The following is a 72,089-nucleotide window of genomic DNA, read 5'->3' as shown; positions in this document are numbered from 1 at the left end:
CATAGTTCACACGGCCACGTGCAGGAGTTGGCTTCACATAGTAAGCATTGCCCAACTTTCCTTGCCCGACGGACTTTCCGGGTTGCTTGGCACCCACATTTTGAGGACACTCACGGGAATAGTGCCCTGGTTCTCCACACTTGTAGCATATCACTTGGTTGGCACGTGGTGGAGCATTGCTAGCTGGACCACCATAAGTTTTTGCTGGAGGGTTGGTCTGATTCGTCTGAGGCGCCATGTAGGATGGTCTCAGAGTGTATCTTGGCGGCAGAGAACTGTTCGGAACCCACAGCCTGCGTTTTGGAAACGCGGAACCAGATGACGAGCCAAAGTCACGGGAGTGCTTCCTTGTGGCTTCAAAGTCGGTATGACCAGTCTCGGCACTGATCGCCTTGTTGACCAGGGCTTGAAAGCTTGCACACCCGTGGAGGCGCAGATCAAAACGAAGCTCAGAACTCAGACCCTTACGGAATCTTGCTTGCTTCTTGGCGTCAGTAGACACGTCCTCTGTTGCATAGCGAGCGAGGTTACCGAACTCGCGGCTATAGGCATCCACGGTCATCTTGCACTGGGTGAAAGCACAGAACTCCTCTCTCTTTTGTTCCATCAGGCCCTCTGGAATATGGTGCAGATGGAAGGCTGCACTGAAGTCTGCCCATGTGGCTGCTGGCTCAGCATGACGCATAGCTTCAAAGTTCTCCCACCACAGATTGGCGGGTCCTTCCAGAAAATACGCCGCAAAAGTCACCTTGTCAGCCTCAGAAACATTCGCAGAGCGAATCTTGCGTGAGATGTTGCACAGCCAGTCATCAGCGTCGAGGGGATCGACGGAGTGATGGAACTTTGGAGGATTTAGCTTCAGAAAGTCGTTGAGGGACACTGCAGCATTCCTAGGCTGACGAGCCGTATTCTGCTCAATACGCTCTAACAGTCGGTTGGTCTCTCTTTTGTTCCTCTCTGCCTCAAGCATAACTTCCGCCAGAGAGGGCGGGTGAGGCAGGTCTTCCTATGACGCTTGACTACCCTCGCCTTGCTAATGAGCAGGAGCACGGTTCAACCTGGTGAACACCATCCTGGCAAACAAACTCACAGCTTAGACCAATATCATATCAATACTAGCTATGGATTAAGAATGTACTGAACACACGGAATGCGGAAATGAATATCCGAACAACATGGTAACAAGCATCTGCTACATATACACCATGGTTCATACACACCCTTACATAGTTTAGTACAGCCTTAATCAAAGAGCAAACTACTGAAATTATGAAACTACTCATCAGAGGCTTACAAGCTTCCTATACATTATTTATCTAGGCCTCCGGAATTCATTTCACATCACAGGCATACTTCACAAGTCACGCAGGACTGTGAACGTATGGCTACTACCATACTATCCCTCCACACACAGCTCAGGCATCCGCATAGAACATCTCATAGAGATTGCCTCCATGGCCTGGAAGCTCAACCTGCGGATCAGGAAACACTCTGGCCTCAGATCCCTGGGATCCATAAGGACACGGATGTGGCCTCGGTCCCCTGACTGGTGGTAATAGGGGTCCCCGAAGAGGGGTGACTCCTCCTATAGCTGGCCAGTCAACGTGGGTCGAAAGATCGGTCCTAACAGGGTTCAACATCTCCATATGTCCGTACCCTGTCTGGACTACCGGTGCCAGCTGCGTCAAAGCCATCCACAGACGAGCACGGGTAGCATAAAGCTCCATGCGGAGAGCACGAGCATCCCTCTCTCTGTTCTCTAGCATCTCAGCAGTGGACTCCAGTAGTGGATCCTCCATAGAAGAATCAAAATAGACTCCACTAAGGTATCCCTCTTCACCAGGCTGAGAGGCAGGAACATAGCAGAACTCTGAATTCTGCAGCAGTGCATGTCTCGCCCTCATAATGGTCAGCATTGAATAGGATGCATCTTGTACTGCCATGTCAACAGTGACTCCCAACCCATAGGACAAATGGATTGGCTCCTCAGCTCTAGGGTAGTCTGGAAATACCCTAACAGTGCTGCTATACTGGCTCTGGTTGAATTCTCGGTACTGTTCCTCCACTATGTACTCGGGGTACCAGCGGTAACCGCACACCGACATCACCCTGACCAGCATGGCCGTATGACCCCGCACATCAATGCACCTTGTCAGACGTACCACCTGACGAGAAGGACGGCCAGGCATATGAAAATAGAGAGTAATGCAAAAGCATTAGAGTTCTGATTGCAAAATTGGGCAGCATAACAGCTGTAAATGCTCAAAAACAAATTTTGAGACAACCCAAAATGGAATAGCGTAACCACTCAACTATCAAGTTCAAGTCTCTGATCATCAAACTTACTTCCTTTTTCCTAGGAATAAAAGGAACCCAATATAACTCTCGACCCGTAGTCTTATAATCTATCGATCAGAAACACGAGCCTAGAAGAAGATGAGTAACCTAGTCCTTAATTCCCGCGGAAAAGACGAGGATGACCAGAATAAAATAACTTGAGAAGAGAACAAGAGTCTTACGTTCCCTTCCACAAACAATTCCCTTAGGTATAACAAAACAAATTCTAGACTCAACTTCGACCAGTTTGGCTTAGTAGTTCTACAGTCAGTCAGGCTCTGATACCATCGCTGTCGGGACCCCGATCCTAAGCCATAGGAATCCAGCCTGTAACACATCGCATCCCTTTGCGGTCTCACGCATGGTTAACCCCACAGCTGCAGCCTTACCTTAGCCGGGACCATTTGCGCCTTTTGACTCACGTATGCAATTATGTCGCTAGCATTCCAATGACAAAGAACCCGGATCGACATGTCTAGTCATAAACCAAAGTGGCAGTTCTGCACAGGGACAAGCATACATGACCCAGCAAAGCAGGTGTCGGTCACCAGCGAATGTAGACGAGTCGTAGCAAGCTCCAAGGACTCCATTACATCGCGTGACATTTCCCCAAAGAGGACAGACACAACAACTAAGAAGGACACATGCCGGTCAACCAATGTGTCCGGAGCAGTAGCGAGCTACCATGGCTCGTTGGATCACAAAGGGGCATTTCCCTGGAAGGAGTGCTACTAAAGTTTACGGCTAGGTAATCGAACCCCATACATATCAAGTACGACACACGTACGCATGGCATACCGATATGTATAGATACATCGATGGCATCACAGCATAACCATAAACATACAAGATTTATTTAAGAGGCTCGGAAGAGCCACACGCATAATATTACACAGTAAGGGTCTCACGACCCTTCATAGCAGACATTCAGTTACAAGCCAGCGGAAGTGTTTAAAACTGTCTGAGTACAGACAGGTGAAACTAGAAGGCACATGGCCTGACTATACAACGGACCCAACCGAGGGCCAGATCGTAGCTGGGACACCAGCTACTCGTTGTTGTCGATGTCTAGGAAGAACCCTCGGTTAGGGTCATTAACAACCTCTGCAACAATTATTAAACAAACATGAGTACGGAGGTACTCAGTAAGACTTTAGGATAGCTATCTACTCATGCAATGTATCAATAAGGAATTGTGGGGTTTCATGCGGAAAGCCAACATTTGACTCGTGCCTAGACAACTTACATTTTAAAACAACTTTTGACAACTTGATCTCTCGCACACGAGTCCACTAACACCAAAACAATACTCCATCATGGAATCATTCCGTCTCCATACGGAAATGCCGTCCACGACACTCGCTCTTGTCTTGACAATTTTATGAGTAGCCATTTAAGTTATCTATGAACAACATATGACTCCAAGTAGTCCATATCCGCGGACGCGGCGATTCGAATAGATCATAACCCTGCAGGGGTGTACTTCGCCACACACGCTCTTGCCACTTATCGCCATGTGCACGTCATGCACCTCGACAACCATCAAGCGGAAGCCCAGCGAGGGAGTCGGCCACGACCGTTAACCACACTAGAACCTAGTCCAGGTCTATCGCCTATCTGAGGGTAACCCGCACGGAAGTCCGGCCGAGGTTTCCGCCACGGCCCCAAACGATGTGCGTAGGGTTCCCAAGCCCACCATCCGGGTGCCACTGCCTACCGCATCACATCCCACCTCTCAGGTCAGCACTATGCACGGCCTCCAGCATGACTATAAACACCAGAAACTACTTGCAACTCCTGGACCTAGTACTAAGTGATTAATAAGTCGAGCGGGGTCATATTTCAGGGCCCAGCATGTGGTAGTATATCGTCTTGGATTACATACACGGAACTCAGTTCCTAAGGACGGTTCCAATGAAACAACCCGCCAAGTACTCCTACACAGCCTTTCACCGGTACCTTTACCAAATCAGGTTCAGCACACAACCTGTGCTTACCGAACACATTCTAACAATTCTGTTCATCTCCCAGATGACAGACCATACACAACTCTAAGCGTAGCATGCATAGAAGGATAAGGCACATCATGGCTCAAGCAACTACCAGGTATGCTAGGTTGCAAGGTTCAGCTATTTACTGTGACAAGGATAGGTCATGCAAAGGAACTGGTTTCAACTATCGTGGCAAAAGCATTTGAAGCATTTGATCCTAATGCAGTAAGTAAGTGCAGGAGCGAGAACATGGGATTTATCGGGATGATCAAAATGGTTGCTTGCCTTGTTGCTCAGAGGAGGGACAATATCCGTCAATCGGATATTTGGTGGAATCCGGAGGAGCGGAGCCTACCGAAAAGAGTGACAACAATCAATCACAAGCATATGCATCAAGATGATGCATGAGCATGGCATGAGGATGCAAAGTGGTATACTATTATAGCTAACATTTATTAGGTTTGAAGTTGATTTGAATCAAATTCAAATATTACTTCAAATGAGGTATTCTCGGATACCATTTAATTGATTCGACCTGATGCTTAGATCAACTTGCTTTTAACATGCATGGAGTGACATGTTAGGTTGCTGGTTTGTGATTTGGACAGTGTTTGATCATATAATTTGTAGTGAAATTTAAATAATTTCCAAATTCCATCTCCAAAGTATTTATAAGAATTAACTTATTCATTAATCTACATGTTTGGGTTCAGTAACACTTTCAAACATGTTTGAAAATGACATATTCAGATTCCTTGAATTTTTCTGAAACTTTTTCATATATAAATTATTTTCATTGGACTTACAGATTATTTCCTATGATTTTTAGAAGTTTTAGACATTTCTGGAATTATTTTTATATTAGAAAATCCCTTTATTACGTCAAAGTGACGTATCTGGTCAACAGAGACTGGGCCAGGTCAAACCTGACCAGTGGGGTCCACTGGTCAGTGACCAGGGACTAATCCCCGAGTTGACCAGCCCCTAACTGAGGTTTGACCCACCCTGGGGCCCATTGTCAGTGGCTAGGGGGGTGTTTAGTGGGTAATTAGTTTGACCACGTCGGCCCCCACCGGAATATGGCCGGCGGCGACCACGGGCGCGGCGGAGGACTCGCCGGAGTTGAGCTAAACGGCGCTACAAGCATCGGTTTTGGGCGCGGTTTAGTGCTATGGCTAGCTAGTGAAGCGCCGCATCTAAAGGGGGAGGAGCTGGACCCAGTGGTTACCGGAATCCACGCCGGCGACGAGGTCACCGGCGGCTGCGGCTCGGGCATTGTCGGGTGTGGCGTTGCGGGGCACTAGCGAGCTGGGGAAAAGGCTCTACGGAATCTACAGAGCTCCAGGAGCTCATTTTTGAGCTCGGTCTCCCGAGCGGGGTACCACAACGACGGCAACGACATGGCCGGCGACGAGGACCTTCGGGCTCCGGCGGCTAATGGGGTTAGAGGAGGGGAAAGGCCTCGGAAAGAGGGGGAACGGGAAGAGGAGCTCACGGCGGTTCTTGTGAGGCTGCCGGCAGGGTCGGGGAGGACCGGGAGGCGACGGATCGACGGCGACCGGAGCTTCGGGGAGAGAGAGATCCGAGAGGGGAAAGTTGAACGAGAGACCGAGGGGAGGAGATAAGGTCGCGGGGAGGAGGAGAAGTAGGCTCGGGGCATCGCGCTGGCGCTCCTGGGGGCCTCCAGCGGCGAGCAGGCACGCAGGAGGTGGCCGGGGCTTGGCCGCCGTGCTCATCTTCTCCTCTGCCTACTGGCAGGAGGAGGAAGATGACCGGGGAACCCCTGGTGGGCTGGGCCGGCGACAGATAACAGGTAAGATCTTCCTCTCTCTTTTCCTTCTGTTTTATTTACTAACATTGTTTCCCATTTATTTTGGCTTCACAAACAAACCATAAATAGTTTGAAAAATGCTGGGGTGTTAGTTGGAATATTTCCAATCACCCATAAAGTTTTCAGCATTTTTGAAAACTATAAATCTTTAAAATCAAATTTAAAACTTGAAACCAGTAGTCTTTTGCATTTATTAAAAATTCCAAAATTATAAAGGAAATGGTTTCCTTCATTGCTTATTTGTTTTCAAGAATTATCAGAAAAGTTGAACTTTTCTTGAGGCCATTTTGGGTTCATTGATTTGAATAAGTTTATAATTCCTTTGAATTAAGAAGTGGCTAGGGTTTTGAGTTTCCCTTCACCACTTACTTTGATCTTGTTGCCATTTTCTTGGATGCAATGCAAAGAAAATATGAGCACAATGCTAAACCTTGGCTAGGGTTCCGGGGATGTGACATGTCAAGTATCTGTTCATATGACCATGAGATCATATAACTCACTGGCATCGAAGGAATACCTTGTGTGCATCAAACGTCGCAACGTAACTGGGTGACTATAAAGGTGCTCTACAGGTATCTCCGAAGGTGTCCATTGAGTTAGTATGGATCAAGACTGGGATTTGTCACTCCGTGTGACGGAGAGGTATATCGGGGCCCACTCAGTAATACAACATCACACACAAGCCTTGCAAGCAATGTGACTAAGTGTAAGTCACGGGATCTTGTATTACGGAACGAGTAAAGAGACTTGCCGGTAACGAGATTGACATAGGTATGCGGATACCAACGATCGAATCTCGGGCAAGTAACATGACGGTACCCGTGGATTCAGCTCGCCGTGGAGTGTGATTGATGGTGCAGGGGGAGCAAAAATTTACCTTTCTATTTGGGAACCACATATAATGTATCTAGCATAGAATAACGAGATCTCTCGGTTGTTATGTTGACAATGAAAGCATGTCGCTCAAAATTATTATTCATCTCTGTTTTAAAAGCTCGAGCTCTGGCACATAAGCAAATCATTGCTTCCCTTTACGAAGGGCCAATCTATTTACTTTCATGTTATTTACTATTCTTGTTGAGTCAACTTCTTATTCCAACCTCAATGTATTAGTTGGCAAGCATCATGTGGTAGGGAAAGATCCAAACATATATATCCATACAAATATATTTTATCATGAATTATTATTGTTGACAATTATCCATATGATAAATACGTTGGGAGGCGAAACTTTAAGCCCCTATCTTTATGTGTGTTTGATGGATGCTATTTGTTCTAAAAATATGCTTTGAGTGTTAGCAATCATGGAATACTATATGACAGTTGAGTATGTGGAATTTGCTAAATCAAAGCTCTTACATAGACCCTTCCTGAAAATAAGATGAATTGCAATTGTTTAGTGACTTAAAGCTTAGTTTGTTAGTTTTCAAGAAACTTTAGGGTCTACACTTTAACACGTGAATAGCTTGTTACTTCATCATGAGAATTATTATGAGATGAGCTACTGTTTATGGTTTGGATTTATGCTAGAAAAGTGATTGGAACTATCATTTCTATGCACTATGCTAGCATTCACACTTCATAAATTATTTCTTTTATCATTTACCTACTCGAGGACGAGCAGGAGTTAAGCTTGGGGATGCTGATATGTCTCCAACGTATCTATAATTTATGAAGTAATCATGCCATTTTTACAATACTTCTATATGATTTTGGTATGATTTTATTAGAACTAACCCAGACTAACGCTGTTTCAGCAGAGCTACTGTGATGTTGTCTTTGTGCAGAAATAAAAATTCTCAGAATGAGTTGAAAATTTACGGAGAATATTTTGGAAAATATGAAAAATACTGGAGCAAAAAGTTCCGAAGAGGAGTCCCGAGGAAGCCACAAGCCACCAGGGCACGCCCCTGGCTTGTGGGCCCCTGGAGCACTCCCCTGACATGATTCCGACGCCAAAAATTCCAATAAATACCAAATCCCCCAAAAGAAACCTAGATCAGGAGTTCCATCGCCGCAAGCCTCCAGAGCCACGAAAAACCAATTGGGAGCCCGTTCCGGCACCCTGTTGGAGGGGGGAAACTATCACTGAAGGCCATCTTCATCATCCCGGCAGTCTCCATGACGAGGATGGAGTAGTTCACCCTTGGGGCTAAGGGTATGTACCAATAGCTATGTGTTTGATCTCTCTCTCATGTTCTTGAGATGGCACAATCTTGATGTATCGCGAGCTTTATTAATATAGATGAATCATATGGAGTTTTCCCCGTCTCTATCTTCTATGAATTGAGTTTTCCCTTTGAAGTTTACTTATTGGATTGAGTCTATAAGGATTTGAGAACACTTTATGTATGTCTTGCGATGGGATAACTGTGGTGACAATGGGATGTTCTACTGATTTACTTGATGTATGTTTTGTTGATCAACTTGCGGGTTCCATGACCTTGGGAATCAATGCATAAGGGTTGGCACATGTTTTTGTCTTGACTTTCTGGTAGAAACTTTGGGTCTCTCTTTGAAGTTCTTTGTGTTGGATTGAACATGATGAATCTGAAATTATGTGATGCATATCGTATAATCAAGCCCACGGGTACTCAAGGTGACATTTGGGTATCTAGGTGACATTAGGGTTTTGGTTGAAGTGTATCTTAAGGTGTTATTTTAGTAGAAACTCTAGGGCTGTTCGTGACACTTATAGGGATAACTCATAATATTGATCAGAAAAGATAACTTTGAGGTGGTTTCATACCCTACAATAATTTCTTCGTTTGTTATCCGCTATTTGTGACTTTGGAGTGAACTCTTTGTCGCAGGCGAGGGATTTATATATGATTCAACTATGTTAGTATTGTTGAGAGAACTTCCACTAGTGAAAGTATGAACCCTAGGCCTTGTTTCCAAGCATTGCAATACCATTTGTGCTCACTTTTATCATTAGATACCTTGCTGTTTTTATATTTTTAGGTTACAAAAACCTATATCTACCATCCTTATTACACTTGTATCACCATCTCTTCGCCGAACTAGTGCACCTATACAATTTACCATTGTATTGGGTGTGTTGGGGACACAAGAGACTCTTTGTTATTTGATTGCAGGGTTGCTTGAGAGAGACCATCTTCATCCTACGCCTCCCACGGATTGATAAACCTTAGGTCATCCACTTGAGGGAAATTTTCTACTGTCTTATAAAACTCTGTGCTTGGAGGGCCAACACGAGTCTACAAGAAGAAGGTTGTGTAGTAGACATCAGTGAGAGAGGCTTTTGGCACTTCAAGCCACAACGCAGACCTCTCTCCCTTCACCACTTCGTGAGACCCCATAGCTAGTTCGGTACGGTACGGCGAAGCCCTGCCGGAGTAGCTCCACCACCATCACCGCCATGCCGTTGTGCTACCGGATAATTCATCTACCTCTTCGTCTATCTTGCTGGCTCAAGAAGTCAGAGATCGTCATCGAGCTACACGTGTGCTGAACACGAAGGAGCCGTCCGTTCGGTGCTAGATCGGACGGAGTTCATGGGATGCTTGCGATTTGGATCTCGAATAAGTTAGACTACTTCAACTGCGTTTCTTAATGCTTCTCGCTTAGCGATCTACAAGGGTATGTGGATCCGATCTCCTCTCTCGTATATTATCATCACCAAGGATAGGTCTTGCATGTGCGTAGGAATTTTTTTGTTTCCCATGCAACGTTCTCGAATAGTGGCATCGTGAGCTAGGTCTGTGCGTAGATGATATCTCTAGTAGAACACAAAAGAGTTTGTGGGCGTTGATGTTCAATTTGTTGCCCTCCTTAGTATTTTCTTGATTCAGCGGTATTGTTGGATGAAGAAGCCCGAACCAACATTACTCGTACGCTTACGAGAGGCCTGTTTCATTGACTCACATGCAACTTGTTGCATAAAGATGACTCGCGGGTGTCTGTTTCCCCAACTTTAGTTGAATCATATTTGAACGAGGTGGTCCTTGGAGAAGGTTAAATAGCAACTTGCATATCACTGTTGTGGCTTTGCGTAAGTAAGATGCGATCATGCTAGATACCCATAGCAACCACGTAAAATTTGCAACAAACAAATTAGAGGACATCTATCTTTTTTTGCAGGGTATAACGTGATATGGCCAAAGACATGATATGATATATTGGATGTATGAGATGCTCATGTTGTAATAGTTAAATACGGACTTGCACGTCGATACTACAGCAACCGGCAGGAGCCATAGGGTTGTCTTTAATTATTTTGCGCTTGGAGATGCTTTGCTTTATCGTGAGTTGGTAGCTTTAGTAGTAACAACACAGGTAGCGCGACAACCTCGATGGTAGCACAGTGATGGAGATCATGGTGTAGCGTCGGTGATGATGGAGATCATGCCGGTGCTTTGGTGATGGAGATCAAGAAGCACAAGTTCATGGCCATATCATGTCACTTATAATTTGCATGTGATGTTAATCCTTTTATGCACCTTATTTTTCTTAGGACCACGGTAGCTTTATAAGGTGATCCCTAACTTAAATTTCAAGATAAAATTGTGTTCTCCCAAAGTGTGCACCGTTGCGATAGTTCGTCATTTCGAGACACCACATGATGATTGGGTCTGATAGACTCTACATTCCCATACAACGGGTGCAAAGCAGTTGCACACACGGAACACTCGGGTTAAACTTGATGAGCCTAGCATGTACACACATGGCCTCAGAACACAACAGACCGAAAGGTCGAACATGAGTCATATAGTGGATATGATCAACATGAAGATGTTCACCATTGAAGCTAACTCAACTCACGTGATGATCGGACCTGAGTTAGTGAATCTGGATCATCTGACACTCGAATGATTAGAGGGATGTCAATTTGAGAATGAGTTTACTAGTAATATGATTAACTAAACTCAATTATCTTGAACATAGTATATGTAATCTTTGCAAAATTTTATGTTGTAGATAAATGGCTCGCGCAGTAGCAACCCTGAATTTTAATGTGTCCCTAGAGAAAGCTAAGCTGGAAGATGATGGAAGCAACTTTGTTGACTGGGCCCGTAATCTGAGGCTTATCCTCACGGCTGCCCAAAAGCAATATGTCCTTGATGCACCGCTAGGTGATGAACCACCCCAACCTGCGTTGCCAGAAATTATGAACGTCTGCCAAAGGCTCAAGGATGACTACTCATTAGTTCAATCTGCAGTTTTGTATGGCTTAGAACATGGAGTTCAAAGACGTTTTGGACGTCATGGACCATATAAGATGTTCTAGGATTTGAAGTTTATCTTTGAGAAGAATACCCGGATTGAGAGGTATGAAACCTCTGATAAGTTCTATGCTTGCAAAATGGAGGAGAACAAGTCCGTCAGTGAACATGTGCTCAGAATGTCTGGGTACTCTAACCGTCTAGCGGAGCTGGGGATTGCTCTCCCGCAAGAGGCTATCACTTTACAGAGTTCTTCAGTCACTGCCACCTAGCTATAAAGGCTTCGTATTGAACTATAACATGCATGGGATGAATAAGTCACTTGCCCAGATGTTTGCGGTGCTGAAAGTCGCTGAGTCAGAAATCCAGAAAGAACATCAAGTGTTTATGGTCAATAAGACCAGTAGTTTCAAGAAAAACGGCAAGGGCAAGAAGGGTAACTCCAAGAAGAGTGGCAACGTTGTTGCCCCTCCGACGAAGAAACCCAAGGATGGACCCAAGCCGGAAACTAAGTGTTATTATTGCAAGGAGAATGGTCACTCGAAGCGGAACTGCCTCAAGTATTTGGCCAATAACACTACAAGGAATATGCTAGTACACGACGCTATTTTTTCGTCGCTACATCGTCACGGTTTTTCATTTACAACGATCGCATGACGAAAAACCAAGCGTCGAAAACGGAGCGTCACAAATGAACAGCAACGACGTTTTGGTCAAAATCGTCGTAACTTTACGACAATTCCTGGATTGTCGTAACCTTTACGACGATCCTAAATCATCGCTGACAATCAAACTCAGTCCTACGTGGCAGTCCTACGTGGCAAAATTACGACGAAATCAAAACGTCATGGCTGAAATCATCCCAACCCATTTCAATTGATCACATGGGCTCGTTTTATTTTTTTTGGGCTTTTCTTATTGGGCTTCTTTTGGGCCTTGGCCTATTTTCAGCCACTTTAGTTTTTTTTTGAATTTTTTTTATCATTCTAATTTGGGCTTCTTTTGGGCCTTGGCCTTTTCATGCCCAAATACATTTGATCCATTTTCAGTTTTGACCTTTTTTCATTTTTGAATTCACCAACTTTTTTTTCTTTTATGTCCAAATAAATCCGAGCCCATACAGATTCGGAGCTCGTACACATAAATCTGAGCCCATGGAACTTTGAAGCCCATACACAGATTCTAAAACATCTCAGCCCACATCACAAAGTATGAAGCACAACCAAAATCTGATATTATATAGCCCACATCACAAAGTATGTAGCACAACCAAAAATTTCAGCCCACACCAAAAATATCATAGCACATATAGATCCTAAATCTGTAGCACAAGAACTGCTACCAAAATCTGAGCACAACCAAAATAAATTTCAGCCCACACCATAGTTATCAAGTGCACAAGAACTGCTATGAAAATCTAGTTCTAAAACCAACTAGTTTCCTGTTTTGGCTCCAAGCAACGCCATGAGCTGAGCATACTTCGCATCATTTTCTTCCGCCTTCTTGAGCAGCAACTCATAGGACTTGTCACTTTCAGCTTGTGCAGCTTCAGCTTCTGCTGCCTTCCTCTTCATAGCATCCATCTCTTCACGCATAACTTCACTTCTTTGACGCGACATCTCGAGCTGCTCTTGTAGATCCAGCACACGAGCATTGACAACAGCATTTGACTTGCTGGACTTGTCAGTAGAGTTTGGCTGCAGACCAACATTCTTCAAGAATTTGCTTGATGGGCGATGCTTGGTCAGAACATCCGCAACAACTGAAAGAGAAGACTTTCGCTCTTCGCCTTCTTGTACAGGAGCAGTCATCTTCTCTTCCATCTCAGACTGAAAGATAATGAATGCATTGAGAAACAGTTTAAATCCATGAGAAAGAAAGCAAAATAAGCGCCCAATAATGAGGAAAGCAGACATAATGAAACCAGATTTCTGTTTCATGTTAATAGAACCAGTAGAGTTTGACAATACCATCTCCCAATAAGATAGGAATAAGTTTCTGGTTTCATGTTAATAGAACCAGGGAGAGTAAACTACTTATAAATAAATTACATACAGAAACTAATGAAACGAGAAACTACATAAAACCAGAAACTAATGAAATAATGAAACTACATACAGAAACTACATACAGAAACTACTTATACAGAAATTAATGAAGAATAATGAAGAATACAGAAACTACTTATAGAGAAACTACATACAGAAACTACTTATACATAAATTAATACAGAAACTACTTATACAGAAACTACATACAGAAACTACTATTTTACTGGTTGTTATTTTAGACTCAGCAAACTACATGTATAAGCATGTATCAGCACATAGCAGGATAATAATACAAAGTCAAACAGGCATTTTACTGGTTGTTACAATAAAATGCTGGACACAAAAGGAGCTGATGCATATACTACTTATAGTGGCTCATCCAGAAACAAATCCATGTTTTTCACTCCTAGAGCATACAACGGTATAACACATGAGGCCAGAAACAAATCCAAGGAAGATTACTTACTATAGCAACTTGAACATCCTGTGAGAATCCATGTTTGGTGGTGTTGTGTGTCGCCTTGAAAATGTCCAATGCAGATAACACTTAACCCTTTCTTTGCTCTTGCTGAAATGTTTTTGAACAACAACCCAACCATTAGCTTTTGCAACAAATTGATGCTTATGTCTAACGGAAAACAACTAAAGGAACTACAGTGTTGGATCTTACAGTTGCATGCACATGAGCAACATAGCATCTTGAACCAGTTTTCTACGCAAACTTGACTTTTGTTCGATTAACCTTGTTATTGGCACATGTCTCCTACATTTGTGCACATCAGATCATCACTTCCATACAATAAAGCAAATCACACAGTTTGCATGGGCAAGGTAAAGCAACAGTCAATCATTTACATACCTTGTGTCTTGGAGTTGACCACAGCTCGACCAGCCTTTGACATTCAGTATCCGTTATGTCAGAAACAGGGGACTTGATGCTAACCTTGCTTGGTTCGACATTGTCAAAGTACTCCTTCTTGACATGATGGCGTCTGTTCCTCAACGAATTCTTCAAGATATCAGTGCATGCATACTCAATGACACTTGATTCCGTGTCCATCTCAAAATTTGCTACAAAGGCAGCAAACAAGATGAGTACCAAGATTAACCATCATATGAGATGTATAATAACAAGGAATAAAGACCACATTCAGCAACAAGATAGTTAGCTTACAGATACTTTTCCTATATAATTCTGCACAAGACTTGGGTTCTTTTTATACTCCTTGAAGTGAGGAAGCAGCGGCATATGAGCTCTCGCAATGAGGCCACCCTCAGATGCTAGCTTCGCAGCCTGCACGGGCTTCTCCGGACGCCTCATCCCTTCAGCGATTTCAATTCTCACCTTTGCTCCCATTGCACGTGTCAACTTTTGTAGCCCTTTGCCATTCCTAGAACTCTTGACCACATCAACAATGCCTGAAAAGGATACATTCAAACATTACTCAAGACTAGTAGTCACCCATACATGCATTGCTTACATTTAGAAAATGAACTAGTAAGAAAAGAAAACTAGATGAACATGCCTTCATCACCCATTGGCTGCTCAGGTTCTGTAGAAAGGACTGTCAAGTTCGACTCATGGCCATGATTGCTGACCACAGAAGGTGCAACAGGGCTGAGGTCCATGCACATCCTGCTTCCTTCTTCCATGGAGGCCAACTCATCATCAGTTCGCAGTGGTCCTTGACCCTTGTGCAGCAGGCTCTTGTCAACATCCTCCCTTACTTTCTGCCTAGTGAGTCTAGCCACAACTGGTTCATCATCAGGTGTCAAAAGCCTCTTTGATCCTTCTATGAGTCTAGCCACATCTGGTTCATCATCAGGTGTCAGAAGCCTCTTTGATCCTTCTGGAGATAGAGCTAACATCCTTCATAGAGCCATTAGAGTAGATGTTTCTGAAACTTTCCTCCTGTTTCTGTTAGCACACTTCTTCTTCCTAGAAACCTGCAGGGTGTCGTATAAAAGGCAAGGACGGCATAATTAGATCACAAGAAAATTCTGCAACGTACGAAAAAAGAAAGCACACAACATACAACTCCCACCCCAAACAAGATAGAGTTTGCACATTTCCTTTCTTCTTCACTAATTTGTCATCAACTTCCTCTCCATCAATAACTTCATCATCTTTCGGGTTGTAGTCTGAGCTTCCATCTTGTGTTATGGCAGATGCCGATTCATCACAAGTAGCTGCACTACCGTCTTCACGTGCATTTGACTTCCTAATCATTGATACTATTGCACCAAGACCTAGCGATTGGAACATGCGGTTGTTCCTCATCATAGTTCTAGCCCTAATCTTCTCGATCTCAGTCAGGGGTTCTTCTATACATGAATAAGAAAACATAACCATTAGATGAATGGTTGAAATGCATAGGGAACCAAGACAACTCAAACAACTCAAAAACTCAACAGTGTGGTACCGGACAGCATCAACAATACACGCAGAATACAATCTCACTCACTTATCCGGTTCACATGCCAAGGCAAAGAGATCATCACTAACATTGTTCTTCTCATGTAATTTTCCAATCTGCACAAATAAAACCAGGGTGAATAACACACATGGAAAATTACGTGTCAATTGATCAAATGCTAAATATCTCACATGAGTCTTAAACCGTTGAGAAAATCCCTTGGCAAGCCATTTATCAACATTGATGATACCTTGCTGGTTCAGCTCTTCCTTGCACAAGCTGTAATGCCAACAAAATAATAAATTAAAGCATCAGGCCTAAATAATAAATTAAAGCATCAGGCCAACAAAATGATACAATTAAGTGCACAAGAGATGCCATACTCGATATAGGGTTGAACCTCAGGGCAACTTCTGAGGACATACCAAACCATCTTGTCATAGTCATCACCAGCAGACACATAATCTGAAGCTCCAAGAAAGGTCACACCATGCTTGAAAACCGAGAGATCACCACCTTGCGAATCATCCCGCTCTCTGTTTCTACCCGGTCGATTAAATCTCGTTTCCACATTGTCAAAGTACCTTGAGCAAAATGTCAAGCACTCATCGATAATATATGCTTCGGCAATGGATCCCTCCGGTCTGGCCGTGTTTCGCACATACCGCTTCAGTGTAAGCAGCCTTCTTTCGATCGGGTACATCCAGCCGTATTGTACAGGTCCTCTAAGCATTGCCTCTTCAGGTAAATGGATGGCCAAATGAACCATAACAGTGAAGAAAGATGGAGGGAAAATCTTCTCCAGCTTGCAAAGGATAATTGGGATTTCTTTTTCAAGTCTTTTCAGAACATCTAGCTTCAGTGTTTTGCAGCACAACTCTTTAAAGAAATTCCCTAGCTCAACAACCGCTTCATATATTTCCTTATCCATCAAACCTCGGAGTCCCGCCGGTAAAATCCATTGGAGCAGGATGTGACAATCATGTGTTTTTAGGCCTTGGAGCTTGCATCCATCAGGAGAAACACATTTTGCTAGGTTCGCGGCGTACCCATATGGATATCTCACATTCATTATATATTCACAGAATGCAAAATTTTCTTCTTTAGTCATCGTATACCATGCTTCTGGCATTTCAAATGACTCTCCGTCTTCAGAAGGCCGTAGGTGCAAATCTTCTCTTATGCCCATGTCTTCCAAATCTAGCCTGGAGTTAACCGTGTCCTTTGTCTTTCCTTCAATATTCAGAAATGTCCCTAGCAGATTCTCACATATGTTTTTCTGGATGTGCATAACATCGAGATTATGCCTGAACTTTAGGTGTTTCCAGTACGTGAGGTCCCACAGAATAGACATCCGGTCCCAACATTGACCCTGCTGACGCTTTCTTTTCTTTCCATGCTTTCCTGGTCTCACATCTTTGACCTTGTCAAGATTCTGCTCAAGCTCTTCTTCAGTGAATTGTGCTGGCTTGTCGCGAGTTTCAGTCTCGCCGTTAAAATCCTTGCTTTTCCGCCAAGGATGGCTGCGACTAAGAAAACGGCGGTGCCCAGTAAAGCATATATTACTGCTTATTCTCTTTGAGCAAGGGTCCTTGTCACAACGAACGCATGCTTGATACCCCCCTGTGGTCCTCCCCGATAAAGTGTGCATCGCCGGGTAATCATGGATGCACCATAAGATCGCAACACGTAGATTGAACTTTTCGGGACTTCCGGCATCATATGTAAGTACACCCTTCCATAGCAGGAGCAGTTCATCTACGAGGGGCTCCATAAAGACATCAAAATCCTTGTCGGGAGAATTTGGACCCGGAATCAGCAACACCATCATGACGTTGGACTGATCCATACATGCCCATGGCGGAAGGTTCTATGGAATCACAAATACAGGCCACATACTATAGGATGTGCTCATCTTTCCAAATGGATTAAGACCATCACCGGTAATGCCGAGTCTAAAGTTCCTTGGATCAGCGGCAAATTCTTTATCTAATTTGTCCAACTCTTTCCATGCCTCCCCGTGAGCTGCATGGCTGAGTTCACCCTCCACAGCTTTCCGATTTAGCTTGTGCCATTGTACCTCCTCCGATTGTTTCTTCCAAATAAACATCCTCTGCGGCCTTGGAATCAAAGGAAAGTGCCTCAATACCTTCACCGGTATCCACTTCTTCCCATCAGCATTTTTCCACCTGGAGGCATTACATTTTGGACACTCGTCGTAGTGGGCAAACTGCTTTCGAAACAAGACACAGTTATTCGGGCAGACATGGATTGAAACATAGCCAAGTCCCAATGTGCTGATTATACTCAGTGCTTCATCATAAGATTTGGGAATTTCGCTATCTGGATATTGCAAGGTCATGATACGGAGAAATTCGTTGAATTGAACATTGGTCATTCGGTAGAAAGACTTGGCATGAAGTAACTCCACGGTGAAGGAAAATTTGGACAATTTACCACCGTCACTAGCTGGGCGCTTCGCCTCCTCTAACAGCTCGGCAAAGATTGTGTTCGGTCGATCACCTTGCGGTTCTGAATTGTAGAAATCCTTTAACAACTCAGGAATTCTGTCATCTTCATTTCCACCCTCCTCAAAACCGGCACCCGCTGGCGGACCATCTTGTACAAAATCATTGCCTTCATCAACATGGTGTGGGTCTGCATCAGGTTCAGGTTCAGGTTCGGGTTCAGCATGTAAAGGTTCTCCATGATAGACCCACCGATCATATGTGCTTGCCATCCCATAAATCAACAGATGAGCCTCTACAGTTCCTAGAGGTTGTTGTGCACGGTTGAGACAGCTCCGACATGGGCAAAGAACATGAGCATCCTCGGCAGCACTTCTGCGAACAAATTGCATAAATTCTTCGACTCCTTTTGTATGTTCAGCGGAAAGCCTTCTAACTCCTTTAATCCAGCTCCTGTCCATCTGCCAAAGACCAAGAAATGTTGCAACTTAGCATCAATCAAAGCTCAGAGACCAACAGTAGCTAGCAAAAAGCAAACCAAACCTAGAGAACAATTCTTGCCACTACCTCTACTTTCACCAAGTATAAATATAAATATAAAACATGTAGATGCAGGCACTGCTGAGACCCTGTCCCTACTTTCACCACGCCATATTCATCTAAGATCTGCACATGCCACTGCAGACACTGTCCCTCCATGGATATGCTGCTAGTGCCATGCCTGAAGTTATGTGCAGAGTATTCACGAACAGGAGGTGATGCCTGAAGTTCATCTCTTTGCCAGGAAGCAGGATGGAACAGACATTCTGCAGTTTTTCCCCCTCCCATGCCTCGGTACTTCCATGGATATGCTGCTAGTGCCTTGGTACTTCCATGGATATGGTGACAGACAAGAAGAAGTGCCATGCTGCTAGTGCCATACCTCCAAGAAGCAGGGGAAGAAGTGTGTGCCGCCGCCGCCGGACCAGCTCCCTCCGCCGCTCAGAGACCCACACCAGCTCCCTCCGCCGCTCAGAGACCCACACCAGCTCCCTCCGCCGCTCAGCGCCCCCGCACCAGCCCCCTCCATTGGGCACGGCCGCACCAGCCCCCTCCGTTGGGCACGGCAGGACCAGCCACCGCCGCCGGTCACCTCCGCATCAGCCACCGCCGCGGTCACCAGATCCGTCGCTGCAACATATCTGAAAACATCCCTCTGCGCTCTTGTATCTATCTGAATTAGGGAAGGATATATTTCCAAAGTTACTATATACTGGTTGAGTTGTATCCAACTAACAGAAGTTAGTGGCTAGCGCAGTGGCTAGCGTAGTGGCGGTTGGCGCAGAGCTCTCGGGTTCGAGTCCCAGCAGCGCCGAATTTTTGCCAGCAGGGTTTGTAAATGGCGCAGTGGTGCACACGGTGTGGACAAGCCCATTAGCAAGCCCAATATAAAAGTAAGATGAAAAAAAATAGCCAACAGAAAAGTAAGATGAAAAAAAATAGCCAACAGAAAAGTAAGATGAAAAAAATAGCAAACAGAAAAGTAAGATGAAAAAAAATTCAATACATTTTACGATGTTTTCATAATCGTCGTAAACATTATGTTACATCGTGTTACGATGTTTTTATAATTGTCGTAAAAGTTATGACGATCTCATCTTATGCGGTTATGACGTTTTTGACTCACATCGTTGTAATTTATATGTAGATTTGATCCCCTCAAACGGTTTATGATGATCTCGGATGAAATCGTCGTAGATTTATGACGAATTCATCAACGACATTTTAAAAAATGTCAAGTATGAGCATATTTCTTGTAGTGTAAGAAGGCGGCCAACGCCAAACAAGGTATATTTGATATACATGTTGTTGATGTGTACCTCACCAGCTCTCGTAGTAGTGCCTAGGTATTTAATGCCAGTTATGTTTCTCACATTTGCAACTCAAAACAGGAACTATGGAATAAATGAAGGCTGGTGAAGGATGAAGTGATGATGCGCGTGGGAAACGGTTCCAAGGTTGATGCGATCGTCGTCGGCACAATCTCACTTCAGTTACCATCAGGATTAGTGATGAACCTAAATAATTTTTATTTAGTGCCTGCGTTAAGCATGAACATTATATCTGGATCTTGTTTATTGCGAGATGGTTACTCATTTAAGTCTCTGAATAATGGTTGTTCTATTTATATGAGTAATATATTTTATGGTCATGCACCCAATATGAGGGGTTTGTTCATGTTGAATCTCGATAGTGATAATACACATATACATAACATTGAGGCCAAAAGATATAGAGTTGATAATGACAGCACCACTTTCTTGTGGCACCGCCGTTTAGGACATATTGGCATAAAACACATGAAGAAAGTCCATGCTGGTGGACATTTGGAGTCACTGTTCGAAATATGACCTAGATGCAACAATAAATTGATTATTATTATATTTACTTGTTCATGATAATCATTTATTATCCATGCAATAATTGTATTGATAGGAAACTCAAATACATGTGTGGATACATAGACAAAACACTGTCCCTAGTGAGCCTCTAGTTGACTGGCTCGTTGATCAAAGATGGTTAAGGTTTCCTAGCCATAGACAAGTGCTGTTGCTTGATAACGGGATCACATCATTAGGCGAATGATGTGATGGCCAAGACCAAACTATAAACGTAGCTTGTGATCGTGAAATTTCGTTGTATTGTTTTTTGCATGTCACGTGTAAATTCCTATGATCATGAGATCATGTAACTCACTGACACCGGAGTAATACCTGGTGTGTATCAAACGTCACAACGTTAACAGGTGACTATAAAGGTGCTCTACAGGTATCTCCGAAGGTGCCCGTTGAGTTAGCATGGATCAAGACTAGGATTTGTCCCTCCGTGTGACGGAGAGGTATCTCGGGGCCCACTCCCTAATACAACATCACAAACAAGCCTTGCAAGCATGATCTTGTATTATGGAACGAGTAAAGAGACTTTCTAGTAACGAGATTGAGATAGGTATTGGGATACCGACGATCGAATCTCGGGCAAGTAACATACCGAAGGACAAAGGGAACGATATACGAGATTAACTGAATCCTTGAGATAGAGGTTCAACCGATAAGATTATCGTAGAATATGTAGGATACAATATGGGCATCCAGGTCCCGCTATTGGATATTGACTGGAGAGTGTCTCGGGTCATGTTTACATAGTTCTCAAACGCGCATGGTCTGCACACTTAAGGTTTGGTGACGTTTCGGTATAGTTGAATTATATGTGCTGGTGACTGAAGGTTGTTCGGAGTCCCGGATGAGAGCCAGGACATCACGAGGAGCTCCGGAATGATTCGGATGTAAAGATTGATATATAGGAAGTCCTGTTTCGGCTTTCGGAAAATTTCGGGCATTACTGGTAAAGTACCGGGAGTGACCAATGGGTTCCAGGGTTTTACCGGAAGGTGACACCCACCCGGGAGAGAACCTAATAGGCCTAAAGGTGGATCAACATCCCTTAGTGGGCTGGTGAGGCCAGCCCACTAAGCCTATTTTGGCCAAGGCAAGAAATAAAAGGAAAAGGAAAAAAGGAAGGAGGTGGACAAGTGGGGAAGGAGTCCTCCACCAATTTGTATTGGAGTAGGACTCTCCTCCTTGGCTCGGCCAAACCTCTCACCTTGGAGGAGGAGGCAATGCAGCCCTCCTTCTTGTTCCTCCTATATATAATAGAGGTTTTAGAGGTGAGGGTAACCCTAATTGCCACGTGCTCCCTCTACTTCTCTCTAGATCTGTTTGTCCTCTAGTCTAGTTCGGCGTTGCTTAGGCGAAGCCCTCCTAGATGAGTTCACCACCAGCACCACCACACCACCGTGCTGGAGAACTCAGCTACCTCTCCGCCCCCTCTTGCTGGATCAAGAAGGCGTGGATCGTCATCGAGCTGTACGTGTGCTTAACGCGGAGGTGCCATCCGTTCGGCCCTAGATCGGGATGGATCATGATGAGATCGTGGGACGGGCTGCGATTTGGATCGCGAAGATGTTCCACTACATCAACCACATTATATATGCTTCCGCTTACCGATCTACGAGGGTATGTAGATTCACTCTCCCCTTTCGTAGATGATCATCACCATGGATAGGTATTGCGTGTGCGTAGGATTTTGTTTTGTTTCCCATGTTACGTTCCCCAACAGTGGCATCATGAGCGAGGTTCATGCGTAGATGATATCTTGAGTAGAACAAAAAAAGAGTTTGTGGGCATTGACGTTCAATTTGTTGCCCTTCTTAGTCTTTTCTTAATTCAGCGTTATTGTTGGATTGAAGCGGCCCAAACCAACTTTACTCGTACGCTTACGAGAGGCCGGTTTCATCGACTGACATACAACTTGTTGCATAAAGATGACTGTCGGGTGTCTGTTTCTTCGACTTTAGTTGAATTGGATTTGACCGAGGCGGTCCTTGGAGAAGGTTAAATAGCAATTCACATATCACCGTTGTGGCTTTGCGTAAGTATGATGCAATCATACTAGATACCCATAGCAGCCACGTAAAATTTGCAACAACAAATTAGAGGATGTCTAACTAATTTTTGCAAGGTATGCATGTGATGTGATATGGCCAAAGACATGATCTGATATATTGGATGTATGATATGATCATGTTGTAATAGTTAAATATCGACTTGCACGTCGATGCTACGGAAACCGGCAGGAGCCATAGGGTTGTCTTTAAACTAACTTTTGTGCTAGCAGATGCTTTTACTATAGCGCTAGGTTGTAGCTTTAGTAGTGATAGCATAGATAGCGCGACTACCTCAATGGAGGCACGATGATGGACATCATGGTGCGACGCCGCTGACGATGGAGATCATGATGGTGCTTTGGTGATGGAGATCAAGAAGCACAAGTTCATGGCCATAGCATGTCACTTATGATTTGCATGTGATGTTAATCCTTTTATGCACCTTATTTTGCTTAGGACGACGGTAGCACTATAAGGTGATCCCTCACTAAAATTTCAAGATGAAATTGTGTTCTCCTCGATTGTGCACCGTTGCAACAGTTCTTTGTTTTGAGACACCACATGATGATCGGGTGTGATAGACTCAACGTTCACATACAGCGGGTGCAAAACAGTTGAACACGCGGAACACTCCGGTTAAATTTGATGAGCCTAGCATGTACAGACATGGCCTCGAAACACAAGGGACCGAAAGGTCGAGCATGAATCATATAGTTGATATGATCAACATGGAGATGTTCACCATTGAAACTAATCTTGACTCACGTGATGATCAGACTTGAGTTAGTGGATTTGGATCATGCACCACTCGAATGACTAGAGGGATGTCTATTTGAGTGTGAGTTCTTAAGTAATATGATTAATTGAACTCATTATCATGAACATAGTGAAAATGTCTTTGCAAATTATGTTGTAGCTTGCGCTGTAGATCTACTGTTTTATGTTCCTAGAGAAAATTTAGTTGAAAGATGATAGTAGGAATTATGCGAACTGGGTCCATAAACTGAGGATTGTCCTCATTGCTGCAGAGAAGGCTTATGTCCTTAATTCACCGCTTAGTGTGCTAAACCCCGAGCGTCGTCTGTAGATGTTGCGAACATCTGACATGCACGTTTTTGATGACTACATGATAGTTCAGTGCGTAATGCTTAAATAGCTTAGAAGTAAGGTACCGAAGACATTATGAACGTCACGGGACATATGAGATGTTCCAAGAGATGAAATTGAGATTTCAGGCTCGTGCCCGTGTTGAGAGGTATGATACCTTCGACATGATTCTTTGCCTACAATGTAAGGGAGAAAAGATCAATCATTGAGCATGTGCTCAGATTGTCTGGGTCCTACAAGCGCTTGAATCGAGTGGGAGGTGATCTTCCAGATAAGATAGTGATTGACATAGTTCTCCAAAGTCACTACCACTAAGCTATAGAGCTTCGTGATTAATTATAAACATATCAGTGATAGAGTTGATGATCCTTGAGCTATTTGCGATGTTTGACACCGCGAAGGTAGAAATCAAGTAGGAGCATATAGTGTGGATGGTTAGTAGAACCACTAGTTTCGAGAAGGTTAAGGGTTAAAATGGATGCTTTATGAAATGGCAAACCAGTTGCCACTCTAGTAAAGAAACCCAAGGTTGAACCCAAACCTGAGACTAAGTGCTTCTAGTATGAGGGGAATAGTCACTGAAGCGGAACTACCCTAGTTACCTGGTAGATGAGAAGGTTGGCAAAGTCGACAAAAGTATATTGGATATGCATGATTTTTATGTGTACTTTACTAGTACTCCTTGTAGCACAAGGGTATTAGACACCGGTTCAGGTTGCCAAGTGTTAGTAACTCAAAATAAAAGCTACGGAATAAACGGATACTAGCTAAAGGCGAGGTGATGATGCATTGGAAGTGTTACCAAGGTTGATGTGATCAACATTGCACGCTCCCTCTACCATCGAGATTAGTGTTGAACCTAAAAAAATTATATTTGGTGTTTGCATTGAGCTTGAACATGATTGGATCATGTTTATTGCAATACAGTTATTCATTTAAGTCAGAGAATAAAAGGTTATTCTGTTTACATGAATAATACCTTCAATGGTCATGCACCAATGTGAATGGTTCATTGAATCTCAATCGTAGTAATACACATGTTCATAATATTGATGCCAAAAGATGCAAAATAGTAATGATAGTACCACTTACTTGTGGCACTTACGCTTGAGTCATATTGGTGTAAAACGCATGAAGAAGCTCCATACTAATGGATCTCAGGACTCACTCGTTTTTGAATCGTTTGAGACATGCGAATCATGCCTATTGGTGTAAACACATGAAGAAACTCCATGCAGATGGATCGTTTGGACTCACATGATTTTGAATCACTTAAGACTTGCAAATCATGCCACATGGGCAATATGAGTGAAGGACTAATTTTCCATTCACATGGAACAAGATAGTAACTTATTGGAAGTAAAACATTTGTATGTATGCAGTCCAATGAGTGCTTAGGCACGCAGTGGATATCGTTATATTCTTACTTCATAGATGATTTGAGTAGATACTGGTATATTTACTTGATGAAACACAAGTCTAAATTATTGAAAGGTTTAAGTAATTTCAGAGTGAGGTTGAATATCGTCATGACAAGAGGATGAAATGTCTACTATATTTCCATAGAGATGAATATCTGACTTGCGAGTTAGGTACACATTTAAGACAATTTGGAAATTGTTTCACAACTAATGCCACCTGGAACACCATAGTGTGATGGTGTGTCCGAACACCAAAGCCGCACCCTATTAAGATATGGTGCATACTATGATGTCTCTTATCGAATTACCACTTTCATTTGTGGTTACGCATTGGAGACAACAACACTCACTTTAATAGGGCACCACGTAAGTTCCGTTGAGATGACATAGTATGAACTATGTTTTGGAGAAACCTAAGCTGTCGTTTCTTAAAAGTTTGGGGTTATGATTCTTATGTCGAAAGGCTTCGCCCTGATAAGATCAAACCGAAAGAAGATAAATGCATCTTCATAAGATATCCAAAACAGGTGGGTAGACCTCCTATCTCAGATCTAGAAGCAAAGTGTTTGCTTCAGGAAACGGTCCTTTCTCGAGAAATAGTTTCTCTTGAAAGAATTGAGTGGGAGGATAGTGGAACTTGATGAGGTTATTGAACCAACACTTCAACCAGAGAGTGGAAGGGCGCATGAAGCTGTTCTTGTGGCTCCTACACCAGTTGAAGTGGAAGCCAATGATGGTGATCATGAAGCTTCATATCAAGTTACTTCCAAACCTCGTGGGTCGACAAGGACATGCGCTACTCCACAGTGGTATAGTGATCCTGTCTTAGAGGTCATGTTACTAGGCAATAATGAACCTATGAGCTGCGTTGAAGCGATGGTGGGCCCGAATTCCGACAAATGGTTGGAGGCCATGAAATCTAAGAAAGGATCCATCTATGAAAACAAAGTATGGACTTTGGAAGAACTACTAGATAGTCGTAAGACTGTTAAGGACAGATTGATCCGTATAAGGAAGACAGACGATGACAGTGAATGACACCATTTAGAAAGATCGACTTGTTGCAAAGAAGTTTATGACAAGTTCAAGGAGTTGACTATGATGAGACTTTCTCACTCGTAGCGATGCTAAAAGTCTATTTGAATTATGTTAGCAGTTGCTGCATTTTTCAATTATGAAATCTTGCAGATGGATGTCAAAACATTGTTTCCTCGACGGTTTCTTTGAGGAAAGGTTGTATGTGATACAACCAGAAGGTTTTGTCGATCCTAAGGATGCTAACAAGTATCCGAGCTCCAGCGATCCTTCCAAGGACTGGAGTAAGCATCTCGGAGTTGGAATATGCGCTTTGATGAGATGATCAAAGCTTTTTGGTTTATACGAAGTTTATGAGAAACTTGTATTTCCAAGGAAGTGAGTGGGAGCACTATAGAATTTCTTATTAGTATATGTGGTTGACATATTGTTGATCGGAAATGTTGTAGAATTTCTGGAAAGCATAAAGGGTTGTTTGAAAGGTGTTTTTCAAAGGAAAAAGCAGGATTAAGCTACTAGACCATTGAGCATCAAGATCTATAGACATAGATCAAGACGCTTGATAAAAGTTTCAATGAAATGCACGCCTTGACAAGTTTTTTGAACGAGTTCAGAACAGATCGGCAAAGAAGGAGTTCTTAGCTGGGTTGTAAGGTGTGAATTTGAGTAAGACTCAAAGCCCGACCACACCAGAAGAAAGAGAAAGGACGAAGGTCATCCCCTACGCTTTAGCCGTAGGCTCTATAGTATGCTATGCTGTGTACCGCACCTGATGTGTGCCCTGCCATGAATCTGTCATGGGGTACGAAAGTGATCCAGGAGTGGATTTCTGGACAGCGGTCAAAAGTTATCCTTAGTAACTAGTGGACTAAGATTTTTTCTCGATTATGGAGGTGATAAATGAGTTTGTCGTAAAGGGTTACGCCGATGCAAGCTTTGCACTAATCTGGAAGACTTTGCTTACTGAACCGGATTCATATACTGGAGTAGTCATTTAGAATAGTTCCAAATGGCACGTAGTAGCAGCATCTACAGGGTGACATAGAGATTTGTAAAGCACACACAGATCTGAAAGGTTCAAACCCATTGACTAAAAACCTCTCTCACACGCAAGACATGATCAAACCCTAGAACTGTATGGGTGTTGGATTCGTTAAAATCACATAGTGATGTGAAGTAGATTATTGACTCTAGTGCAAGTGGGAGACTGTTGGAAGTATGCCCTGGAGGCAATAATAAATTGGTTATTATTATATTCCTTTGTTCATGATAATCCTTTATTATCCATGCTATAATTTTATTGATTGGACACTCAAATACATGTGTGGATACATAGACAAAACACTTCCCTAGTGAGCCTCTAGTTGACTGGCTCGTTGATCAAAGATGGTTAAGGTTTCCTAGCCATAGCCAAGTGTTGTCACTTGATAACGGGATCACATCATTAGGAGAATGATGTGATGGACAAGACCAAACTATAAATGTAGCTTGTGATCGTGAAATTTTGTTGCTATTGTGTTCTGCATGTCAAGTCTACATTCCTATGACCATGAGATCATGTAACTCAGTCACACCGTAGGAATACCTTAGGTGTATCAAACATCGCAACGTTACTCGGTGACTATAAAGGTGCTCTACAGGTATCTCCGAAGATGTCCGTTGAGTTAGCATGGATCAAGACTGGGATTTGTCACTCTGTGTGATGGACAGTTATCTCGGGGCCCACTTGGTAATACAACATCACAAACAAGCCTTGCAAGCAATGTGACTAAAGAGTTAGCCACGAGATATTGTATTACGGAACGAGTAAAGAGACTTGGTGGTAACGAGATTGAAATAGGTATTGGGATACCGATGATCGAATCTCAGGCAAGTAACATACTGAAGGACAAAGGGAATGATATACGGGATTAACTATATCCTTGACATAGAGGTTAAACCGATAAGATTATCGTAGAATGTGTTGGATCCAATATGGGCATCCAGGTCCTGCTATTGGATATTTACCGGAGAGTGTCTCAGGTCATATCTACATAGTTCTCGAACCCGCATAGTCTGCACACTTAAGGTTCAGTGACGTTTCGGTATAATTGAGTGATAGGTGATGGTGACCAAATGTTTTTTGGAGTCCCGGATGAGATACAGGATCTCACGAGAGCTCCGGAATTGTCCAGAGGTAAAGATTGATATATATGAAGTCCTGTTTTGGCTTCCATAAAGTTTGTGGGCATTACCGGTAAAGTACAGGGAGTGACGAATGGGTTCCGGGGTTTTACCGGGAGTGGCCATCCACCCGAGAGAGATCCTAATAGGCCTAAAGGTGTCTCACCAGCCCTTAGTGGGCTGGTGAGGCCAGCCCACTAAGCCTATTTCGGCCAAGGCAAGAAATAAAAGGAAAAGGAAAAAAGAAGGATGTGGACAAGTGGGGAAGGAGTCCTCCGCCAATTTGTATTGGAGGAGGACTCTTCCCCTTGGCTCAGCCGAACCTCTCCTCTTGGAGGAGGAGGCAACACAGCCCTCCCTCTTGTTCCTCCTATATATACTAGAGGTTTTAGAGCTGAGGGCTAACCCTAATTGCCACGTGCCCCCTCTACTTATCTCTAGATCTGTTTCTCCTCTAGTCTAGTGCGACGGTGCTTAGGCGAAGCCCTGTTGGAGTAGTTCACCACCACCACCACCTTGCCGCCGTGCTAGAGAACTCATCTTCCTCTCTGCCCCCTCGTGCTGGATCAAGAAGATGGAGATCGTCATCCAGCTGTACGTGTTCTTAACGCGGAGGTGTCGTCCGTTCGGCACTAGATCGGGGTGGATCACGATGGGATCGCGGGACGGATCGTGATGTGATCGCGGGACGGGCTACGATTTGGATCGCGAAGACGTTCCACTACATCAACCGCGTTATATATGCTTCTGCTTAATGATCTACAAGGGTATGTAGATTCATTCTCCCCTCTCGTAGATGATCATCACCATGGATAGGTATTGTGTGTGCATAGGATTTTTTTTTGTTTCCCATGCTACGTTCCCCAACAGTCACTTGATTTTGATTCACTTGACACATGTGAGCCATGCCTCATGGTCAAGATGACTAAAACTCGGTTCTCCGAAACAATGGAGCATGCAAGTGACTTGTTGGAGATCATACATACTGATGTGTGGGGACCAATGAGCATAGAGGCACGTGGTGGTTATCGTTATTTTCTCACCTTCACTGATGATTTGAGTAGATGTGGTTATATTTACTTGATGAAGCACAAGACTGAAACGTTTGAAAAGTTCAAGCAATTTTAGAGTGAAGTTGAGAATCATCGTAACAACAAGATCAAATTCCTGCGATCTGATCGAGGAGGTGAGTATCTGAGTTATGAGTTTGGCACTCACTTAAGACAATGTCGAATTGTTTCATAGTTGACACCGCCTGGAACACCACAATGTAATGTTGTGTCCGAATGTCGTAATCACACTTTTTTAGATATGTTGTGTTCTATGATGTCTCTTACCTATTTGCCGTTATCATTTTGGGGTTACACTTTAGAGACAACTGCATTCACTTTAAATAGGGCACCAAAAAAATCCGTCGAGACGACGCAATTTGATATGTGGTTTGGCACGAAGCCAAAGTTGTCGTTTCTTAAAGTTTGGGGATGTGATGCTTATGTCAAAAAGCTTCAGCCTGAAAAGCTGGAACACAAAGCGGAAAAGTGTGTCTTCATAGGATACCCAAAAGAAATAGTTGGGTACACCTTTTTTCTCAGATCCGAGGGCAAAGTGTTTGTCACTAAGTACGGGGCTTTTCTTGAGAAAGAGTTTCTCTCGAAAGAATTGAGTGGGAGGAAGATAGAACTTGATGAGGTTGTAGAACCTCTGCTTCAACGAGATGGTGGCGCGGGTCAGAAAGAAGTTTCTGTCGAAGCTACACTAGTTGAAGAGGAAGCTAATGATGATGATCATGAGACTTGAGATCAAGTTGCTATCGGACCTCGTAGGTCGACAAGGTCATGTACTACTCCTGAGTGGTACGGGAATCTTGTCTTATCAATCATGTTGTTAGACAACAATGAACCTGCGAGCTATGGAGAAGCAATCGTGGGCCCGGATTCCAACAAATGGTTAGAGGCCAGGAAATCCGAGATAGGACATATGTATGAAACAAAGTATGGACGTTGGAAGTATTACCTAAAGGTCGAAAGGCCATTCATAACAAATGGATCTTTAAGAACAAATGGATATTACACTTGTATCACCATTGTATTGGGTGTGTTGGGGACACAAGAGACTCTTTGTTATTTGATTGCAGGGTTGCTTGAGAGAGACCATTTTCATCCTACACCTCCCACGGATTGATAAACCTTAGGTCATCCACTTGAGGGAAATTTGCTAATGTCCTACAAAACTCTATGCTTGGAGGCCCAACACAAGTCTACAATAAGAAGGTTGTATAGTAGACATCAGTGAGAGAGGCTTTTGGCAATTCAAGCCACGCCGCACCCCTCTCTCCCGCCACCACTTTGTCACACCCCGTAGCTAGTTCGGTACGGTACGACGAAGCCCTACCGGAGTAGCTCCACCACCATCACCGCTACACCGTTGTGCTGCCAGAGAATTCAGCTACCTCTTCGTCTCTCTTGCTGGATCAACAGGGCAGATATAGTGATCGAGCTGTATGTGTGCTGAACGCGGAGGTGTCGTCCGTTCGGTGCTAGATCGGGACGGAGTTCGTGGGCCGCTTGCGATTCGGATCACGAAGACGTTTGACTACATCAACCGCATTTCTTAACGCTTACCGCTTAGAGATCTACAAGGGTATGTGGATCCGATCTACCCTCTCGTAGATGATCATCACCATGGATAGGTCTTGCGTGTGCGTAGGAATTTTTTTGTTTCCCATGGATTAGTGGATGCTTTGAACGTCATGATCACCACACTAAAGTTGCTCTTATTCACAACACATTCAAGGAAACACTAGGATCCACTCATAAACATTTGCTGCTTCATGCGCTCATCCAACACCATTGTGAGGATCTACAAGAGTTTGAATCTCCCTTCACAAAACATGAAATTTATGAGACATGCCTAGTGACAAATGAAGTGTGTGGTTTTTTCTTTATCATTTCTCTTCTTTCAAATTTCTCTCATGTCTCAATAATTAAAAAGCCAGTAATTCCAAAGACATTTTTTTCCAGAACTTAGTTAAATTAAATAATAGTATTCTTTTGTTTCTGAATCTCTTTTACTAATATAATAAATAATAAGTATTTTTTGCTGCGTGTGTCGCTCCTGATTTGGTTTTCAGGTTTTGGCGTTTTTGGCTGGCAGGTCACCCACCTCGTCAGAAGCCGATCTATCCACCCCCCGTATTGCCTAGTGGAGGAAGGCATAGACCCTTCACGGAGAGGAGGTCGGGAGGGATCAAGAAGAGAGGGTGGTATGGAGGGGTGGTCGGCGGTGGCAGCAAGACGACCCCATCGGTGGATGCTTTGAACGTCATGATCACCACACTAAAGCCGCTCTTATTCACAACACATTCAAGGAAACACTAGGATCCACTCATCAACATTTGCTTCTTCATGCATTCATCCAACACCATCGTGAGGATCTACAATTGTTTGAACCCCCCTTCTCAAAACAGGAAATTTATGAGATATGCCTAGTGAAAAATGAAGTGAGTGGGATTTTTCTTTATCATTTCTCTTCTTGCATACTTATCTCCTGTCACAATAATTCAAAAGCCAATAACTCAAAACACAGTTTTATTTCTCAACTTATTTAAATTAAATAAAAACATTTTTTGTTTCTGAACCTCTTTTACTAATATAATAAATTATAAGTTCTTTTTTTCGTGCGCACGTCTTTGCTAATTTGGTTTTTTATGTTTGGGCTTTTTTCGGTTGTCAGGTCACCCACCTGGTCAGGAAGCCGATATTCCCACCCCCTGCGTTGCCTACTGGAGGAAGGAACGAACCCTTCAATGGAGAGAAGGTCGGATGGGATCAAGAACAGAAGGTGGTATAGAGAAGAGGTTGGCGGTGGCAGCAATACGACCCCATCGTTGGATGATTTGAATATCATGATCACCACACTGAAGCCACTCTTATGCACAACACGTTCAAGGAAACACTAGGATCTACTCATCAAAATTTGTTTCTTCATGCACTCACCCAAAACCATCATGAGGATCTACAAGATTTTGAACCACCCTTCACAAAACAAGAAATTCATCGGACATGCCTAGTGAGAAAAGTAGTGTGTGGGTTTTTTCTTTATCATTTCTCTTCTTCCATTCTTCTCTCCTATCTTAATAATTAAAAAGAGTTAGCAATTCAAAACATAGTTTTGTTTCTCAACATAATTCTATTAAATAAAAATATTCTTTTGTCTCTGATTCTCTTCTACTAATATAATAAATAATAAGTCTTTTTTCCATGCGCGTGTCATTGCTGATTTAGTCTTCAGGTTTGGGATTTCTTCGGCTCGCGGGTTACCCACCTCATGAGAAGCCGATATGTCCGTCCCTCGCGTTGCCTAGCGGAGGAAGGCACATACCCTTCAACAGAGAGGAGGTCGGATGGGATCAAGACGACCCCACCAATGTATGCTTTGAATGACATGATCACGACACTAAAGCAACTCTTATTCACAATACATTCAAGGAAACACTAGTATCCACTCATGAAAATTTGCTTCATCATGCACTCATCGAACACCATCGCAAGGATCTACAACAGTTTGAACCTCCCTTCAGAAAACAGGAAATTTATGAGACATGCCTAGTGAGAAAAGCAGTGTGTGGCTTTTTGCTTTATTATTTCTATTCTTCCATTCTTCTCTCCCGTCTCAATAATTAAAAAACAATAAATCAAGTAATAATTTTATTTCTCAACTTAGTTAAATTAAATAAAAATATTATTTAGTTTCTGAATCTCTTTTACTAATATAATTAGTAATAAGTCTTCTTTCCGCGCGCATGTCGCTCATCATTCGGTTTTCAGGTTTGGGCTTTTTTTGGCGTGCGGGTCACCCACCTCGTCGGAAGCCGATCTGTCCATCCCTCACGTTGCCTAGCAGAGGAGGGCAGATACTCTTCAACGGAGAGGAGGTCAGATGGGATCAAGAAGAGATGGTGGTATGCAGGGAGGTTAGCGATGGAAGCAACATGACCCCATCGGTGGATGCTTTGAATGTCATGATAACCACACTGAAGCCGCTCTTACTCACAACACATTGAAGGAAATGCTAGGATCCACTCATCAACATTTGCTTCTTCATGCACTCATCCAACACCATCGCGAGGATCTACAAGAGTTTGAACCTCCCTTCACAAAATAGGAAATTTATGTGACATGCCTAGTGACAAATGAAGTGTGTGACTTTTTTCTTTATCATTTCTCTTCTTCCATCCTTCTCTCGTGTCTCATTAATTAAAAAAAGAATAACTCAAGTAATGATTTTTTTCCTCTTAATAAAATTAAATATTTTTTTCATTTCTAAATCTCTTTTACTAATATAATAAATAATACTCCCTCCATCCCAAAATAATTGTCTTAACTTTGTATTGCTTTAGTACAAAGTTGTACTATGCTTGAGACACTTATTTTGGGATGGAGGGAGTAAGCCTTTTTTGCCGAGCGCATGTCATTGCAGATTTAGTTTTCATGTTTGGGCTTTTTTAGCTACCTGGTCACCATCTGGTCAGGAAGCCGATATTCCCACCTCCCGCGTTGCCTACCGGAGGAAGGCACGAACCCTTATACGGAGAGAAGGTCGGATGGTATCAAGAAGAGAAGGTGGTATGGAGAGGAGGTTGGCGGTGGGAGCAAGACAACCCCATCGGTGGATGGTTTGAACAACATGTTCACCACACAAAAGCCACTCTTATTCACAAGATATTCTAGGAAACACTAGGATCCACTCATCAACATTTTCTTCTTCATGCACTCATCCAACACCATCATGAGGATTTACAAGAGTTTGAACCAGGCTTCACAAAACTGGAAATTATGGAACATGCCTAGTGAGAAAAGCAGTGTGTGGGTTTTTTCTTTATCATTTCTCTTCTTCCATTCTTCTCTCATGTGTTGATAATTAAAAAAAGTCATTAATTCAAGACACAATTTTGTTTCCCAACTTAGTTAAATTAAATAAAAACGTTCTTTCATTTCTGAATCTCTTTTACTAATATAATAAATAATTATTCTTTTTGCCGCACGCGTGTTGCTGCTAATTCAGTTTTCACGTTTGGGCTTTTTTTGCCTCGCGGGTCACCCACCTGGTGAGGAAACCGATTTGTCCATCCCCCGCGTTGACTAGCGGAGGAACGCACAAACCCTTCAATGGAGAGGAGGTCAAATGGGATCAAGAAGAGAGGATGGTATGGAGGGGAGGTCAGAGGTGGAAGAAAGATGACCCCATCGGTGGATGCTATGAACATCATGATCACCAAACTAAAGCCGCTATTATTCACAAGACATTCAAGGAAACACTAGGATCTACTCATCAGCATTTGCTTCTTCATGCACTCATCCAACACCATCATGAGGATCCACATAGGTTTGAACATCCCTTCACAAAATTGGAAATTTATGAGGTCATAAAGAACATGCCTAGTGACAAAAGTAGTGTTTGGCTTTTTTCATTATCATTTATCTTCTTCCATTCTTTTCTCCCGTCTCGGTAATTAAAAAACAATAATTAAAGACATGGTTTTGTTTCCCAACTTAATTAAATTACATAAAAATATTATTTCCTTTTTGAATCTCTTTTACTAATAATAAATAATAAGTCTTTTTTGCCACGCGCGTGTCCCTCCTGATTCGGTTTTCAGCTGATCTACCCACCCCCAGCGTTGCCTAGGAGAGGAAGGCACGTACCCTTCAACGGAGAGGAGGTCGGATAAGATCAAGAAGAGAGGGCGGTATGAAGGGGATGTCGACGATGGAAGCCAGACGACACCATCGGTGGATGCTTTGAACGTCATGATCACCACACTAAAGCCGCTCTTATTCACAACACATTCAAGGAAATACTAGGATCCACTCATCAACATCAACTTCTTCATGCACTCATCCAACACCGTCATGAGGATCTACAAGAGTTTGAATCTCCCTTCACAAAACAAGAGATTTATGACACATGCCTAGTGATAAAAGGAGAGTGTGGGTTTTTTCTTTGTCATTTCTCCTCTTCAATTAGTGTCTCCTATCTCAATAATTAAAAAACAATAATTCAATACACGATTTTGTTTCTCAATTAAATAAATTAAATAAAAATACGTGAGCCTAAACCCGAGCAGTTTGAGGGCTTCCTCCTCACCTTAACTATGGGAGAAACTAGGGGCGTATCAAATGCTAGAGCCACTAGCTTGCAATTTCCTTACGTGCATTATTTCTCTTTGTTTATAGGATAATGCATAACTGGTATGGAGCAGGGTAGTGGCCTCAGTGCCCCCACCCTTGCTATTTTGTGACGCACGCTTTATGGTGACAATACTTACAACTTAGGAGTTATTGTTGCGTGCCGCTTGTATATTAATTAAATCAAAGGCAAGGTTCATGGTGGAATTTATGCCACACGCTTGGCAAAGCGTCTTCACAAGGTTCATTTTGGTATTTATCCAACATGCTAGGAAGGGATACATAATCATGCCGGAAGATATAATTGCTTATCAGAATGAGTTGGCTACTCCGGAGGTCGAGGTCTAGGCATAGAATGCCCACGTACCCCAGAAGGAACACTTTCCTAAACCTGACAACTATTATCAGTGGTGATCACCAAGCTAGGCAAAAGCCTAAGCTTGGGGGAGTACGTATTTCTCACCGACATTACATTCATGTTCACAAACTTCATATATATTGTCGGTGTTCATCCTCTTTCATTGTATATCCATGTTAGTTTTATTTTTCCGCCTTCTTCTTGTATGTTTGAAAAACTTTGAAACCCCAAAAATATGTCTAGCTTCTTTTCAAATTTCCTTTCTTGCTTAATTATATGTAGTACAAAAAAGAAAACCCAAAAAGATTTCCTTTGCATGTTGGGAGCTTTCCGATGTAAATAATTTATCTCGTTCTTGTTTTCCATTAGTTTATTTGTTTTCTTGAGAAAAACAAAACTGGAAAAATATTTCAGCGTGTTTCTCCGAACTTCACTTTCCTTTTTGTCAAGTAGTTGAAAGGAGAAGACTGCCATGAAAATGTTGAGTGGATCCTGATACGTCTCCAACGTATCTATAATTTTTGTTGGTTCCATGCCATTATCTTGTCAACTTTGGATGTTTTGTATGCATGAATATGCTTTTTTATATCTTTTTTGGGACTAACCTATTAACTCAGTGCCAAGTGCCAGTTCCTGTTATTTTCCGTGTTTTTGACCCTTTTCAGAGAAGAATATTAAACGGAGTCCAAAGGAATAAAACCTTCGGAATGATTTTTTCTGTAACAGAAGATACGCACGGAACTTGAGAACCAAGGGAAAGGATCCCGGGGGAGGCCACAAGCCCCCTAGCCGCGGCCTGGGGGGGCCGCGCCTACCAGGCTTGTGCCCCCCCCCCCCCCCCGTGGCTCCTTTGCCCTACTTCTTCCGCCTATAAATTCCCTAAAAATCCAAAACTGCCACAGAGAGCCACGAAAATACTTTTCCGCCGCCACAAGCTTCTGTCTCCGCAAGATCCCATATGGGGATCGTTCTGGTGCCCTGCCGGAGGGGGGATTAGGACACGGAGGGCTTCTCCATCAACAACATTGCCTCTCCGATGATGCGTGAGTAGTTCACCACAGACCTTCGGGTCCATAGCTAGTAGCTAGATGGCTTCTTCTCTCTCTTGGATCTTCAACACAAAGTTCTCCATGATCTTCATGGAGATCTATTTGATGTAATCCTCTTTTGCGTTGTGTTTGTCGAGATCTGATGAATTGTGGATTTATGATCAGATTATCTATGAATATTATTTGAGTTTCCTCTGATGTCTTATATGCATGATTTCGTATCCTTGTAATTATCTTCGAGTTGTGGGTTTCGTTTGGCCAACTTGATCTATAATTCTTGCAATGGAGAAGTGCTTGGTTTTGGATGCATACCGTGCGGTGTCCTCACGCAGTGACATAAGGGGTAGCGAGGCACGTATCATGTTGTTGCCATCAAGGGTAAAAAGATGGGGTTTATATCTATTGCATGAATTTATCCCTCTACATCATCTCATCTTGCTTAAGGCGTTACTCTCTTTGTTATGAACTCAATACCCTAGATACATGTTGGATAACGGTCGATGTGTGGAGTAATAGTAGTAGATGAAGACAGTATTGGTCTACTTTTCTCGGACGTGATGCCTATATGTATGATCATTGCCTTAGATATCATCATGACTTTGCGCGGTTCTATCAATTGCTCGACAGTAATTCGTTCACCCACCGTAATACTTGCTATCATGAGAGAAGCCTCTAGTGAACACTATGGCCCCTGGGTATACTTCACATCATATTTTCAGATCTACACTTTTACTTTGTTGCACTTTCCACCTTCAGATCTCACCTTGCAATTAATGTGAAGGGATTGACAACCCCTTTATAGCGTTGGGTCCAAGTTTGTTTGTTTTTTGCGCAGGTACATTGGTGACTTGCCTTGATACTCCTACTGGATTGATACCCTGGTTCTCAAAATGAGGGAAATACTTAATGCTACTATGCTGCATCAGCCTTTCCTCTTCAAGGGAAAAACCAATGCAAGATCAAGAGGTAGCAAGAAGAATTTCTGGCGCCGTTGCCGGGGAGTATCTAGTCAACAATAGTCTCCCTTCAACGTGTCAATTTCTGGCATCGGGGACTATTCTAAGTGAAGCTGATCCAAGTAAGTATCGCAAACTCATCTCTTGCATTTACTATTTTTTCCTTTTGCCTCTCATTTTCCTCTCCCCCACTTTTGAAAAACAAAAATTTACAAAAATATTTGCCTTTTTCGTTCGCCCTTTTCTTTCGCTTGCTTTCTGTTCGCTTGTGTGCTTGTCTGCTTGCTGAAGTCACCATGACTGAAAACACCAAATTGTGTGACTTCTCGAATACTAATAATAATGATTTTATTAGTACTCCGATTGCTCCCGCCACTAGTGCGGAATCATATGAAATCAATACTGCTTTGCTGAATCTTGTTATGAAAGAGCAATTTTTCGGCCTTCCTAGTGAAGATGTCGCTTCCCATATTAATACCTTCATTGAGTTATGAGATATGGAAAAGAATAAATATGTGGATAATGATTTGATTAAATTGAAGCTATTTCCATTCTCATTGCGAGATCGAGCAAAAATTTGGTTTTCATCTTTGCCCAAAAATAGTATTGATTCTTGGAACAAGTGTAAAGATGCTTATATATCCAAGTATTTTCCAACGGCTAAGATTATCTCTCTCCATAATGATATCATGAATTTTAAGCAACTAGATCATGAACATGTTGCACAATCTTGGGAGAGAATGAAATTGATGATTAGAAATTGTCCCGCTCATGGCCTCAGTCTTTGGATGATTATACAAATCTTCTATGCTGGTTTGAATTTTGCTTCTAGAAATATCTTGGATTCCGCCCCGGTGGAACTTTCATGGATAACACATTAGGAGAAGCCACAAAAATCCTAGACAATATCATGAAAAACTATTCTCAATGGCACAGTGAAAGGTCACCTACTAGTAAAAAAGTGCATGCTATAGAAGAAATTAACTCTTTGAGTGCTAAGATGGATGAGTTAATGAAATTGTTTGCTAGTAATGGTACTCCTCTAGATCCATATGATATGCCTTTGTCTTCCTTGATTGAGAATATCAATGAGAGCTTGGATGTTAATTTTGTTGGTAGGAGTAATTTTGGCAACAACAATGCTTATAGAGTTAACTTTATTCCTAGGCCTTTTCCTAGTAATCCCTCTAATAACTTTGGCAATTCCTACAACAATGCTCATGGAAATTACAATAAATTACCCTCTGATCTTGAGAGTAATATTAAAGAGTTTATCAACTCGCAGAAGATTTTCAATGCATCCATTCAAGAAAAACTTCTCAAAATTGATGACTTGGCTAGGACCGTTGATAGAATGTCTCTTCATATTGATGCTTTGAAATTGAGATGTGCTCCTCCCAAGATTAATATGGATGAAACTTTAAAAGCTATGCGTGTTTCCATGAATGAGAGTAAAGAAAGAACCACCCAAATTCGTGCTAGACATGAATGGCTTAAAAAGGCGTGTTCTCGTGATGAGAATCATGAAGATCTTTAAGTGCTTGGTGTGACTCCTATCGAATCCTTGTTTTCTAATGTCAATCCTAATGATGATTGGGCTGGATATGAATACACTTTGGTTGAAAAACGCCCCAATGATTCGGTGTCTATTTGTCTTGATGCTAAAAGAACTGAAAGTGGAGTAGAGGAAATCAAAACTTTGAGTAGTGATGAAATTATTACTTTGGATTTCAAGGAATTCTATTATGATAGTTTCTCGTTTATTGAATGCATTTCCTTGATGCAATCCATGCTAAACTCTCCACACGCTTATAGCCAAAATAAGGCCTTTACCGATCATATCGTTGGTGCTATGATGAAATCTCTTGAAGAGAAACCTGAGTTGGAAGTTTATATTCCTAGAAAACTTCATAATGAGTGGGAACCTACTATCAAAATCAAGATTAGAAACTATGAATGCAATGCTTTGTGTGATTTGGGTGCTATTTTTTCCGCTATTCCAAAGTCTTTATGTGATGTTCTAGGCTTCAACGAGATTGATGAGTGCTCTCTTAATTTGCATCTTGCGGATTCTACTGTTAAGAAACCTATGGGAAGGATCAATGATGTTCTTATTATTGCAAATAGGAACTATGTACCCGTAGATTTCATTGTGCTTGATATTGATTGCAATCCTACATGTCCCATCATTCTTGGTAGACCTTTCCTTGGGACTATTAGTGCTATCATCGATATGAAGGAACGGAATATTAGATTTCAATTTCCATTAAATAAGGGCATGGAACACTTTGCTAGAAAGAAAATAAGATTGCCTTATGAATCCCTGATGAGGGCTACTTATGGTTTGAGCACCAAAGATGACGATACTTGATTCTATCGTCTTATGCCTAGCTAAGGGCGTTAAACAATAGCGCTTGTTGGGAGGCAACCCAATGAATTTATCTTTGCTTTTTTGCTTTCTGTTTTGTTGTGTCCACACCATCATAATTCTGTTATGATTGTGTTTTTTGTGTTTCTTTTTTGTGTTTGAGCCAAGTAAAACCTTTATGACTAAGTTTTGGTGATGGTTGTTTGATCGTGCTGAAAAAGACAGAAACTATGCGCTCACGCAATTATTTTTCATTCCTATCCAGAAAGAGCTTTTGAGTTGATTCTTTTTGCTGATGGTTGATATGCCAATTTCCCTAACTTTCATAATGTTTCAGAATTTTTGAGATACCATAAGTATATGAAGTATACATATTTCTACAGACTGGTCTGTTTTTGATAGATTCTGTTTTTGTTGTGTTGATTGCTTATTTTGATGAAACTATGTATAGTATCGGGGGTACTAGCTATGGAAAAGTGAGAATACAGTAATATAACACCAATATAAATAGAAATAAAGTTTGCTACAATACCTAAAGAGGTGGTGGTTTGTTTTCTTATGCTAATGATATCACGAGTTTCTGTTTAAGTTTTGTGTTGTGAACTTTTCATGTTTTGGGTGATGTTCTCATGGACAATGGGATAAAGAGTAGAAAGAGCTCAAGCTTGGGGATGCCCAACACATCCCAAGCCAAATTCAAGGACACCAAAAAGCCTAAGCTTGGGGATGCCCCGAGAAGGCATCCCCTCTTTCGTCTTCAATCCATCGGTAATGTTACTTTGAGCTATATTTTTATTCACCACATGATATGTGTTTTTCTTGGAGCGTCGTGTATTATAGGAGTCTTTTATTTTTTTGTCACAATCATCCTTGCTGCACACCTTTTTGAGAGATAGATGCACTCATCGTGAATTTGCTAGAATACTCATTGAGCTTCACTTATATCTTTTGAGTTAGGCAATTTAGCTCGCATGTGCTTCACTTATATCTTTTGAGCTAGATAACTTTGGTCTAGTGCTTCACTTAGATCTTTTTAGAGCACGACAGTGTCATATTTTGGAGAAATAAGAACTCTCGATCTTCACTTATATCTTTTTGAGAGTGCTCTCTGTGAGTAACTTGGTAGTTGGCGTGTGCTATAAAGTAGTCCTAAAGATGATAGGCATCCAAATAGGAGATGCTAAAAACTTCCATATTCATGTGCATTGATTAGTAAAGAGAAGTTTGATTCCTCTCAATTAGTTTTGAGATATGGATATGGTAATATTAGAGTTATGTTAGTAGGGTGTTGTGAATCTAGAAATTGTTGTGTTGAAGTTAGTGATTCCCGTAGCATGCACATATGGTGAACCGCTATGTTAGGAAGTCGGAGCATAATTGATTTATTGATTATCATCCTTTGTGTTGCGGTCGGGATCGCGTGATGGTTAACACCTACCAACCCTTCCCCTAGGAGTATGCGTTTAGCACTTTGTTTCGATTACTAATAAAACTTTCGTAATAAGTATATGAGTTCTTCATGACTAATGTGAGTCCATGGTATAGATGCACTTTCACCTTCCACCATTGCTAGCCTCTATAGTATCGCGCAACTTTTGCCGGTGCACAAACCCACCATATACCTTCCTCAAAATAGCCACCATACCTACCTACTATGGCAATTTCATAGCCATTCCGAGATATATTGCCATGCAACTCCCACCGTTTCGTCTCATGACTTGTGCCGTCACTTTCATATTGCCATTGCATGATCGTAAGATAGCTAACGAGATGTTTCAATGCCATACGTTAAGCTAGATCGTTGCACATCCCGATACACTTCCGGAGGCATTTCCTATAGAGTCATCATTGCTCTAAGTGGTGAGTTGTAAGTAAATAAAAGTGTGATGATCATCAATATTAGAGCATTGTCCCATGTGAGGAAACAAAAAAAAGAGGCCAAAGATGCCCACCAAAAAAGAGAGGGCAAAGAGCCCAAAAAAAGAGAGAGAAAAATAGATAAGGGACAATGTTACTATCTTTTTCCACACTTGTGCTTCACAATAGCACCATGTTCTTCATGATTGAGAGTCTCTTGTTTTGACACTTCCATATACTAGTGGGAATTTTCATTATATAATGATGGGCTTCCTCAAAATTTCCCTAGGTCTTCGTGAGCAAGCAAGTTGGGTGCACACCCACTAGTTCTCCTTTTGAGCTTTCACACACTTATAGCTCTAAGTGCATCCGTTGCATGGTAATCCCCACTCATTCACATTGATATCTATTTATGGGCATCTCCATAGCCCGTTGATATGTCGAGTCAATGTAACCATCTCCTCCTTTTTGCCTCACAACCTCCACCACACTCTATTCCACCTATAGTGTTATATCCATGGCTCACGCTCATATATTGCGTGAGATTTGAATTTTTTTGAGAAAGTAAGAGTGCGAAAACAATTACTTGGCCAATACCGGGGTTGTGCATGATTTAAATTCGTTGTGTGGGGATGATGGAGCATAGCCAGACTATATGATTTTGTAGGGATAACTTTCTTTGGCCTTGTTATTTCAAAAGTTCATGATCACTTTGCTAGTATGCTTGAAGTATTATTGTTTTCATGTCAATAGTAAACTATTGTTTTGAATCTTACGGATCTGAACATTCATGCCACAAGAAAGAAGTTACGAAGGACAAATATGTTAGGTAGCATTCCACATAAAAATTCAGTCTTTATCACTTCCCTACTCGAGGACGAGAAGGAGTTAAGCTTGGGGATGCTTGATACGTCTCCAACTTATCTATAATTTTTGATGGTTCCATGCTATTATCTTGTCAACTTTGGATGTTTTGTATGCATGAATATGCTTTTTATATCTTTTTTGGGACTAACCTATTGTCTTAGTGCCAAGTGCCAGTTCCTGTTGTTTCCATGTTTTTTACCCTTTTCAGAGAAGAATATTAAATGGAGTCCGAACGGAATAAAACCTTCGGAATGATTTTTTCCGTAATAGAAGATACGCAGGTAACTTGAGAACCAAGGCAAAGAATCCCGCGGGAGGCCACAAGCCCCCTAGGCGCAGCCTGGGGGAGGGGCGCACCTACCAGGCTTGTGGGCCCCCCGTGGCTCCTTTGCCCTACTTCTTCCGCCTATAAATTCCCTAAAAATCCAAAACTGCCAAAGAGAGCCACGAAAATACTTTTCCGCCGCCGCAAGCTTCTGTCTCCGCAAAGATCCCATCTGGGGACCATTCTGGTGCCCTGCCGGAGGGGGGATTCGGACACGGAGGGCTTCTCCATCAACACCATTGCCTCTTCGATGATGCGTGAGTAGTTCACCACAGACCTTCGGGTCCATAGCTAGTAGCTAGATGGCTTCTTCTCTCTCTTGGATCTTCAATACAAAGTTCTCCATGATCTTCATGGAGGTCTATCCGATGTAATCTTCTTTTGCGGTGTCTTTGTCGAGATCCGATGAATTGTGGATTGATGATCAGATTATCTATGAATATTATTTGAGTTTCCTTTAATCTCTTATATGCATGATTTCGTATCCTTGTAATTCTCTTCAATTTGTGGGTTTCGTTTGGCCAACTTGATCTATAATTCTTGCAATGCGAGAAGTGCTTGGTTTTGGGTTCGTACCGTGCGGTGTCGTCACCCAGTGACAGAAGGGGTAGCAAGGAACGCATCGTGTTGGTGCCATCAAGGGTAAAAATATGAGGTTTATATCTATTGCATGAATTTATCCCTCTACATCATGTCATCTTGCTTAAGGCGTTACTCTATTTGTTACGAACTCAATACACTAGATGCATGCTGGATAGCAGTCGATGTGTGGAGTAATAGTAGTAGATGCAGACAGTATCGGTCTACTTGTCTCGGACGTGATGCCTATATGTATGATCATTGCCTTAGATATCATCATGACTTTGCGCGGTTCTATCAATTGCTCGACAGTAATTCGTTCACCCACCGTAATACTTGCTATCATGAGAGAAGCCTCTAGTGAACACTATGGCCCCGGGGTCTACTTCACATTATATTTCCAGCTCTACACTTTTACTTTGTTGCACTTTCCACCTTCAGATCGCACCTTGCAATTAATCGTGAAGGGATTGACAACCCCTTTATAGCGTTGGGTGCAAAGTTTGTTTGTTTTTGCGCAGGTACATTGGTGACTTGCCATGATACTCCTACTGGATTGATACCTTGGTTCTCAAACTGAAGGGAATACTTACTGCTACTGTGTTGCATCACCCTTTCCTCTTCAAGGGAAAAACCAACGCAAGCTCGAGAGGTAGCAGATCCTATATGCTTTATTGCCGTTCTAGCAAAGCGCCAATATTACTTTATCTTCCCCTTTGTGTAAATAGCCCTACAGATTCCAGCTTGGTCCACGGTATTCTTGTACTATCATTATTATCACATCATTCGGTCATGCAAGCGAAAGGCAATAATGACGATGTTTGACAAAGTGATCACAGCAAAGGAAGCCGATATGAACTCTTTTTGTTTCCCTTTTTGTAAATATGTTTAGCTCGTTCGATCTTGATTTAGTATATCATCAGTGAACATGTTTATGATGAAAATTAGAGATTATAGCTTCTAATGCCATGCTTAAATAGCTAGGAGTGGATAATGATTTATCTTATGTGTCAACATGCATTAAAATGGTTATGATGTAGTATGGTAGTATGGTATTTCTGGGTGAGTAATTCGAGTGGTTCAACTTGTCCCATGTGCAAACATGTAGTTAATTCAAAACCAATGTATCCTTCATGATGTATAAATTCAAACTGTTCATATCCTACCCATGCTATGTCTAATGTTAATTATTCACAATGCATACCTATGACCGTTTTTGGTCTCTAGTTGGTCGCTTCTCAACCTATTGCTAGCCTTCACCTGTACTAAGTGGGAATGTTGCTTGTGCATCCAAATTCCTTAAACCAAGTTATTCCACGAGTCTAGCATACCTACCTATGGCCTCATCTCTAGAAGCAGCTATGTCGCTAGTCGTACTCTTGCGAAGGAGGTCTCGAACATGAGGGTCCTGCACGACTGAACTTAGTAGCATCGAAGACTGCGACATGTCTGTCGCCTCTTCTCCTCCATGTACGGACTCTTCTCTGCCATGTACGAAATCTTCTGCGCCACCATGTTCGGACTCTTCTTCGCCGTGTCTAGAATCTTCTTCGCCGGCATGTCCGGACTCTTTCCCGCAGCTATGTCCGGCGCCATCTCTTTGTGTCAATCGGTAATCTCTTCGTCTAGCCCCATGTCATTTTTCCCTGCCATGTGGACGTCCTCATCATCATCTTCACTTATCCAGCGAGTATAGCCATCCAGGAAACCATTCATCAGCATGTGCGCCTTCAATCTGCCACGATCAAAAGGGTCCAAAATTACTCCTTCTTTGCATCTTGTACACGGACATCTAATCCTAGTCCGATTATTTGCATACATGTCCATCCCTGCGGATTGCAAGTATCGCTCCACCTTCCTTCCACTCACCTTCATGACTGCATGGTATAACAAACAAAAGGGTTATAAACAAAATGCAGGCATGCATCAATGTCATATAAAAATTTGGCATAACCTTGCTTAAAAATAGGACATATCGAGTTTGCTCGAAATTCGCTGAAACGGAAATAATCGACATTTCGGAAGACATAAGCAACTCACGGGGCATGCCACTCACACAAATCTCTTCATATCGCAAACACACATATTCCCATTCTTGAAATGCACAACTTTTTATTTACCTATATCCCGAGAGAGATTGTGCACGGTTAGATCATTTGGCCTTCGTGACCTATAGAGATCAAAAGTGGATGGCTAAATAGGTAGCTAGATCTAGTTGTTAGGAGGAGAGATTACTCTATCTACCTAATGGAGAGGGAGAGAGATGATCTAGCTATATCTATATGTATGGAAGGAGGGGGAGCCAAATAAAGATGGAAGATAGAGCTAGAAGAGGCCATTTATGGAGGAGAATTATGGTGGTGGGGGCATTAATGGGGAGAGAAGAGAGGTAGAAGGAAGAGAGAAGAAGGAAAATAATGGTGGAGAAGTAACTTAGAGAGGGGAAGGGGAAAGGAGGGGAGAGGGCAAAGGGGGGAGGAAAGGGAGAGAGGGGTGTGGGTGAAAAGGTGGCACCATCCATGATTAGTAGTAGCGATGTATTCCTCAGGGCGCTACTGCTATGGGTCTTAGTAGTAGCGCTTGTTAGGAGCAGCGCTACTACTAAGCGGGGCCCAATAGCAGTAGTGGTGTTCTCGGAGCACGCGCTACTGGTAAAATCTTAGCAGTAGCACTGTATTCTGAGCCGCGCTGCTACTACAGCTAGCGTCGGTGGGTCGTTGGGTCCTACTAAGAGTAGCGCCCTTTATATTTCCAGCTCTACTGCTAAGGCTTCCCTTGTAGCGCTGCCCAAAGCCAGGGCTACTGCTAATTAGCAGCAGCGCTTGTTATTTTCCAGCACTACTAATGGTGTCCTACCTATAATGCTTTTCCTAGTAATGTGAGAGAGCCTCATGGTGAAAGTAGAGCGAGAGCATTACAACCATGAAAAAGATTTGTGGATTGAAAATGAAGAATTATTTCTATTATTCAATCAAGCCGCACTCGACAAATCTCTCGTCAGTTGCTATTGTTTGTAAGTGATTTCTTTCTAAATTTAAGTCTCTAGCTCAGCTCGTTCATTGCCTGTAATTACCCGCACTATATTATTTTGTGTGGTATTATGCAAAATGAATATTTCTGAATTCAAAAGAGATGGAGTCTATGGCTTTGGGTTCATTTACCCAAATACCGTTAATGAGAATGTGTGAACTACCTATAGTAAAGAGACGGAGAAAAGCTTGGTAAAGTTTTTGAAGGCCCTAAATACCAAACCATAAATACTTTTTTCTACTACAAATTATCTTTTTTGTTATATATATACTCAATGTTAAGTGTAGTTGATGAGTTATGCATGACCACTTATACAAATCGTATGCGGAGCTTCCACTAGATCCTGCTAATCATTAGAGTTGATGATGGAAGTGTTGAATATTGGACTCACTACGTAAAGTCCTTGAAGAATACAGAAGCATGTATTCAACACTCGAAAGGTAATTTCAATAATTAATGCACTATGTCGGCCTCTTTAGTTCATTTCCTAATATGAGGTACTTAATAACTCCTTTATTCATTTTCTTTGTTGGGCAGGGTTTGGAAAAAGTTCATCAAAGAGGATAGAGGTGAATGGAAACCAGAGATGAAATGGCAAAATTCCAAGGTAATTAAGTAGCACTAGCTACGTTCGTGCATCTCTTTAATAATAGTTTCAATACCATTATGATGCTTGATTTTTATCTGATTGAATTCTATTCTCGTAAAGTGCATGAGGCACGAACAGGGGACTAATTTATGTGCATACTACATTTGCGAGAACATTCGCTTTATGACCGAAAGGACCAAAACTGTAAGAGATCTTTGGGTACGTAAACACCATTCACAATTTTTATCATGGTCTAGTATATATACACACAAATAACATATTCATATTGATCTCCTTCTTTAAAGATGCACGAGATGTGGGATAAGCTCCTACCAAAGGACCGCAAACGAGCAATTCAAGAGGAAATGGTGGGATTTTTGCTTGAGCAGGTCATATCCCCCGACGGAGAATATCATTACACCTAATGCATGCATGTAATGATCTGCAAATTGTAGGAGAAATTGTATATACAAAATTGTACATGTGTATGCATGGTCGTACGAGAAATTCTATGATATACGATTGGTACTACGAGAAATTATATTATATATTCGTAACGTGTACAGTATGTAGTAGAGTAAAATATGCTTGAAATGAGAAAGAATTAAATGGAAAACAAAAAACGAAAAGGTGAATAAAAAATAAAACCTAAACCCTAAATCCCTAAACCTTTAGTCCCTCTCGGGGCGTGGCTAACCGGGACTAAGGGGTGGGGGTCCTTAGTCCCAATTTATTAGTCCCGGTTGGTGAACTGGGACTGAAGGCCCTTCCCAACCGGGACTAAAGGCCTTTTATGCATTAATTCCAGGTGGACAAATGGGAGAGTGAGTACGTACAACTCAGGGACAACTCGAAATAGGGAGGGTATCGAGAGGGCTCCACCGCATCAAAGAAGGTGCCAACGGAAGATGATGACGTGGAGCCACATGGAGGAAGCAAAACTAGGTAGTGGGAGGCGTCTACTTAGATATAGAAGATATAACTTTGTGCTCACTACTTAATAACAAATAGTTGTTAATGAAAATTGGCTTTGATATACCATGGGATCCGGGTGGATCAATTACTTGAGCACTATATGCCTAGCTTAATGGCTTCAAAGAGAGTACTGCCAGGGAGACAACACAGAAGTTCTAGAGACTCATTTATTTCTTTTTTGTTCTTTTAAAATAATTAAAAACAAAAAAAATAAAGTGGCGAACCTAAAAGTTTTTCAAAAAGAAAAGTGAAAGTGAGAAGGGCGAGCACCGTTCAAGTGGGGACTAGCCTTGAACTTTTTTCATGCCCGTGGAAACTTTGTGAATCTTGATTAGAGAAAGTTTTCAACAAAAATAATCATCCCCTTTTATAAATACATTGTATTATAAAAATTATGTGCCAAGATTTACCATTAGGATGTTTAAATTGCTTGTTTGATATGTGCTGTGTAAAAACAGAAACTTTGGATGTAGTCTTTTATGTTTGATATTTTGCACGAATGTCAAAAAGCTTATGAATTTTTTACATAGTACTACTACAATTTTTTTACAACATGCTAATTTTTCAGAATTATTTGAGTTACAGAAGTATGAAATTCATCTGCATCTTTATAGACTGTCATGTTTTCACAGATTGTTGTTATAGTTGCTTTGTGTGCTTATCTTTGAGTTCTTGTTGAGCCCCATTGACTTGGGAGCCATAGAATTGTGATAGCATACAATAGGTAATGTTATATTACAATTATACAATAATGTGATGGCAAGACATGGTGGGATTTGATATTATATGTACTAACCTTTGTAATGAAAGTTATGTTAAGTTTTGTGTTGATGAAGTGTTCGAAGATCGAGGAGGTATTGATATGATAAGAATAAGGATAGGCAAGATCCCAATCTTGGAGATTCCCAATGCACCCCAAATAAATATTCAAGGACACTCAAGCGTCTAAGCTTGGGGATGCCCTAGAAGGCATCCCCTCTTTCTTCTTCAACAATTATCGGTATGCCTCGTTTTTTGTGTTGTTCACCTGATATGCGTCGTGTGCCTTTTATTATCCTTTTAGCAATGCATCATGCTGGTTTGGTAAAGTACACGGTTGATTTATATAATGCTCCTTGCACTTCACTTATATCTTTTGAGTATGGCTTTATAGAATGCTTCATGTGCTTCAATTATATCATTTGAAGTTGAATGCTCTTTTGCTAAACTTATATTTATTAGAGTGTGGTCTTTTGTAGAAAGAATTAAACTCTAATTCTTCACTTGTACCTATTTAGAGAGTCAACATGAATTGGTCATTCACATGGTTAGTAATAAAATCCTACATAAAACTTGTTGATCACTGAGTATGATATGTTTGATTCCCTGCAATAGTTTTGTGACATTACGATAGTAATATGGGGGAGCACTAATGGATGATTGTGTATTAGTAAGAATATTGATGTTAATGTTTGTGATTACCGAAGCATGCGCGTATAGTCTCTAGTTATGCGATGAAGATTGGAGCATAATTTATCCTTGATTGAAATCATTTGTGTTGTTATAATTCGGGGGGCGATGGTTAAATCCTACCAACCTCCACCCTAGGGGAATGCGGGTGGTGCTTTGCTTCGAGAGAGCTAATAAAATCTGGCAATAAGTATGTTAGTTATTTGGGACTAATGTGAATCCATGGATATACGCACTCCCACCTCCACATATTTGCTTGCCCCTTAGGTACTGTGCATTGCCCATTCTTACTTCGAGGATTGGTGCAACCTTCACCGGTGCATCCAAACCACGTGATATGGTATGCTCTATCACACATAAGCCGCCTTATATCTTCCTCAAACAGCCACCACACCTACCTATCATGGCATTTCCATAGCCATTCCGATATATTGCCATGCAACTTCCATCATCATCATATACATGACTTGAGCATGCATTGTCATATTGCTTTGCATGATCGTAATATTGATAGCATGTTATTCCCATGGCATGTCCGTTTTTTCGATATCTTTTGCTATGCTAGATCATTGCACATCCTGGTACACTGCGATAGGCATCCTATTGACTCATATTGTTTCAAAGGTTTTCATATCAAGTTGTAAGTAAATAAAAGTGGGATGACGATCATTATTAGAGCATTGCCCCAGTGAGGAAAGAATGATGGAGACTACGAATCCCCCACAATTCGGGATGAGACTACGGACGGAAAATAAAAAATGGGGGAGGCCAAATGAGCCCACCACAAAAAAATGGGAGAGGCGAAAAGAAGCCCATCATGATTTTTTTAAATAAAGAAATAAATGAGAGAAAAAGATAGAAGGGACTTTGCTACTATCCTTTACCACACTTGTGCCTCAAAGTGGCACCATGTTCTTCATATAGAGAGTCTCTTGTTTTGTCACTTCCATATGCTAGTGGTAATTTGTCATTATAGAACTTGACTTGTATATTCCGATGACGGGCTTCCTCAAATGCCCGATGTCTTCATGAGGAAGCAAGTTGGATGCACACCAAATTAGCTTTAGTTGAGCTTTCATACACTTATAGCTCTAGTGCACCCGTTGCATGGCAATCCCTACTCTTCACACTAATATCTATTGGCGAGAATCTCTAGAGCCCATTGATACACCTAGTTGATGCGACTTTCTTCTCCACCTTCACCCCTTTGAAACCTAGCACTATATTCCATTCCACATTTATGCTATATCCATGGTTCATGCTCATGTATTGCGTGAGTAATAAAAAGCTGAATCACGTTAAAAAGTAAGATCCAGTTGCTTGGTTTTACATCAGGGTGCTCATGATTTATACTTTATGCTACGAAGACCAAGCATGACACGCTATGTGATTTTGTAAGGATAGCGTTCTTTAGCATTGTTATTTTGCGAGGACCTTATGCTTGAGTAGATCTCTTTTGTCCTATGGGTTAATTGTGGTATGATGTTATTGATATGAGTTGAATGTTCATATGATGTTGTCCTAAGGTGCCTTCCGTGAGGCTCACATGTGAAGGATTAAGCTGGAGGATTTGCAATATGTTCATGATTCCCTTATAGTGGGTGGCTAGAGTGACAGAAGCTTACACCTGAGTAGGGGAGTTGTTTGCGTATGGGAGTAAAGAGGACTTGATGTTTGATGCTATGGTTGGGTCTACCTTAACTTTTTTCTAGTAGTTTCGGATCCTTGCTATAGGTCCAATCATAAGTTCATATGATCCAAGTACGAAAAGTGTGTTACCGTATGCCTCTCCCTCATTGCATATAATAAGTATCTATCGTATTATATGCAATTACCTATGGACAATCTTTATCTTGCGTTACACGAAAAAGTTTTTACTAAAAAACTTACTTATTAATCTTTACTAAAACAACACCTAACTTTTATTTTCATGTTCTTTGTAACTTGCAAAACTATCTATTACACATACTAAGTACTTCTATTTCCCACCCGCAAAGTAGTTTTATACTTGTTCTAGTTAAAGTAAGCATTAGCGTATGTAGAGTTGTATCGGTGGTCCATAGAACTTAAGAGAATATTAATTCAACCTTTAGTTCCTCGTTGGGTTCGAAACTCTTACTTATCAAAAAAGGCTACAAATGACCCCCTACACTTGTGGGTTATTAGGGAGTTGCCTCTCTGGTTTTATCAAGTGCTACCAACACACTCATGAGCTAGGCCGAATAGGCTAGTGGGTCATCATCTCTTTGCTTTGTTTATAAAAATGTCAAAAAATATATTATATACATAAGTAAAATATTATAAAAATGTCACAAAATATATTATAAAATAAAAAGGGTAAAAAAATTGAAAGAAACAAAATGGATTATAAAATTGGCACCATTTGAAATTACAATATGTTTACAATAATAGAAGTAACTAAAATATTTTTTGACTAATATAATATAAACAATGTTGAGAATTTTCAAAAACAAAAAAGGTAAAACAACTGAAAAACTCAAAATATATTAAAAATTACAAGACTCACAATTAAAATATTATTACTTTAATAAAATTAACTACAATATTTTTTGACTACTATAATATAAAAATATTCACCACTTACAAAAACAAAAAGATAAAACAATAGCATGACTTAAAGTATATTAAAGAAATGTCACCAATTCCAATTAAAATATTCTTACTATAATAAAATTATCTACAATGTTTCTTCACTAATATAATATAAACTATTCACCATTGTTATAAAATAAAAGGGTAAAACAATTTTGAAAGACTCAAAATATATTAAGATGTCGCCATTTTCAAAATAATATAGTGGTGATGTGGCAACACATACCATGCGACAAGAAAACCTAATTCTGGTGGCATTTGATGTTATGCCACGTCACTACTAAGTTGCGCCTCATCCCAACTCTCGGTATGCAATATAAGTGGTGTGAAAAAATGTGCCAACACCATCACTATTGTATTTGTGGTGTCGTAGCAAATAGTCTAACGCCATCACTATTTAAAACATATAGTAATGGCGTTGATTCAAAATGGTTCATCACCGAATAAAATTGTGCCTATCCATTTCTCTACTCGTGCCCCGACAGCTATCTTTCTTCTACGCGAAGAAAGCAAACATTGTTCTTGCAATTAGTCCCCTTTTCCCTATAAGAAAAGATATAACTTGTTCTTGTTTTGCATTCCTCATTCGACTTTTGGTCAGAGCGGAAGGTGACCTTGTGTTGTGCACATAGAAAAAATAAATAGAGTAAATGGCATTGGCGGTCTGAGAACTTACGCGACGGGTGCACTTAAGTCACAGTACTTGTAAACCGAAAAGGTCGTCATAGAATTTCCATTGCAGGTGCAGATAGGTCAAATATGCCATTTGAATCGGCCAGCTGCTCCATTTTCAAAAAAAAACTTTGTACAACTTGCGTTGCGGGTGCAGCTAGGTAACAAATGCCATCAAACCTTTTTTCTCCCTCTAATAGTCATGCATGGCACACATGAGCTTACTTGGGGTTGATTATTTTGTAGAAAAGACCCTATTATTCTAGTACAAGAGTCGTATTGCAAATCTAGCCGCTTTAAAAAGGAGCCCTTCTCTCTCATTCCCAAATTTTAAACCAGATCTTCTCGTTGTTTATAGGGCTTATTATGACTACACGCAGTTCAGGGCAACCTTTTTATGCAATGTCATCTTCCTCCAGTTGCATCTCTCCTTTTTCACATCATTCTCAAACAAAACAAGGACCTTTGAGTGCACTGAGCTCTTGCCATTTTTAGAGAGTCAACTTCATACTCAATTTTGAACAAATCATCAAGTGTTTTACCAGGTGGCTAATATTTGTGATCTACGTTGGGTTTTATGTGATCAGGAACGGGTAATTGTGTCACAGCCCTAGTTTTACGTTGCTTGCCAAGTATTCATGCATGCATTTTAATTTCCTTTGAATTTGAAATGGGGAAGTGATCAAGCCTCAGAAACAAATTTTTGACAAAAAGGCAATACAAAAACTGCCTTAAAATGATCCAAGAAAGTGTTCCAAATATTTTGTTCCGTAAATTCTGAAACTATTATGTGGCATTGGGCAATTATGTTTATGTCACATAAAAAAATCATCAGGATTTTATAAATGATTTTGATTTTACTTTTGAATCAAAACAAATGTCAGAAAACAAATAAAAACAGAAAACAATATAAGGAAAGATTTACCTCGCCCTGCACTTGGAGCCCATCTGGCCCAAGTGTGAGTCATCCTCAACCTCTTGCCAAGAAGAGAGGCGTGGCGTGCGCCGAGGCCTCCACCTCCCGCTTCACATTGGAGGCCTCTCCTCCATCCTTATCCCGCGTCTGAGACGATGTGGATGAGCCGCTGGATCGACCCCCCTTCCCTTGCACCATTTCCCTTCTCCTCTCTGTCTCTCCTATCGCCCGCCATTAACAAGCTCGGCTCGAGCTCACCGGCGCCCTCTTTGGCCCCTGCTAGCCTTCCCCGACCTGCTCATCGTCTCTGCATTGACGATCTTGTGCCCCACGCCGAAGGAATCAAGCCCCCGAGCCCTGCATCACCGTCGCCTCCTTCCTCTTCAACCTCCGGCCACCGGTGTTCTTCACTTCGATTCACTGGCTAGAGGACGACCTCGACCACTCCATCACCTCCAATCGCACCGCCGTGAGTCATTTCCTCTTTCCCCTCATTCTCTCGCACGAAACTCTCCCCCGGAGGAGCTCCCCGTCGAGGCCGAGTTCCGGCCGTCGTGCGCCTCATCGCCGGCGCCTTCTCTGGCCGCCGTGCGCCTCGTCGCTGGCGCCTTCTCCGGCCTCCCGTGCTCCCCTGGTTGCCCCTGCAAGATGAGTCGCTTCGCCAGCATTCCGTAGCCCCACACCGCATGCGATTGACCCCCTATATTGCATTTTAGGCCGTCTCATTAGACACTGACAGTGGACCCTCGGGGTGGTCAAACCCCAATTAGGGGATGCATGGTCAACTCGGGGATTAGCCCGTGGTGGGAGTTGACTTCATCACATGAGCATGACGCAGTTAATACATTTTCGAGTTTTAAATAATTCCACCAAATTAGCAAAACTTCAAAAATCCATAGAAAATAAAATATAACTCTCATGAAAATAATTTTTAAATGAAAGTTTATCATAAAAATGCAAGGAATCTAATGGTGACATTTTCATGCATGTTTAAACAATTTAAACTTGTTGAATAGGACAAATACACAATAGGCTTATAAATGCTTATATTTGGAGTTTGAAAATGAGCTATATTGATCAAATGAACCCCAAATAACTTGTTGTCACTTGCATTAGACAAAACCAGCATCATGTTAACATGCCATGCTCATGCATCATTGTGATGCATATGCCGTGCTTAATTTCTTCTTGTTTGATATTGTTTATAGACCTTGCGAGATGTAGTTATCACCGACATCGAAGAATAGCTGACTTCTTCTGATCAACAGGCAAGCAGACCCCCCTTGAACATCCCCGATACAATCCCATTCTCTCGCTCCTGCTCTCTTTTACTGCATTAGGAAAACATCGATTCAACTCGTATTGTTTTCTGTAGTTGAACCTATTCCCCTACATGACCTTATTTTGCCACAGTAAATAGTTGAAACCACTTAGCATGAGTACTAACTGCTTGAGGCTTGATGTGCTACTCATCCATGCCTGCTTACTGTGCCTGCTATGCTTAGAGTTGTGTCGGGTCTGATCCGTCTGGACAATGAATCGGAATGGTTGTGTTCATGTCCTATAGTGTGAGAATAAAGTTGTGAATCCAATTTGGTAATGGTAGAGATGAGATGTTATGTAGGAGTACATGGTGGGTAGTCTCATTGGGACCGTCCTTAAAAAAAAAGTTCTGTGTATGTTATCCAAGATAAGATACTACCACACATTGAGCTCCGGTAACTCGACCTCTCTCGGCTTATGAATAGCTTGGATCTCTGTCCTGGAATTGCAACTAGTTTCTGGTGTTTGTAGCAAAAGTGTTGACGGCCGTGTTTAGCTCTGCCCGACGGGGTAGGCTTTAGTGCGGTAGATACACAGTGGCACGGTGTACCAAGTGGCACCCGGATGGTGGGCTTGGGAACCCAGCGCATATCGTTTGGGACCGTAGAGGAAACCTCAACCGGACTTCCTTGTGGGTTCAGTCTCAAATAGGCGATAAACCTGGACTAGGGTCTGGTGCGGTTAACGGTCGTGGCCGACACCCACGCCAGTTTTTCTGCTTGAAGGTTGCCGAGATGCATGACGTGCATTTGGTGATAAGTGGTGAGAGCATGTTTGAAGCAGTATACCCCTGCAGTGTGAATCAATCTATTCGAATAGCGGCGTCCTCGGATATAGACTACTTGGAAACATTACGTGGTACATAGACAACTTCGAACGGATACTCTAAAATACACAAGATAAGTGTGAGTGCTATGGATGGCTTTCTCGTAGGGAGACGAGAGTGGATCCATAGTGGTGTATTGAATTGGTGAACATGTGGACTCATGTGCATTAACCCACCTCAAATAATTAACCTGTAGTCATAGTACAGGTTAGCCAAGAATCAAAGCTGACTTGTTGCAATTAAACTCCACAACCCCTTTGTTGACAATGATGCATATGTAGATAGTTCTGACATAAGTCTTGCTGAGTACTTTTGTACTCACGGTTTCTTATTTATGTTTTTGTAGAGGAGATCTTAGTCTCATTAAAGGTTTCTACGTCATGTGTCCAACATTGACTGGAATAGCTTGGGAATCCCAGACAGGGGTCTGGCTCCTTTGGTAGGGTCGTTGTAGCTTTTCAGGCTCCTCCAGCCACTTTTAGTATATGTCTGTACCCAGACATGTTTTGCTTCCGCTTGATGCTTGTATGACTTGAGTGTTGGGTCATGTGACCCCTGTTTGTAATATCACACTATGTGGGCTCTTATGAGTCTTAAATAAATGCCTGAGTCATAGAGTTATGTTGTGATGCCATGTTGTATCTACACATATCGTGCATATTGTGTGTATGTTTTGAAATGCATTGTATGTGTGGGATTCGACACCTAGTTGTGTGCCTTTAGTAGTACTCTTTACGGGGAAATGCCTGTTTGTGCTTCTACCGAGCCTTGGTAGCTTGCTACTGCTCCGAACATATTGAATGACCGACATGTATCCTTCTTTCCTGTTGTGTCTGTCCCTTCGGGGAAATGTCACGCGGTGTAATGGAGTCCATGTAGCTTGCTACGAGTCGTGTACACATCATGTTGACCAACACTTGCTTTGCTGGGTTCTGTATGCCGGTCTCTATACGGATGTGCCACTTGCGTTTATAACTAATCATGTCGACTGATATGTCTCCATCGTATCTACTTTTCCAAACTCTTCTGCCCATGTTTTGGACTCTAATTTGCATGATTTGAATGGAACTAACCCGGACTGACACTATTTTTTCCCGAATTGCCATGGTGTTGTTTTTGTGCAGAAATGAAAGTTCTCGGAACATCCTGAAAATCTCCGAGAAATATTTCTGGAAAATATGAAAAATACATGCGCAAAGATCCACCGGAGGGGACGGGCCAGTGGGCCACAAGCCTTGTTGCCGCGGCCCCCCTGGGCACGGCAACCAAGCTTGTGGGGCCCACGTGGCTCTGCCGCCCTCAAACTCAGCTCTATAAATTCCCTTTCGTCCCGAAAAAAATAAGAAGAGAAGATTTCATCGCGTTTGCGATACGGAGGCACCGCCACATCCCGTTCTTCATCTGGAGGGCAGATATGGAGTCCGTTTTGGGCTCCGGAGAGGGGAAATCGTCGCCATCGTCATCATCAACCTTCATCCCTCTCCAATTCCATGAAGCTCTTCATCGTTCATGTGTAATCTATTCGTAGGCTCGCTGGGCGGTGATGAGTAGGATGAGATCTATCAAGTTAGCGAGTTAGTTTTGACGGGGATTGATCCCTAGTATCCACTATGTTCTGAGATTGATGTTGCTACTACTTTGCCATGCTTAATGCTTGTCACTAGGGCCCGAGTGCCATGATTTCAGATCTGAAATTATTATGTTGTCACCAATATATGTGTGTTTTAGATCCGATCTTGCAAGTTGTAGTTACCTACTATGTGTTATGACCCGGCAACCCCGGAGTGACAATAACCGGAACCACTCCCGGTGATGACCATAGTTTGAGGAGTTCATGTGTTCACCAAGTGCTGATGCGTTGGTCCGGTTCTTTATTGAAAGGAGAACCTTAATATCCCATAGTATCCTTTTGGACCCCGCTGCCACGGGAGGGATGGACAATAGATGTCATGCAAGTTCTTTTCCCTAAGCACGTATGACGACACACGGAATGCATGCCTACATCACATTGATGAACGGGAGCTCGCCACATATCTCTCCGTGTTATAACTGTTGCATGATGAATGTCATCCAAACAAATCACCGACACATTGCCTACGAGTTTGTCCCACTACTGCTGTTACTTGCTTTGCTCTGCTGTTGTTACTACTGTTGTTGCTACTGTTACTTGCTGCCACTGTTACTTGCTTTGCTCTGCTGCAGCTACTTGCTACTGCTGTTACTTGCTACTATTGCTACTTGTTACTGCTGTCACTACTGATGTTCCTTGCCACTGATGTTACTCGTCACACTGCTGCTACCTGCTACAATACTTTCCTTGCCGGCAAAGAATATTTCCCGTCCACGGGCAACTTCTTGCGCCATTGATACGACAGTTAGGAATAGTCTACCTTGTCACCAGATCGTTTCTGGCACCGTTGCTATCATACTACTTTGCTACTAATACTTTGCTTGCACACACTAATATTTCAGGTGTGGTTGAATCTGACACATTCAGCTGCTAATACTTGAGAATATTCTTTCACTTCCCGTCGTGCGAACCAACAAATTTGGGTTGAATACTCTACCCTCGAAAACTGCCGCGATCCCACGTGTTGGTGGGCCATTGCAAGACAATTGCTAGTTGTTGAGCAACTGGGACGAGCATTTTTCTGGCGCCGTTGCCGGGGAACTGCTAGCAGCATTTTTCTGGCGTCGTTGCCTGGGGAGGCATCAAGTCAAGAATAGTTGCACGTCAGCATCGACCCGAGTTCTCTTTCGTTTGAATGCTAGCAACATATGCACATGCGTGAGCCGAAAGACGCAAACGGTCCCGGTCAAGGTAAGGTGGCAGCCGTGGAGTTTACCGAACGTGAGGCCATAAAGTGATGTGATGTGTTATAGGCTGGGCTCTTATGACTTAGGATCGGGGTCCCGATAGCTTTGGTATCAGAGCTTGATTGCCTGTAGGATAACGGAGCCAAACTGGTCAATGTTGAGTCTAGCAACTTTTTAGTTATATAAGGGAATTGTTTGTGGAAGGGAATGTAAGGCTCTGTTTACTCTATTCCTTGTGGCATTCTTATTCTGAGTCAACCTCTTCTTTATTCTACGGGATTTAAGAATTGGGCTTTCTCATCTATCTATTAGGACGACGAGTTACTATGCTGGAGACGTACAAGAAAGTTGTTGTCTTCCTGGATCGATGTCACCATAGGAATTCATTGTTATGTTGTCAGTTTTCATGCATGTTGCCTCATATTTCATGCCCATGCAGCTGTTATGCTGTCCGAGTTATCCAAGGATTTTAAAATCTGATGCAATTGCAAATTCCTTCTTCTTATTCCCAATGTCTTTTTGGCCAGACAAAGCACACCAATTATTGTGTTGAGGTACTTTACTACCTCGACGTATTGTTGAAGTATTAGGAAACCATGTTACCTCGGAAAACCACCCAATAGTCTAGATGTGTTTGTTTTTCTAGTGTGATAACTCTGACCATCATTTTCGAAAACATCCCGTGATGTTATTTAGCTGGTAGGTATTCTATTTATGGGTTCTTGAACACAAGGATCATTCTGCTCACTTCTGTTGATAGTAACTGCTCGTTCCTTTAGGAAGATTAGTAACCTTCTTCTAGTCCTCGAGGTGCGTAGTATATCATTCTTCCAATACCATGAACCATTTCTGGTATAAGTTCTTCATAAACTAAAGTTCACAACAAGAGTGCTCGTGATGAGTTCTCTAACCCATATTGTGACTCTACCAAATCCACCTTTCTGCATGGGTTATCTGGAAGAATTATGTTGAACTCATTCGACATACTAATCTATGCATCTACAACTCAGAAAAATCATGTGCTCTTGAGTTCCCCTCTTCAAGTTATTGTGCCCTTCATCCATGAGAAGATAGACAAGAGTAGTTGTGCATTCGTGTAATCGATGTCTATTATTCCTGTGGTCTGTCAAGTTGTTCTATTTCCGAATGAGTGGGAGAAGAAAACTCTAGTACCTCAACCATTTCTTGGATTGGGTCAAAGTAGTTGTATTCCGCGGATCAAAATGCCAATCCAGCTTTTGTTCTGTTCTATCTTGGAGTACTACCCTCTTTTGTCAAGAATGTCGTGAGAATTGCACCATCTCTTATGAGCTCTTGATGTAGTGATACTTTTCGCCATCATTGTAAGTCCCTCGGTTTCCGTGTTGGTTGTAACCGGAATATCGACAAGTGAACCATGATGTGTGAAATCAATACTCCTAGCAATGCCATAGCTTGGTAGTTAATGGAGAATAATTTCACTCTTATGGTGATGGTGATTGAATCGTCATCCTAAGATTGACCATGCTACCTAGTCCATTTTTCATGGTGCAATTTTCGATCAGTGGGTTAGGATTGTGTCAATCCTTTTCTCTTTTGATCATATCATCTTGCCTTGAAAAGCGCGATTGTTATCGAGCTTAATAACATATAGGTGGTTCACGATTTTTCGAACATCTTCTCAGATGTATTACCAGCTTGTTTCCTGATTGTTATGTTAAGTTCATGATCAAGTTGGTTTTCCTATAAACGACGCCTTCTCCAAGAATCCGTGTAGGATACCCCTGAAACTAGTTGGTTAAGCTAAACAACAACTTGGAGAGTTGGAAGATAAAAGCTTGTCTAACTTAGTTCATTCCAAAGGGATATCTTTTGTGTTGTGTGAGTCTTGAAGAAACAGGATATTTTCATATGTTGATTCGTGTGATCAATTGTTGTATATATTATCTTGTCCATTTTTTGATTTGAGTATGGGCTATCGTTAAATCTAACTCAGAACTAGAGATTTTTGTAATGGTGTCTAATACGTCTCCATCGTATCTTGCCCTTGTTTTGGACTCTAATTTGCATGATTTGAATGGAAGTAACCTGGACTAACGCTGTTTTCAGCAGAATTGCCTTGGTGTTATTTTTGTGCAGAAATCAAAGTTCTCCAAACGTCTTGAAAATTTACGGGGAGCATTTTTGGAAAATATGAAAAATATCTGCGACAAGATCCACCTGAGGGGGTGGGCCAGTGGGCCACAAGACCTACCTCCACCACCCCTTCGTGGCGGTGGGCAAGCTTGTGGGGCCCACACAGCTCTGCCGCCCCCAATCTCAGGTCTATAGGTTCCCTTTCGTCCCAAAAAACAACAGAAAGAGAAAATTTCGTCGCGTTTGCGATACGGAGGCGCCGCCACAACCTGTTCTTCATCTGGAGGGCAGATCTGGAGTCCATTTTGGGCTCCGTAGAGGGGAAATCGTCGCCATCGTCATCATCAACCTTCTTCCCTCTCCAATTCCATGAAGCTCTTCGTCGTTCGTGAGTAATCTATTCATAGGCTCGCTGGGCGGTGATGAGTAGGATGAGATCTATCATGTAATCGACATAGTTTTGATGGGGATTGATCCCTTGTATCCACTATGTTCTGAGATTGGTGTTGCTTCTACTTTTCCATGCTTAATGCTTGTCACTAGGGCCCGAGTGCCATGATTTCAGATCTGAAATTATTATGTTGTCACCAATATATGTGTGTTTTAGATCCGATCTTGCAAGTTGTAGTTACCTACTATGTGTTATGATCCGGCAACCCCGGAGTGACAATAACCGGAACTACTCCCGGTGATGACCATAGTTTGAGGAGTTCATGTGTTCACCAAGTGCTAATGCGTTGGTCCGGTTCTTTATTAAAAGGAGAACCTTAATATCCCGTAGTTTCCTTTTGGACCCTGCTGCCACGGGAGGGATGGACAAGAGATGCCATGCAAGTTCTTTTCGCTAAGCACGTATGACGACACACGGAATGCATGCCTACATCACATTGACGAATGGGACCTAGCCACATATATCTCCGTGTTATAACTGTTGCTTGATGAATATCATCCAAACAAATCACCGACCCATTGCCTACGAGTTTGTCCTACTGCTATTACTTGTCTTGCTCTGCTGTTACTACTGTTGCTGCTGCTGTTACTTTTCTTGCTCTGCTGCTACCTGCTACAATCTTGATACGCTGGTCGTTGACAAGAACTGACAATTTCCGTCAATGAGGCAACTTGGCACCATTGATACAATCGTTAGAAATAGTCTGCCGTGTCAACAGATCGTTTCTGACACCGTTGTTATCATACTACTTTGCTACTGGTATTTTGCTTGCAGATACTAATCTTTCAGGTGTGGTTGAATCTGACATATTGAGCTGCTAATACTTGAGAGTATCCTCTCACCTCCAATAGGCGTACCAACAAATTTAGGTCGAATACTCTACCCTCGAAAACTGCTACGATCCCACGCGCTGGTGGGCCGTCAACAACATTCTTCTAGTTTCGATTGCTGGAGAGTGCTAGCAGCATTCTTCGGGTGCCGTTGCAAGGGAAGGTCTGCTGTTACGGAGTCAGCATTTTTCTGGTGCCTTTGCCGGGGAAGCACAGCTGACATCAACATTTTTCTAGCGCCGTTGCCGGGGAGGTTTTGCTATATTCTCTTTGTTACTTGGGATTTATATCTGCTGATCACTATGAAGAATCTGAAGGATCCAAAAACCAAAGTCTTGCCCTCAACTACGAGGGGAGGTAAGGAATTGCCATCTAGCTCTGCACTTGATTCACCTTCAGTTATGAGTAAGTTTGCGACATCACCTCCTGCTAGAAATCTTGATATGTCGCCTCTGCTTGATGATGCTTATGATGCTACTGCTAGAAATGCTATACTTGATACTGCTGGAGATGCTATGCTTGATACTGCTTTGCCTGATGATGCTAGAGCTGTTATTTTGCTTGATTATGCTATGCTTGATATTGCTAGATATGCTACTTTGCCCGATGTTCCACTAGGGGTATTCCTTGATGCTCATGTTGCTAGAGTTACTGCCAATGCTCGTGATGCTTCTGAAACTACCAATACTATTGAGATAGAACCTGCTTTTGCTCCTGTTAGATCTAGCTCTCCTAGATATGAATTGCCTGATATACCTGAGAGTTACGTTATGGAGGGAGAGATAGCTGAGGATTTTCTTGCGTGTAAGGATGCCTATGACGCTGAGAAATTACTTGTCAAGTGGAAGGAAAAATCTCTGAAAGCTACGATGAAATACGACCCGAAGTTTGCCACTTCACCTATCTTTATCACCGATAAGGATTATGAATTCTCTGTCGACCCTGAGATAATCTCTCTAGTCGAATCTGATCCTTTTCACGGTTATGAGTCTGAGACGGTCGTCGCCCATCTTGCCAAACTACACGATATAGCCACCCTTTTCACTAATGAGGAGAAGATCCTCCACTACTATATCCTTAAGCTGTTTCCTTTCTCTCTAAAGGATCACGCTAAAGCCTGATTCACCTCTCTTGCTCCTGGATGTGTGAGTAGTCCCCAGGATATGGTCTATTACTTCTGTGAGAAATATATCCCTGCCCATAAGAAGCAAGCTGCCTTGCAGGAAATATACAACTTTGCTCAACTCCAAGAAGAGAGTCTCCCACAAGCTTGGGGGAGGCTCGTCCAGCTACAAAATGCTTTGCCTGATCACCCTCCTAAGAAGAACGAGATACTTGATATCCTCTATAACGGACTTACCGATGCCTCTAGAAACCACCTAGATAGTTGTGCCGGTTGTGTTTTTAGGGAACGAACTGTAGAACAAGCTGAGACCCTACTGAATAACATCTTGATCAACGATAATGCTTGGACTATTCCCGAACCACCTCCTAAGCCAACTCCTAAGAAAAGAGGTATTCTATTCCTCAGTCCCGAAGATATGAAAGAAGCCAAGAAATCTAGGCAAGAGAAAGGCATTAGATCTGAAGATGTCAAAAATCTACCACCTATCGAAGAGATCCATGGTCTCGATAACCCGATATAGGTAGTAGAAGTGAATTCTCTGTGTAGGTTTGATGAGAGTTATATTCCTTTTGACAAATCTGCTAGCCTATGCTTTGATGAATTTGATAACTTGGTTGCCAAACAACAGAGTTTCAATGATTATGTTAGCAGACATTTGGAACAAAGTACTCGTATGATTAGCCATTTACGTGCTTGTGTAGACAGAAATGTCAATGATCTGAAGCTTCTGAGTAAACATGCCTCTATGATTACTACTCAGGTAGAAAAAGTACTTAAAGCTCAGAATGACCTGCTCAATGAATTAAATGACAACTCTGTCAGAGTCATTACTAGAGGAGGTAAAATGACTCAGGAACCTTTGTATCCTCAAGGTCATCCTAAGAGAATTGATCAAGATTCTCAAGGAATCAATGCTGATACACCCACTCATCCTAAGGAGAAGAAGAAGGATGATAGAAACCTACACGCGAGTTCACCAAATACTGTCACACCTAAAGAACCTAATGATATTTCTGCGTCTGATGCAGAAACACAATCTGGTGATGAACATGAACCTGGTGACAATATGGACAGTGATGTTCATAATAATGCTGAACCCAGCAATGATGAGGATGTGGAGATTGAACCTTTGGTTAATCCTGATAACCCACAATTTAAGACATACGATAAGAATGACTTCACTGCTAGGAAGCATGGTAAAGAAAGGAAGCCATGGGTTCAGAGATCTATGCCCTTTCTTCCTAAGCCATCCAAAAAAAGGATGACGAAGATTTTGAGCGCTTCGTTGAGATGATAAGACCCATCTTTCTGCAGATGCGGTTAACTGATATGCTCAAAATGTCTCTGTATGCCAAGTACATGAAAGATATCGTGACTAATAAACAGAAGATAGCAGATCTTGAGATCTCCACCATGCTTGCCAACTACACTTTCAAGGGTGGAACTCCTAAGAAACTTGGTGATCCCGAAGTGCCCACTATACCTTGCTCCATTAAAGGAAACTACGTAAGAACTGCCTTATGTGACCTTGGAGCCGGTGTTGGTGTTAGAATTGAAATGGATAAGTTGACACCCACTGAAATTTCTCTGCAAATGGCCGACAAATCAACTGCTTTCCCTATCGGCATTTGCGAGGATGTGCCTGTTGTGGTTGCTAACACCACTATCTTAACAGACTTTGTTATCTTGGATATGCCCGAGGATGATGCCATGGCTGTCATCCTCGGAAGACCCTTTTTAAACACTGCAGGGGCTGTTATAGATTGCAACAAAGGCAATGTTACTTTCCATGTCAACTGTAATGAGCACACAGTGCACTTTCCGAAGAAACGATATCAAGTACATTGCATGAATGCTATCGAAAAGACTTCATCGATTCTTATTGGGAGCTTTGAATGCCCTATTCCTCGTGTCAAGATGAAGTATGATTTGCTTGTTGGGGAGATACATATCCCCATTGAGGTGACTTAGTGCCTATTTGAAAATTCTACGTTCTCTCTTGCGATTTGAGAAGGTTTTTTCATGAGGACTTGATCAACCTCATTGACGGATATCTTTCGATGACCATGAAATGGATGAATCAAAGAGTCACATACCTCTGTTTCGAGCTTTCATTTTCTGTTGCTCAGAAGATAAATGATAGAATTAGTTTAGTTTTTCCTATTTTCTGTTTTAGCGTCCCGGAGGAAAATACCTCGAAAATAAAAGTTCTCTGATGGTCCTGAAAATTTAGTATGATTTTTTCTGGAATTTTTGAAAATTACTGGGACTGAGAGCTGGCCTGGGGGCCAGACTAGTTGGCCACAAGGCCTGCCACCGCCACCCCCTGGCGGCGGAGAGCAAGCTTGTAGGGCCCACAGGGACACCCTCCACTCATTCCAGCCCCCATCCTCTTCTTCCACCTCCAGAAAAAATTGTTTCGCAGCTCAAACCCATGTTCTTGCTCATTTGGTTGTGATTTTCGATCTCCTTGCTGAAAGCACCATTCTCCAAACCGTTTTGGGGAAATTACTCCTTGGTAAGTGACTCCTCCATTGGTCCAATTATTTTTTGCTCTAGTGCTTTATCCTTCGCGTATTCTTGCTACCTTGGTGACCCTGTTCTTGAGCTAGAAATGTTGATTTTAGCTGGTCCCAAGTAGTTTTAGCGTGTGATACGGTCTCTAGGCACTAGTAGGAGTAGTTGCTACAAGGTGTGGTGGGTCTTCATTCACTTTTCTCTTGAACTTCAAAAAATTTAGCAAAAGGAAATAATGTTCAGGAGGAAGTTTCATGGTGGTTTCTCAAGTAAGAAGGGTCCTCCTCTTTCTTTTTGGGAGCCCGAACCTTTTTCAACTAAGGGACGCACCGGTACAACCATGTGAATGGCCTTACGATGAGTTCATGATCGAAGCAGGTTTCAAGGATGACTTTGATACACTTGTCCACAATGCCGGGTTAGAAGAATTCCTCTCAGATAAATGTGAACAGTATGCTATGCTCACTACCTCTTTCGTGCGTAGACTTAAATTTTGAGTTGGCCGTGACTCATCCATACCGTTTCATCTGTACGATAAATCCTATAACGTGGATTTGGAGGATTTCAATAGGATTTGCAAGATACCCGATGGGGGTAGTATTAATGATCCTTCTAAGTCTTCGGTCAGAGACTTTGTCTCCAGTATAACTATTGGAGAAACCAGAGATATCACGCAAGCCACCATAGGAAGCATCCATTTCCCTGCCTTGCACTACTTTGCCCTCTTCATAGGTTGGTGCATTAACGACAAGGGTGCACATTGTCACCTATGCGCTTCTGACCTTAGTATCCTTAAGAGCGCAGTAACAGGTGACAGGAGCTTCAATATGGGAGCTATAATAGCAAGGAGGCTGAATAAAAATGCCAGTGAGGGGGATTTCTTTGGTGGAGTTTATGCTACACGCTTAGCAAATTTTCTTGGAGTATCCATCCGTCCAGATGACCCTCCTCTCCGTATAGCCTACCTTGATCGTGTCGCTCTAACACGCTACCAGTTCCTTGAGAGAGATCATGGATCCCTCCTATACCGCTTGATATTTAATCGGCAGCGTGTTTTCCATATTACCCTTCCTGCACCAGCTTTCTTTCACTTTCAGGAAAAATGAAGATACTACATAACCATAGGAGAGGCAGAGGAGTATGAGAGGGAGGCGACGGCTGCTCGACTTCGTGAGGCAGCTATTCAGGCAGTGGCTTCAGCACTCCCGTATAACACCCATTATGATTTTGGGTTTCGCCAGGACCATCCATGGGAGTAGACCAAGCTAGGCCAAAAGCCTAAGTTTGGGGGAGTACGTGTTCTCACCGAGTTTACATTCATGCTTATGATTTCCCTTTGTTTGCCGGTGTTTACTCTTTGCCACTGTATTATCCATGCTAGTTTATTTTCGTTTTCTTGTTTTCTTGTTTTGTATCCTTTTGAGAAAACCCAAAAATATTTTTCTTTCTTCTTTTTGCTTGCTGGGAGCTTTCCCGTGTAAATAGTTTTCTTTTTCTTTGGGTCAAGGTAGAAGATATTGGTTTCAATGTTTAGTGGTTCTTGCATGCTTACCTGTTTAAATTTCAAAGAGACATATTACTTTCTCTTCTCCTTTGTGTTTGCCTGCAGATTCATCTTAGTCCAATGCACGAGCACTCTTTTTCTTATTCACATCGTCCGATCGTGCAAGTGAAAGGCAATAATGATGATATATGATGAAGTGACTGAGACTGAAAAGCTGGTATGAACTCTATCTATTTGTTTTTGTAAATATGACTAGCTTGTCGACCCAGATTTAGCTTTGTTGTGAAAGAACCATGTTTGCAATGACAACTTAGAGATGATAGTTTCTGATGCCATGCTTATTTAGCTGAGAGTTTATAATGGTTTGTCTTGCATGCCAACATAGATTTTGAAATGACTATGATGTAGTATGATAGGATGGTATTCTCCTTTGAATGTTTCAAGTGGCTTGACTTGGCGCATGTTCATGCATGTAGTTGAAACAAAATCAACATAGCCTCTATGATGTTCGTGTTCATGGTGATTTATATATTGTTCATGCTTGCATTCAATGTTAGTCAAACTCATTGCATCTTGATGACTGTTGTCGCTCTCTAGTTGGTCGCTTCCTAGTCTTTTGCTAGCCTTCACTTGTACTAAGTGGAATACTGCTTGTGCATCCACTTCCATAAACCCAAAAGTTTTTCCATGAGAGTCCACCATACCAACCTATTTGCGGTATCTACCTCCTGTTCCAAGTAAATTTGCATGTGCCACTCTCTAAACCTTCAAGAAATAATGTGTTTTGCATGCCCGAACCGCTCACGTGGTGACAGGGGGCTATTGGTATCTTCCATGCTAGGAGTGTTATCCTCGACATGTGTTTATTCACTGTCATTCACGAGAAAGGGGTCGGTAATTGGAATGCCCAGTTCCACGCTTAAATCGAAAACATAACTGTAAAACAAGACTCCCCCCAGATTGATGTTAGTATGGACGGTACCCGAGGATTCGGCTAGCCGTGCAGTGTGATTGATTGGTGGTGGGGGAGTTAAAACTTTACTTTTCTGTTTGGGAACCGCCTATAGAATGAGTAGCATGGAATATATTGAGAACTCTTGGTCATTGCGTTGACAATGAAAGCATGCCACCCAAAATTATTATCTCTGTTTTCAAAGCTTGAGCTCTGGCACCTGTGCAAATCAATGCTTCCCTCTGCGAAGGGCCTGTCTATTTATTTTCCTGTTGAGTCATCCTCCTCTTTTATAAGCACCAATTAGAGAGCACCTCTATCATTTTTATGATTTGCTTTTGATTGATATTGAGTATGACTATGACTAGATCTTCGTTGCTATGAATTACAATGTTTAGTCAGCCCTTGATCTTTTGAAAGTGCTCTGCATTTATGTTTTGCGGTCTCAGAAGGAGCTAGCGAGATACCACCTATTCATATTGCTTCATGCTTGTTTTGATTGAAGTGTTGGTATTTGAAACTCATTATTATTTGCTCGTTAGCTGATTATGCCATTGATATTAGTTTACCGTGAGACCTTTGTGTCATTTGCTTATGTGGTTAACTTATGATCTTGCTGAAATTCTGGTTATGAGTTAGACATAGTTGCAACAACAAGATCAAACAGAGTTTGTCAAAGTTTTTCTTTCTCTCTTTGTTTGTCAACTGAGTTGCTTGAGGACAAGCAAGGTTTTAAGCCTAGGGGAGTTGATACGTCTCCATCGTATCTACTTTTCCAAACTCTTTTGCCCTTGTTTTGGACTCTAATTTGCATGATTTGAATGGAAGTAACCTGGACTGACGCTGTTTTCAGCAGAATTGCTTTGGTGTTATTTTTGTGCAGAAATCAAAGTTCTCCAAACGTCCTGAAAATTTAAGGGGAGCATTTTTGGAAAATATGAAAAATATCTACGCCAAGATCCACCTGAGGGGTTGGGCCAGTGGGCCACAAGCCCTGGCTCCGCCACCCCCTGGAAAATATGAAAAATATCTACGCCAAGATGTGAAGGTGATACGATACCGGGGAACTCCCCCAAGCTTGGCACAAGCCAAGGGGATTGCCCATACCCATGCTTAGTTGTCTTCCTTCGATGGTGATGGTGGTGGAGTTGTTGCAACATGGCTTTGATCCTCCGTCTTCCAAGGCATAGGTGCTCCATCATGGAAAGATGATCGAGTCTCCGGAATCCTCAAATCTGCAACCAACCGTATTGATTTAAATCTATACTCATACCCACAGTTTTGGTTTTGCAGGTCATAGATCTGGGCTTGTAGGTGATCAATTCTGTCATAGAGCCTGGAGAGCTGCTTCCCGATGCCATCGCCTCCATGCTTCCGGTCTTCTTGGGCCCCTCAACATCACGGATGTGCAGCATCCCCTCACGCATCTCAATAGATTGAGGATGTTGCAGCACTCCCGCGAGGTAGGGATTGATGACCTTCTCGAAGATCTTGTCCTTCGGAGCTTTTGGGGACGCCATAGCGATCTAGATCTGCAGCAGAAACAGGCTCGAAATGAAAACAGAGGAAATTTGCATGATACGAGGGTCAGACCTTTCGGGAGAATATATAATGTTTTTTCCTGACCAGAAGGAGTACTCCGCAAGAAAACGGAGTCCGGGAGGCACAAGAGGTGGTCACAAGCCCCCCAGGCGCGGCCAGGGGGTGGCTCACGCCTGGCAGGCTTGTGGCCGCCAAGTGCACTTTCCGGACTGCTTTAAATTTTCTATTTTTTCAAAAATTCCAAAACAGAGAAAAAATCCTACTGGAAAAGTTTTGGAGTTTGTTTACTTACCGAATCACACACCTCTTCGTTTTCGGAGTCTCAAACAAGCTGATAAATATCCCTCTAGTACTCCTCCGGAGTTATGGTATTGATAATATTGCTTCCAACATTTATGGGAGTACCTGAGATATAATGCTTGATTCTCTACCCATTTACCACTCTCGGAAAATTACCTTCCGTGTTGTTGATCTTGATGGCACCGAAACAATATACTTCCTCAACAATGTAAAGACCTTCCCACTTGGAGAGAAGCTTGCCTGCAAAAAATCTTAAACGGGAATTATATAGCAAGAATAATCACCTACATTGAACTCACGATTTTGTATCCTTTTATCATGCCACCTCTTAACCTTTTCCTTAAACAACTTGGCATTTTCATATGCCTGAGCTCTCCATTCATCAGGCGAGCTAATATCAAATAACCTCTTCTCACCAGCAAGTTTGAAATCAAAGTTGAGCTCTTTGATTGCCTAATAAGCCTTATGCTCTAGCTCAAGAGGTAAATGACATGCTTTGCCGTAAACCATTTTGTACGGAGACATGCCCATGGGATTCTTATAAGCAGTTCTATAAGACCACAGTGCATCATCGAGCTTCTTAGACCAATTCTTTCTAGACCTATTGACAGTCTTTTGCAGAATTAGTTAAATCTTTCTATTACTTAGCTCGTCTTGACCACTGGACTGAGGATGATAGGGATATGCAATTCTATGATTGACATCATACTTAGCAAGCGTTTTACGAAAAGCACCATGAATGAAATGTGAACCACCGTCATTCATTAGATATCTAGGGACTCCAAATCTAGGGAAGATAACTTCTTTAAGCATCCTGATAGAGGTGTCGTGATCAGCACTACTAGTTGGGATAGCTTCTACCCACTTAGTGACATAATCAACAACAACTAGGATATGAGTATACTCGTTGTATTTGTTGGAAATATGCCCTAGAGGCAATAATAAATTAGTTATTATTTTATTTCTTTGTTCATGATAATCGTTTATTATCCATGCTATAATTGTATTGATTGGAAACACAATACTTGTGTGGATACATAGACAAAACACTGTCCCTAGTAAGCCTCTAGTTGACTAGCTCGTTGATCAAAGATGGCCAAGGTTTCCTGGCCATAGGCAAGTGTTGTTACTTGATAACGGGATCACATCATTAGGAGAATCATGTGATGGACTAGACACAAACTAATAGACGTAGCATGTTGATCGTGTCATTTTGTTGCTACTGTTTTCTGCGTGTCAAGTATTTGTTCCTATGACCATGAGATCATATAACTCACTGACACCGGGGGAATGCTTTGTGTGTATCAAACGTCGCAACGTAAATGGGTGACTATAAAGATGCTCTACAGGTATCTCCGAAGGTGTTAGTTGAGTTAGTATGGATCGAGACTGGGATTTGTCACTCCGTGTGACGGAGAGGTATCTCGGGGCCCACTCGGTAATACAACATCACAAACAAACCTTGCAAGCAATGTGACTTAGTATAAGTTGCGGGATCTTGTATTA

This window comes from Hordeum vulgare, chromosome 2H (assembly GCF_904849725.1).
Source record: "Hordeum vulgare subsp. vulgare chromosome 2H, MorexV3_pseudomolecules_assembly, whole genome shotgun sequence".
NCBI classification, from domain to species: Eukaryota; Viridiplantae; Streptophyta; class Magnoliopsida; order Poales; family Poaceae; genus Hordeum; species Hordeum vulgare.
The sequence above is the reverse complement of the archived record's forward strand: the minus strand, read 5'-3'. Positions refer to the sequence as shown.